The sequence below is a fragment of the Epinephelus fuscoguttatus genome, linkage group LG18, assembly GCF_011397635.1.
Source record: "Epinephelus fuscoguttatus linkage group LG18, E.fuscoguttatus.final_Chr_v1".
In the NCBI taxonomy this organism is placed as follows: domain Eukaryota; kingdom Metazoa; phylum Chordata; class Actinopteri; order Perciformes; family Serranidae; genus Epinephelus; species Epinephelus fuscoguttatus.
In genome coordinates, this window is record NC_064769.1 from 1,291,268 (window position 1) to 1,363,356 (window position 72,089).

Sequence of the window (72,089 nt, forward strand, 5' to 3'; positions counted from 1 at the left end):
GTTAAAGTCGGCATGGGAAACCTCTGTTACTGAAGGTATTGGTATTGAATTTAACGACGAAGTAATCTTTTCCTTAAGTTTTGCGACAGCACTATCTGATAAACATCTAGTATAGTAACTGTTGCTGAGTGGCGTGTAATCGAGTAAAAAGAAATCAAAAGTAATCAGATAATGATCCGATAGCGAGGGATTCTGTGGAAAGACCTTTAGGTTATCAATTTCAATTCCATACGTCAGAACTAGATCAAGGGTATGGTTAAAACAATGAGTAGGTTCATGTACACCCTGACTGAAGCCAATGGAGTCTAATAATGAGATAAACGCGGTAGCCAGGGAGTCATTATCAACGTCGACATGAATGTTAAAATCGCCTACAATAATCAATCAATCAATCAATCAATTTTATTTATAAAGCCCAATATCACAAATCACAATTTGCCTCACAGGGCTTTACAGCATACGACATCCCTCTGTCCTTAAGACCCTCACAGCGGATAAGGAAAAACTCCCCCAAAAAAAACCCCTTTAACGGGGGAAAAAAAACGGTAGAAACCTCAGGAAGAGCAACTGAGGAGGGATCCCTCTTCCAGGACGGACAGACGTGCAATAGATGTCGTACAGAACAGATCAACATGATAAATTAACAGTAATCCATATGACACAGGGAGAGAGAGAGAGAGAGAGAGATATGCAGGTAATGACAGTATCTTACAACAACATTAATGGAAGTAATAATATTATAGTTATAGTTCTGGTTACTGCGGTACAATATGTTGAAAGTATGTATTAATACCTGGCAGTATACATGTGTGACAATAATCATATGTGTATAATAACAGAAGAAGTATGACTAATGACTAATGATGGCAGCAGCAGCAGGAGGCATCTGGCGGGACCACGGCAGCAGCACAACCACACACGTCACGCTGTCCAGGCACCGCTGTGATATGAGTTAATCTGAGAGACAGTGGAGCACAAAGGCTCCGGAGAAGAAGCCGAGTTAGTGACATCCAGAATGGCCGGGTTAGCTAGATGCAGTAATAGGATACGAGAGAGAGAGAAGGAGAGAAGGGGCCCGGTGTATTATAGAGGGGTCCTCCGGCAGACTAGGCCTAAGTCAGCCTAACTAAGGGCTGGTACAGGACAAGCCTGAGCCAGCCCTAACTATAAGCTTTATCAAAGAGGAAAGTCTTAAGTCTAGTCTTAAATGTGGAGACGGTGTCTGCCTCCCGGACCGTAACAGGAAGATGATTCCACAGGAGAGGAGCCTGATAGCTAAAGGCTCTGGCTCCTGATCTACTTTTGGAGACTTTAGGGACCACGAGTAACCCTGCGTTCTCAGAGCGCAGTGTTCTGGTGGGATAATATGGCACTATGAGCTCTCTAAGATATGACGGAGCTTGACCATTTAGAGCTTTATAAGTTAACAGTAGGATTTTAAATTCAATTCTGGATTTTACAATAATAACTTTATCTGATTTAAGAACTAAACTGGATAAAAACTCTGAGAATTCAGATAAAAATTCAGAATACGGGCCAGGAGCACGGTACACTATAACAAATAAAAGTGGCTGCGAGGTTTTCGAGGTCGGATGTAAAAGACTAAGAACAAGGCTTTCAAATGAATTATAATCTAGTTTAGGTTTAGGACTGATTAACAGACTAGAGTTAAAAATGGCTGCAACTCCCCCTCCTCGGCCGCTGCCTCGAGGAATGTGGGTATTATTATGACTGGGAGGAGTGGACTCATTTAGACTAACATATTCATCTGGTCTGGATAGAGACCTGATATTTAACAGTCCGCATTTAATTCTCCTGTTTTGTCTTTCTGTCACAGAAGAGGTTTTAATTTTTATGAGGTTGTTATGCACAACTCCTCTTTGTTTAATTTTAGATTTAGATAATTTAGGCGGTCGGGGGACAGACACCGTTTGTATAAAACTATTAAAACTATGGCTGGGTAACTGAACTAGAAGCTCAGAGAGGCGTTTAGGACTGCGACTCTGAGTCCTGGTCTCAACTCTGGGTTGTCAGGGATTTAAATTACTAATAAAGTTTGCCAGGTTCCTAGAAATGAGAGCAGCTCCATCCAAAGTGGGATGAATGCCGTCTCTCCTAATAAGACCAGGTTTTCCCCAGAAAGTTTGCCAATTATTAACAAAACCCACATCGTTTGCTGGACACCACCTGGACAGCCAGCGGTTAAATGATGACATGCGGCTAAACATGTCATCACTGGTCAGATTTGGGAGGGGTCCAGAGAAAACTACGGAGTCCGACATCGTTTTTGCATATTCACACACCGAAGCAATATTAATTTTAGTGACCTCCGATTGGCGTAACCGGGTGTCATTGACGCCGACGTGAATAACAATCTTACTGAATCTACGTTTAGCTTTAGCCAGCAGCTTTAAATTTGATTCAATGTCGCCCGCTCTGGCCCCAGGAATACATTTGACTATGGCTGCTGGTGTTGCTAACTTCACGTTTCTCAGAATAGAGCTGCCAATAACCAGAGTTTTATCCTCAGCATGTATCCATACTTACAAAGAAACAACGATCTGTGAGATAAGAGCTGAACCAGTTAAAAACAGTACCAGAGAGGCCCACCAGGTTTCTGAGTCTGTTTAATAAAATGTGGTGATCTACTGTATCAAAGGCGGCGCTTAGATCCAGTACTACCAAGACTGTGAGTTTCTGTGAATCAACATTCAACCTGATATCATTTAAAATCCTTAAAAGGGCTGTCTCCGTACTGTGGTTCATCCTAAAACCAGATTGATATTTCTCTAAAATACTGTTTCTTTTTAAAAAATCATTTACTTGGTTAAAAACCAGTTTTTCTAAAATCTTACTTAAAAACGGTAAGTTGGATACAGGTCGGTAATTATTAAAAATGTTGGATCTAAATTACTCTTCTTCAGAAGGGGCTTCACCACCGCCGTTTTGAAGGCAGCGGGGAAGACACCCGTTGAAGAGAGTAGTTCACTATATTTAAAATCTGTTCCTCAAAGAATCCATAAAATGTCTTTAAAAGTGATGTGGGAATCGGATCTAAAAGGCAAGTTGTTGGGTTTACCTGGGAGAAAACTCGACCAAGTGTCCTTGCATCAACCAGGACAAAACTCTCCAATGTTTCCTCAGGTAAAAGCAATGATCCAGGTTTGTTAAAAATTACTTGTTGGGATAAAAGACTGGACCTGATATCATCGATTTTACTTCTGAAGTGGTCTGCAAAGTCCTCGCAGAGGGCATCTGTTGATGTATTGGATGGTTGATTAAAATTGGTGCTGGTTAAAAGATCGAAGGTGGAGAAAAGAAATTTGGGGTTGTTTTTATGATCGGAAATGAGTTTTGAAAAGTGGGATATTCTTGCCTGTTTGACTGTTTTATTGTAGGTTTTGAGTTGTTTGCGTAATATTTCAAAATGAACTGTCAGTTTGGTTTTTCTCCACCTCCTCTCTGCACTCCTGCATTTTCTTTTCAGTCTTTTGATGTTATCATTTCTCCACGGGGGTGTAGGTTTTGTTTTTATGATTTTGGTTAAAAGTGGAGCCACTGAGTCAAGTGTTGACTTTAATTTACTGTTAAAATTGTCCACAATAAAATCACAGGGTGCAGGTAAAATTTCAGCAGGAGTGCTCTGTAAAATCTCGATAAAATTTGCAGCCACTTCAGAAGTTAGGTAGCGTTTCCTCACCGTTCTCAACGGGGCCTCCTGAGGGCTAAAACTGGTGATGTTAAAATACACACAGTAGTGGTCAGACACAGCCAAGTCAACAACAGAGAACACACCAGTGGACAGGCCATAGGTTATGACCAGGTCCAGGGTGTGTCCTCTGTTGTGAGTTGGCTGTGTGACGTGCTGTTTAAAATCCATGCAGGTTAAAAAGTTTAAAAATTCTCTGGACGTTGGATCCGAGGTATTATCAACATGTAAATTAAAATCACCGGTTATTAAAATTCTGTTATAGGTGGTGTGTATGATTGTTAATAGTTCTGAAAAATCAGTGATAAAAGAGGTGGAATGGTGGGGTGGTCTGTAAACTGTGATACAAAGAATAGGAGGGCTGCCAAAAACAAAGGCATGATACTCAAATGATGAGTAGCTGTTAAAAGAAACTTCAATAGAGTGCAGTGAATTTTTAGTGACTGAAGCAGTTCCGCCTCCTTTTACGCCCCAGTAGAAAATAAAAAATTAAAATTTGGTGGGCAGGCCTCGGTGAGAACAACAGGTGCGTCAGTGCTAAGCCATGCCTCTGTTAAAAGAATACTGTCCAACTTGTTATCTAAAATCAGGTCATTTATGATAAAAGTTTTATTTAAAAGAGAGCGCACGTTCAGCACGGCCAGGTTAATGTCTGTGCCGAACGTGCGCTCATCATCACAATGTGGTGAGTGTGGAGCAGGTGTGAGGGGAACTAAGTTTTTGGGGTTGCTATTGGTCCATGGTGAAGTTGTTCTGTTAAATCTGTTTGAAATTCTGACTGGGATGGATGTGGATGTGGGAGTGGGTTGGGGATGAACCAAAGAGGAAAGCAGGGGGGGCATGTGCTTCCAATGTACGTCAGTCACATGGGGCACACTGAATAGCGTGCTGAATGTTAGCCGCTAACATGCGGCTGCCCAGCCTGCTCGGGTGAAGCCCGTCAGCCCTGAAAAAAGAGGACCAGTTCCAAAATAAGTTAAAATTGCCGATAAAAGTGAAACCATAGGTGCTACAGGCAGCCTGGTCCCATGAATTGAGGGAGAGTAGCCAACTGAAGCGTTCTGCCCCGCGGGACAGTGTTGGCAGGGGACCGCTGATAAAGACCGTCTTACCACAGTTTTTTAAAAGGTTAAAAAGAGCAACAAAATCCATTTTTGTCTGCTCTGATTGCCGGCGGGCCGTGTCGTTTGAGCCCAAATGGAAAATCAGCTGATTTATGGAGGAAGGGAGTGAATGAAGCAGTTCTGGAAGTTTGTCAATGACGACCGGAACTGTGGCTCCAGGAAAGCAGTGAGTTGTGGCATTGAAAAAACGAATATTCCTGATGATGCTGTCTCCAAACAACACAGTGGAAGGAGGGAAAAAAGGACGAAGAGGAACACGATGGGGATTGGGTAACTCACATGAGGCAGGTGGACGGTCCATGCTGCGTGACCGGGGGGGCAGGAGTGGCGGCAACTCGGCGGTCCCGGTCCCGGTCCCGGCCCCGGCAGGAGCAGCGCCATCCCGGCTGTGGGAGAGGAGTCCCCCGGAGCGTCTCCGTACAGCCTCCTTTAGGAGCCTCCGACGTGCCGCGGAAGCTGATGTCTGGGATGGGAGTCGATGGTCGGGTCCTGCAGCTGTGGCACTCCGGTGCACAGGTGCCAGTGAGGAAGACGCGGATCCATCCGCCAGGGCGCTGCAGGTGTACCACCGGCCGGCGGAGAGGGAGCCACAGCACCGTTAGACTCCGAGGCCGACTCCTCCAAGTGGGGAGCGGCTGGAACAGCACCGGTCGGCGGGGAAGGAGCCGCAGCGGCAGCGTCTGCAGTGCCAACGTCTGGATCTCCGTCCGTCTTGAGAGGCTGAGGCGCAGAGGTGAGGCAGCACAACCAGGGCCTCTTTTACCCCTGCCGACCACCTCCACCCAAGACCACCGGCGACTCGGTGTTGAGCTGGAGGACGGTGGAGGCCAAGCGCTGGGATCCCAGTGCACCGTGTCCTGGAGGGCCGCCATGAGTGAGGCGATCTGGAGCAACTGTTCATGAGCCACCTCCTGGAGGGCGGTCAGCATGGAGGATTTGATGTTTAGTTCACCAGAGAGCCGGCGAATGTCCTCTTTCAGGTCAGAAATCTTTTTGTCTGCTTTTACAAGCTGGGGGTCCACATCGGCATGCATAGATGTAGCCATATATAGGCTATGCTGGCGGAAGTTTTCCCACCTGTCAAGCAGGCCGTGTCTGGCTGTTAAAACCCCTAATGCTTGGACATCCAGTGATTAAAATAACGTCCAATTAAATGAGATAAATAAAAACAAAAATAAAAACAATTGATGTCCAAGCAGATAGCTTAAAAGTCACTCCAAAGCTAAAATAAATCAGTTTAAAATCGCGGGTTAGGGAGAGCACAGACTGGCAGCTACAGACGCCGACACATGCGCAAAGGAATCCCTCCAGTTTTCCCTCCAAAACAGCATTTCTTTCCCTCCCTCTCTCCTCTCTGCTTGTCTCCTGACAAAATGGTGCTTTATTTTGGAAAATCCATTACAACACTGGACGTGACTGAAGTAACATCGTGTCTGTGTTTTTCCATGTATTATCCCCCTTTACAGGGGTGTAACATCAGCATGTCAGCTCAGCTGTTTGTGCATGTGTGTGTCTTTCAGACCTGTGTGTAATTGACAAGCAAGAGTGAAAACATTGAATTTCCCCTCAGGGGATTAATAAAGTAAATAAACTTAAAACTTATAAACCTTTACTGGTACTATGTCAAGCTGCAAAATACACAGACATAGTAGTACATCATTGCATGTTTCTGTTTACACGGTCTCTCACTTGGCACTACAGCACAATGTATGGGCTTGCCGTGTTTAGTTAATGCAAGATTACCGGTAATCTGGTTGTTATGGGGCGAATAAACAAACGATCGCGCAATCGAACTCGTGCAAGTTAGCATAGAATAGAGTTTATTGCCATTTGCACAGTTACAGTACAGGCACATTGGAATTCTTAAGTTACATACAATCACTCGCCTTTTCCTCCAAGGGCTGCTCAGTTTATTGTAATAACGTGTACAGCTGCAGTCACTGTCTACACTACTCAACAACAGCAGCCTCACTGTCCCTCGCTAGCTTACTGTTAGCCTGCAGTTCAAACACAAGAGCCTCAAATGAACGAGACTGCTCTTTAACACAGTGGCTTTCTGTCCTGGGCCGTAATATACTTGCTGTAAACAACGCAAACGCGACCGCATCATGGCTGCCACGCATGATCTGTGTTCATTTGACCCGTAGAACGCACATCTCAACGCAAGGTACCGCGACGTGTGCGCGAGATGCAATATTTGTATAACCGCTAGATGCGCTGGTGCGAATGGGCACAGTGACCTAACCGGATGATCAGACCAGACCCTTCTTCTTCTTCTCATGAGATTCTTCACGATTTCCGGGTTATATTTCTGTTGTCTGCCCCAAGTGATGACCGGCAGTATTGTGCATTTTTCTGTATGCGTACGTTCGATCAAGCAGCAAGTATATTACGGCCCTAAGCTTGCAGTAAGCTTGTAATACGTTTCATAAGTTCTTTGGTGCCATATCCACCTTATTTTTCACGGAAACATGGAAGCAAAAACAGAACGCAGCCAGCTTCCATTTTTTTGTGCAACACTTCCGGTCCAGTACTCTTGACCACTGTGTAAATGGTGTAAACCCCATAAATTAGACACATATCAGGTTGATTTAAAGTGATAAGATTATGATTTAAAATGATAAGGTTGTGCATGTAGTTACACTTAAATTCCAAAAGGGGGCGCATAACATCCACAAATGAGTCAAAAGTCAGAAAACAAAGAGGAGGAAAAGTAGGAAGTGAAAACGAAACATAAAGCACAATGAATGCAGTGGAAACACGAGTGCAGCTTTTCGTGAGCAGCGTGGAGTAAATGTTGTTATATTCTAATAAGTTTGGTGTTATTGTTGTCCAAGAAGAAGTAAATCCATTCCGGAATATTATTGTGTTGCCAGAGGGTTAAGGAGGACCACGAACTAATGTGTTTTGATGACTGTTCTCTGGTTGTTGTTTTTTTTTATGGTTGATTTCTGAGAGAGGATGACTGCGACTCGAGGTGTTTCCAGCAGCAGGAGGCAGCCCAGCCGCCACTGCTACTTCACGTGGAGGAGTCACAGAGCCACTCCATGGATTTGGTCGTGCCAGTTTTCCACGTGGATTCCAGGTAAGATTTGACAATTAAAAGAACATAAGGGGCCCCTATATAGAAACAACTAAGACTGAACTGAGAAGGAAACAAAATGACTAAAAAAAAACCTTTTGACTTGACTGAACTGAACTTGAACTAACTTTCTACAAGAAGGATCCTACTCTACAGCTGTGGAGAAAGAACTGATAAGACAATTGTTTAAGTACCCGGGTACAGTAATTTAAAGTTGGCTAAGTAAGTTTATTTTATTTTTTTGTGGTTATTATATTTACAGAGCTCTGGGAAAAGAGGTACACTTAATTTCATTTTTGAATATGCCTTACTGTGCTTGGCTTTATTATTTTGTTTAAGTATAACAGAAGGTGAACCAGCACAGTCTGAGAGAAGTGTTTAATTTATTTTTCTATAAATAAATACACCCAGTTATTGCATAAAGTCGTTGTTGTGTTTTGCTTAACATCCTCCGACCAGAACCTAGATCTTAGACATTGGTGTTTTGCTATTACTCTCTTACATTTAGTGTTACAATGGGAATCGCCTTGTTGTTTACCTTTTTTACATTACTTCTTACATTTTTCACGTCACTGTATCACCGTTTAGACTAATCTGATGTTTGTAAAGTCTATAAACACAATGATTGAACAAACATTACTATTTCTGTGTGCACGTTTAGTAATTAACATGGTTATCGTAGATTAGCTGGGCTAACCGTTAGCTGTTAGCCGTTAGCGGTGTCTGTAATAACTCAATGAACGGTCCGTGAAAAAATATTTTTTCCAGCGGATGTCTTAGTTACAACATGATTGAGCTAACTGGAGTAGTTTCATGTCATATCCGACAACGGGAGGCTTTTAACAGATGACGTCCTGATGTGTAAGCTGTCCCTGTCAGCTGCAGCCACTGATGCTTTCTAGATATCGTGATTTCCCAAAACTGAATAAATATCACACATAGCAACACAAAACTGCTTTGCTAGCTCAATCATGTTGTAACGGCTGGATGGTTGATGCATACATGCTGATTCGGGTGCTATCGAGTCGATCCGCGCATCACTATGGCTTAATAATCAACTCAGTCAATAAAAACAACCCGTCCTGTGTAAGGAGTGTATGTCGCTGACAAAAAGAAAGAAAGAAAAGAAAAAAGATAGAAAAGCAGCATACACCTCACATATTTATTTCTCACAGTTGAGCACACGTTTGGCTGGCATGCAGAAGCATGTCTGTGTGTCTGTGTGTCGAGGGTGCGAGCAGCAGCTTCAGCTGCTCAGGTATAGAGGCTGCATAGCCCGGTGTGTTTTTTCGCTGATTTGGTTCTGCAGGTTCTCTGCTGGTACACTGGAGACGGGGATCAAGCAGTTTGTCTCAATCAGGATAGACTGTGCTTTTTTGGTTCATAGTTTTTGACTGACGTGCGATTTTTTCACGTTTAAAGGGAATTATTTTTACCGGCAATTATCGGATAATGGAAATGTGGGCACAGTTATCTATATAAAATACACAGACTAACTAACTAACTAACTGATTGACTAACATAAACATTTGAAAACTGAAAAAAATTAGCTTGCACCGTTAGCTCCGGTAAGGGAAAGCAGCTGACCGGAAGTCATGCACAAAAACACGGAAGTTGATCACTGTTTACTTCCGTGTTTGAAAATAAGGTGGATAGGGCAGAAAAGTTAGGATGATTCCAAGGGCCCCTGAGTGACAGGGGCCCCAAAAATAGGTAAAAATTAATATAAAATTTTTAAACCATCATCAATAAGATTTTTTTTTTTTTTTTTCAAATATAGTAATAAATTTAATGATCTCTTTGTTTTTACTTGTTTTGGGCAGTAGATGTTAAATATCTTCATTGACCAAAAAGTAAACATATTGACTGACCACCCCCCTGTATCTGCATGAAATGGTTTGGTCCTGCCTTAGTGCACTGACTGTGATGGTGAAGGTGCCTAGCAGCTGTCAACAGTTGCGCTAGAACTACAGTCATCATCATGCTACCTTGTACTAAAAGTAAATCCGGTTTTCAAAAAAGGAAAGACATAAAGGAGAGAGAGGAGAGGCAAAAGAAAGGGTGTCAATATGTGAGCCAGTTTTTCTCCAAGAAAGGTGCGTAGCCTATAGTCTGTGAGTGGTAGAGATTAACCTGTTAGCTTAATGTCCATAGTGAAATAAGCTAGCTACAGACTAGTGTTACCCTACATTTCACTCCTTTTTAACCTACATTTAATCAGTGCAGGTAAATGTTTAGCAAGATATTCATATTACAGTTTTTCTTGATTGCTTTGATGCAACAGTCAACTCAAACTCCACATTTTCAAAACAGTTAACACACAGGCTGAAACAGTGGCACTCATGGTCAAAATGACACATTTTGTTTGCAAAAGGCTCTAACCATGCCAAAACATTTAAAATATGCAACAAAAACAAATTTCGCCGTCAAACAACACAACTTGCAAACAAGTGTATGAGCTCTTCCAATCAACCATTACACAGTGGACAACAAAATACAAAATACAGCACTCAGTGCGAATCAGTGCACCATTGCTTGTCATTGTAGCCTATTACTGTACGTAGCTTTCTTGCCAGTGCTATTTGTTGTCAAAAATGGCTGAAAACTGAAATACTGTAAATATTACACAAAATACATGTAAACCAAAATAAAATCTATTAGAGTATAAGAAATTAAGAAAATAAAAATAAAATCTATTACAGTAAAGTATAAAAATCTATTACTGTAGAGTATAAGAAATAGCCACTATTGATATTCAGTCTCTTCTGTCTTAGACCTCTTCCATCCATGTTGGCAAAGAACAACACAGACGCTGCACCTTTTAAGGCCTGCAGACTGATTGCTAATTGAAGATTTGTGTGAAGGAGTGTCAAACAGGTGCTTCAGTGATTTCATACTGATGTAGGTAGTTTCTAATAGTTAGGAACAGATGGTTTCTGTTTGGTTACCATAGCTAAAACAATGGAGTTTGGACTGCTTGAATGACATCCGTGTTAACTGTTCTGCAAAAGGGTGGGGAAAATGTGTCAATCCAATGAGAAAGGGTTAACACATTTGCAAGAGGTGTCTTGTGCTCTGCTGATGATGAAAACTGAGTGGATCCCAGTTTCTTTAAGCAGGTCAAAGCAATGAAGAAAAACTGTAAATCAGTTATCCCTGCCCCTTTTACCAGACTCAACAACAGATGAGTCAGAAGCAGCAGCCCTGTCTCCCCATAACTTTACCCCTCCCGTCACAATGAAGAAGGTGAGCAACATTGTGTTGAATGACATGCCAGTTAGCATCATTGCAGGGAGTCTCTCTCTTGCTCTTTTTTTACCATTACAAAAAGAAAACAAAATATTTGTTAATGACAGAAATTCAAACAAATTATTTTTCCACATAATGATTATTATGAAACAAAAACAGCCTACAACTGTCTGTACTGGATGCTGGATGCTGGACAGTTGGAAACATTAAGTAGCCTAACGCAGCCTGTATTAAAGTTACAGGCAATATTAAAATAATCCAAGTAGATACTTTCATTTACAATTGAATATGACCATTAAATGACCTGTATATACAGACTTTATTATTCCCATGAAGGGCACTTTATTTGAGCAGCTTGCACACACGCACACGTACGTACGCATGCACGCACACACATACACACACACACACACACACACACACACACACACACCAAAAAACAAAAACATGTATCTAATGTATGTAATCTAGTGGTAGTGATACAGAACTGTGGGTAATTTTGGTCAATGTTCTGTAGGATTCAGTGTTGTTCATTTATTGGTATATGGCATAATTTAATATACGGTATAATATACTGTATATATCACATGCATTATGTACATTCTACAGAGCCAGGGCCCTCTCAGGGTTGGTCAGGAAGAAGTGTGGAAGTGGAGGAAGAAGGGAAAGACAGTAACAGTGCAGATGATGATGATGATGATGGTGATGATGATGATAATAGTACCTCCATGAGCCCAGAGGGGGCCCAATGTGATTTTTTTCCCAGGAGCCCAAAATTCCTGGCGGCACCCCTGCATAAGTTATCAGTCTTCTCTGCTCCTATCGCCAAATCAATGTAGCCTCCTCAGTTAGCTCCTTAGCTATGTCGCTAGCAGTGGTAATGACAATGGAAACCATCAAACCACGTACCATCAGCTCATCTCTCGGCTTATTATCATTTGCCTTCCCTCTCTGTAGTTAGTTAACTTTAGGAACATATTGTTCATATATACAGATAGAAAACGTTGGAGTTTTGATGCAGCATACTTACCGTGAGGTTACATCCATGGTCAAGTCGGGCTACAGCCACTTTATTAGGTACACCTGTGCAATCTTACATAACATTACATATGTTGATGGTGGGATGGGATGAGAGTAGGCCTCATAATAATCACTGAAACACGGGAAGAACATGTTACCTCCACACTCATAAATCACCACAACTCCTGAGGGAACAACAACATAAAATGTTCCCTAGCAGTCTACTTATTCCCAACAATGAAAAGTAATGCCAGTCACTTCACTATGCTCTGGGCAAGCACTTATCCATAACATAACCACAACAACATTTGCATTTTTGCCTTATTTACCATGCTTAGGTTGTAGGCTAATGTTACTCAACATGGAGGTAACGTTACAGCAGAGAGATTGCTGAGCAAAATACACAACGATCACTTAGCACGTCTGCTCGTTTTGTGATGCCGACAGATGGTATGGCAGTATCTTTCCAGAAAAGCATTTGAACCATTCTTGAGCTTCTGTGCTCTATCCTTTCACTGTAGTCCTCCAGTAAAAAATGGTTGGAGCAAACAAACATTTTCCGGACCATTTCCACACGCGTGTTGGGGTCGATGTCCAGCACAAATATCCATTGTTTCATCCTGTCCGTATTTTTGGTATGTACAACGTGAAACTTCACTCAGCTCGATGTCTTCGGCTTGTTACCATAACCTTTTACACTACATAAACCATGATTTACAACAACAAATTTTCTCAAACTTTCTGGTGCTGAAGATACTGCAAATGCAAGGCTGCAAGCAATAACAACGGCACTGTCTCAGGTGCACACTGTGTCACTCTGCCCAGTGGTTTACTCAAGAAAGTAGTTCCGAGTATTTTCTTCACGTGTCGTAATATTACTTAATTATACATTATTATTTCATAGTGTGGGGAATGCGCAAGCCATGTGTTGTCCACTAGAGTGTTTTGAAGTCATTTGATGGTGTATTTGATTAGTTGTGAGGGAGACAGGGGGCTGTACCTTTCACCTCCATTTCAGCAGGCAGCTCTGTCCCACCGATCTCAGAACAGCAGGCACTGACAGTTAAAGGTAATGTACCTAGTCATATGACTATAGGAATTACGGCAATAGGTGAATTTGCCAAAATGTCGAACTATCCCTTTAAACCACATCAAATAATGTTGTTACATTATGCAGTGCTTTATTCACTTATTTGAAGAGTACATGACCTCACATGTGTGTGTCATCTACTATTTATTTGTTGTTGTTGCATTACTCTTGCTAGCCTAGAATTTGATAATAATCACATGCGATAATTCAAACCCTTCATTCCAAATTATCTTCAAGCATTATAATGTAATGTAATCAATAAGGCCTAATCAACCTCCTTGACCCCCCCCCCCCCCACCAACACACACACAGAAAAAAAGTCAGAAAGTGACAGAAGACGGAAAGAAAGATGTCAAAAAGAAAACATTTTTCTCCAGAATACATTAGATTCATTTGTTTAAAAAAAAACCTAAGCCATGTGACAATGAGGACAGGATGAGAATGGACAGAAGAGAGAGGAGGATAGAAAGAAGTGTGGAACTGCACAGAGTGGAGAATGGAGAGGACAGAGCAGAGAACTGTGAGGAAAGACAGGACAGCAGAGAGATCAGAGTGTAGAAGGGAGAGGAGAAGAGATGGGGCAGAGCGGAGAACCAAGTGGACAGGGAGGACAGAAAGGAGAACCATTTTTAAAAATCCAGCAAAGAGTGAAGCCACAGACGCATCGAAGCAACAGTGGTCCGTCGAGGAAACAAGCTTGCCTTATGGTCGTCAGCAGATAAACAACAAGCTTAAAAAGTTAAAAAAAAAAGATTACTGGGACCAAAAGAAGGACCTCGGCCGAAGTGGCAATGGGCGGTCAAGAAGAAATCAGCATTTCAATGTTCTGGGCTCGGTCCTTGGCGACAGACTGCAGTGCCAAGTGACCAGAGCTCTAAACACAGCCACTGCAATGCTGGAGGCGATGGTGGACGAAAGCATAACGCTGCCGCAAACAGGACCTGGTAAGTTTCTTTTCAAACATTTTCGCTTTGCGTACAGTTGTTTTGTGTTACCAGTTTCTTAAGATAACAGCTGTGTCCCTCAGAGGATGCGGCCCCTGAAATGGGACACAGCTATTGTTTGTGATGTCTGCTTGGGTTAATGTTAACTGATGGTTAGCAGGTTAGCCTTGGTAACATTAGCTAACGTTAGCAAGTTACTTAGCCATGGGCTCACCTACCAGCCCCACTTTCAGTTGGCTAAACACTGTATAACGTGTAGTGGACAAGTCACTGTTTAAGCGCTGTTTCTCATGTGATCTATAGAGTTATCTGCCATCAAACAAGATGATGCTAACTTGGAGCTAACGTTGCCACTCCACTGCAGCTCGCCAACACCATCCAGCAGCTCAGGTCAAAGCCACCAGACCAGACCAGGCAAGAGTTGTGCTGTTTATCCAGTAGTTTGTCTCACCAGACACGATGCAAACATGGAGATATACCTAAAAGTGTGACTTAATAATATAAATATGTGCTGTGATAAATGAACAATCATTCATACACAATCCCCTACCACCCATGACTGCTGCCATTGAACGAGGGCAGCTACATACTCCAATCAGCAATACTATGCACAGTCATCACTGTTACTTTTATACCCACATCCTCATTTCCATATGGTGTGAGGTCTGTATACTGTGTTGTGAGACTAGTGCTGATTGTTGAGCTGACGTGTTTGTTACATTGTACTGCTGAATCTGTGTTTATCTACTTATGACTTTAAAACTTTTAAACTGATTCTTCTATTTTTGTACACAGGGAAGAGGATGAAAGACAGCAACACAGAGCTGCTGGAATACCTGGAGAGGGCAGACGAGAGGTTCTTGCAGCACAGCAAGGACCTGAATGATGCCCTGCTACAGAAGCTGGAGACTGACACCAGTGCGTTTCTTGGATTGATGGGGCACATGGTGTCTGTGATGGAGGCCCAAGCCCAGAAATGAGCAGTTCTGTTTCATGGGAAGTTTTAGTTTTGCACATTCAATGCACACTTGTCACTTTTATCATTAGCTTGTTTTTTGTATTTAAATAAATTAGTTTTCTAAAGAGACATGTCTGCTTCTGGATGTTTTCACTTACGATTTAACTGTAATAAATTCAAGTAAAGCTAGTAAAAACAAGTCAAGAACTCAAACACAGGGTTCCTACAGGTTTCTTCAAGTCAAATTCAAGTCTTTTTAAGACCTTTTTAAGACCATTTATATCAAAAATTAATACCTATTTCTCAGCCTATTTCACAGCCCTACTGGCAAAGAAAAATGAAATCCTTGAATTTCAGAGTATTTGTTTATTCAACAAAATAGCAGTCCACAGTACTCCTGTACAGGTTAAATAAAAATAAAAAATAAATTTAAAAATCCAGGATTCGTATGTTTTGAAAAAAGTCATGGAATTTGAAAATGTCATTTTCCAGGCCTGGAAAAGTTTTGGAAACATAAGTTCACCCCAAAAGTTTTGGAAAAGTCATGGATTTTTTCTCACTTAATGATAACATTTAGTAATAACAGTCTATAAAGTTGATTTTTAAAATTGATCAATAAATATTTCGTATCGAAAAGTCTCACGCATTGATCTGACCAGCCTCTGTTTTCGTCAGGTCACGCGTGACGTGCACAGCGTAACTTAGCAAGGTGCAGATCGGATCGAGTGACAACATGCTAACAGTTTAGCTCACAAAAATGCCAGGAAGGTGCTCATTCAACAACGTTTGGCTGCACTCAGAGAAGTATAAATCATGGCTGGAGAAGACGGAGGACAAAGGCAAGGTTAAATGTGTCGTATGCAATAAGACGTTTGATATCTCTAATATGGGGGAGGCAGCACTGACTAGCCATGCTAAAGGAGCAAAGCACCACGCTGCTGTGACTGCCCGCGAAGCTAGCGCCATCACGAGCTTTTTCCGACCACAGACTGTGACACCGGCTGTTTGCAGCAGCAGTATTGCCACCTCCTCATTGAAACAAGGGACTCTCTCAAATGTTGTCACCAGAAATGAAGTGCTAACGTCAGAAGTTTTATGGGCGCTTAAGGTAGCTAATGCTCACTTTTCATACAAGTCATGTGAAGACATAAGCCAGCTTTTCCAGGCTATGTTTCCAGATAGCCAAATAGCAACGAAATTTGCTTGTGGTGAATGCAAATGCGCATATCTGTGTACATTTGGACTGGCGCCCTACTTTAAAGGACTCACTTTACGTCGAGTGTCAAAGCAAAGATATGTCATGTTATTTGACGAAAGCCTGAATCACTACTTGCAGTCTAAACAGGTAGACATTGTTGGGAATAGAAGGATTTTATATGTTTTACTATCAGTTGTGTTTCACTATATAAATTTTAGATGTGTGAACAATGAGAATACTGAGATGATTTCAGCTGATCTGAATGTGTTTGCTTTGCAGAAGTGGAGAAGTACAGGAGAGGAAGAGACATGAAGTCTGAGGAGCACATACCGCAATGCTTAGATAATTAGTTTCATATATGGTAAAAAGAATAGAAAGTGATGAACAGATAGTAAGGTACAGCACGTGTAGGGGGTTGTGTTGTTCTCTTGTCTTTCAAAACAGGAACCACGCCCCCACTGTCAGCGGGAAGGAGTCAGATTAACACGAGGCAGGGGCGTGGTGTGGTGAAGGAGGAAGTGGAACTGCCAATGAGAAGAGGACAACGCCTTGCGTGCACAATGACACTCTGTTACGCTCAAATATACTGGGTCAGGGAAAGGACAGGAGGTCAGATTTCGTGAACTGACACACCTTTGTTGTTCGTCAGGGACGTGAAGTTGAGACCCAGAGCTCTGTAATTTTATTCCTTTACTGCTTAATAAACTACATTAACTGAGACCGAATATCTTCTCCTATTGCTTCAATAAAGAACACGCAGGACTGAGCTCACACATAGCATATTGGAGAGTAGGATGAGCCCCAAGTCCATCAATTGGTGACCCCGACGTGATCTGAAGCCGGAGGAGTGACGGGATAAAAGACATTCAACAGCGGAGGACAGCAGTATCGTGACAACACTTGCCGCGGCCTAAAAAGAAGGTAAGCAGACGCCTGTTTTATCGAAGTTCTGCAATTGGAAACACTAAAACTTGTGTTGTCATTGTACTAAAGTCTCCTAGTCTAAATGTAAAGGAATAAAATTAAAACAAAAGTGAAATGCCCCGGGGCAGGGTGAAAGGCCCTGGAGCAAATCATAAATTTGACTCCTAAATACGAAACATAGTCAACACCTCGACAGGACAGGGTGAAAGGCCCGGGAGCAAATCATAAATTTGACTCCTAAATATGAAACATAGTCGGGTGTAAGGCCCTGGAGCAAATCATAAATTTGACTCCTAAATATGAAACATAGTCGGGTGAAAAGCCCTGAGACTAGGTTTTCCATCTAGTCTCTAAAAAAGAAAAAGACGAGTGTCCTGAGGTCGATAAGCTCGGGGGGGAACCCATAAGGTTGCCCCTTGGACAGCTGAGAATATAGTCTGAAGACATGGGTTGTCTGAGGTTGAAAGACCTTTGTGTAGATTATTACAATACAAAAAAGAGGTTACAGAGTTCTGCGGGCAGGGGAGCGTTTTCCATGTGATCCCTAACACTGAATACTATCGCTCATGTTGAGACATCTATTCAATGGTCCGCAGAACCACCCTTATATTGGGAGTGTAAATAAATAAGTCTGTAAGGGGATATTGTTTTGTGGGTGGCTTACCGACAACCAGCTATTTTTCTGGCGGAAGAGTTGTGTAGAGTCTATTAGAGGTGACTCGAATTCCAACTCTTTTCGTGCCTGAGTGGTGGTCGCGTTCTGTGGGGAAGAAAAAGAGGAAGTTGTGTAATTTCGCCTTAAGATAGAAGCCATTTGCCGCCGAGCCATAGGCACCCTGCACCCTCCTAGGAGAGTGGTGTAGAAGCTTGGGTGTGTCGGCCTGCATTTGGTGGAACTTAAGCAGCGAAATCACAACGGTAGAAAGGGGAAAATAAGTCCGTGCGGACTGCGCTGCAGAGCGGTCACGTGGCGCTGAGTATTGTGTGTATTGTTGTAATTGTGTGAAGTTTTGTAACATCGTGACGAGTAGTACCCTCTGAGTGAAATAAGTAAGAACAGAGGAGGGACAGAGAGACATCATGGACGGTGAATTTGACAGGGACTGTCGTGAGCAGGGTGGGTGTCCTCCCATCCTAGTAAAAACACAGTACGGGGAGATTAGGAAACAGTTATTGTCAGGAGTAATAGATAAGCAGAGACAGGCTGTAGGAAAGGAGTTTGATGATTTATGGAAGGCATTACAGGCCCAAAATGAGCTTCCTGGGGATGAGGAGGCAGTAAATGTTACAAAGAAATTGCAGACTGCAGAAGTAAAAGCACGAAATGATTTGGAAGAACACGCCAAAAAGGAGAATGAACCTAAATTTATAAAGAGAACATGGAAAAATCAGAAAGAAATGAAGGAGCGCAAACGAGCTCTGCTCCATCAGATGGCAGTTACAGCCATGGCCTACTGGAAAAACACAGACAAAAGTCACAAAAAACAAAACAAAGATAAGCAACCTCTGTCTGCTCCTGCAAAGGATCCAGCCTCACCCCTACCAGAGCCCACCTCTAATAGATTGTATCCTGAGCTACCCCAAACACCCACAGCTCCAATTCCCCCACCATATTCAGGGAAGAATATGCAAATGCCAGTGTTGATGATTAAAGACGGTGTGCTTAATACAGATGTGATAGGGGAAGAAGAGTATGTGAAGGCCAAAGAGGAAGTGATGAAGGAAATAAGACAGGGAATAGTACAGGTGGAGGCATTGAAACAGGACGTGATGAGTATTGTGGCGGGCGCGCAGAATGTGCATCAGGAGACTCTGAGATTCGTAGACAGGAGTAGGGACATGCAGGATGATGTGCGCAGCATAGAGAGCAGAGACAGCAAGAGAATCATGAAACAGGGCCCTTTTTCCTCCAGCACCTCTAATGTGGAAGCAACGGAGGAGGAGCCGAGGCCACTAGCAGAGGCAGTGTTTCAGTTGAGGGCACAAAGAGAGAGGTCAGATAGAAGCAACAGAGAAAGGAGAAATAAGGAAAGGACAGAAGAACCAGAGGAGTGTTCTGAGATAGAGGAAATGGAGGATGAGGAAAGTCAAGGATGGTCAGGGTCAGACTCTGAGGGCGACCATGATACGAGGGCTGTAAGACTAACAGGAATAATGAAGTCAATCAAAATGCCACACAGTGCTGCGAGCTCACGTTCAGGTCGTCCACGTTCTCCTTATAATCTCCGACAAAATAAGAACAAGCCAAAAACATTCGCCCACTCCTGGAAAAGACCCCAGGAGGAGGAGAGGTATACCAACCCTTCTCTTTTACAGATATGCACTGCATCCTGGATAAGATGCCCCGCCATTAGAGGAGGAGGCCCCTGGATGGAGCGTTTCTGTAAACAGACCATGGGTCACAAATTAGCATTAGGGGACTGGAGAGCGCTATTGGGACAACAGCTCTCCAGCTGGGATTTAACTGCACTTGAGACGTTGGCAAAAACAGTTAATTTAGCGGATAAAGAGCCATTCGCCCAACATGCCACTGCTATTGGTCGGGCCATGCGACAACAGTTTCCCATTCCGTCTGGCGCCATGCACACGCTCACGTTTCACATCAAACCTGACGAAAACGTCGCAACATTCCTTAGCAGATGTAAGAACACATGGGTAGATGTGGCTGGAGTACACCCAGGGTCTTGTGACCTACAAACCACCCTGTTCAGAAAGGCCGTATTAGAGGGACTGCCTACGAAGGTAAAAGAATCATTAGAGAACAATCCTGACCTTCCTGGCTGTTCCACTGAACAGTGGGAGAAACACCTCACACACCACATGAAAAAACACAGAGCTAAACAGGCGGAAGAGAAGGAAAACACAGACTCAGCACAGGTTCAGCTGCTCAAACTTCAATTGGAGGATGCACGTCGTAAAACGAACGATGTGAAAAAAGACAAAAAATCAAACAATCAAATGATTCAGCAGCCTCAGCCATCACCCACAGTTACCCCAGATCTTTTTCCAACCCCTGAAGGAGTAGACCCTCGCCCTCCCCATTGGAGCGGCTCCCGAGGTGGTACAGGAAGATTCAGAGGCAGGGGGGGGAATCGTGGCGGCCCAAGAGGGGGTCAGGGCGATGGGGGGTGCTTCCTTTGTGGAGACCCATCGCATTGGCGGGAACGCTGTCCACACCAGACCCACTCATGTAACGCTGACCCCGAGTGGTTGGAGGACAGGATGCACCGGATGCGAGGCGGGCAGTTCAGACCTCCCAGGGTGTGGGAAATAGACCCCCAGAGGCGGATATCAGGGACCGCACAGGAGGTTATCAAGATTATGTGCATCAAGCACCCAATGCCACTGTCGCTCCGCAGGGTCAATATCCTCTGATGACCTGGGAAGATTCCCAAGGATATTGACGGGCCCAAGAACCCCTACGCGGGAGGGCTGGCAGACCTACCTGCGACTGAAAGTACTGAATCAAGAACTGCCTTTCATGTTAGACACGGGGCACGGTATTCCACATTAAACCTCCTGTGTCTGCTACTCACATGTCATCATCAGCGGTTGAATTAACTGGGTTCTCGGGTCAATCAGAAAATCTGCCGCTCACAAAACCACTCACCACTACCATACTCCAAGCAGATCAGACATTTCCACACACATTTGTTTCCTCAATGGCATGTCCTGTTAACCTTTTGGGCAGAGATGTGTTATTAAAGTGTGGAGCCTCCATCCTGTGCAGCCCGGACGGACTGATAGTGACGTTCCCAAATGGATACACTGTGAACTGCTCATTGTCAACTGTGCATTCATCTTCACAAATGTTGTTATCTGCAGACACATCCCCCACAGCTGAAGGACAGTGGGCAGATATCTACTGGGGCCTCCTCGAGCCAAACACCACAGCAACTCCTGGGATTTGCGCTCTCTATCAGTCGTGGCGCCCTTGGGTTCAGTCACTAAACCCCTACACACCTCCTCCTGATCCCTTCCATGTAACACTTTATTATGATAGAAAAGGGGATGAGATGTATCAGCAGGCATTTTATAACGAAATTGAAGGTCACAGGTGGGATATACAATCGTCTTGTATACTGGTGGGTAATGAGGGAGTGGCTGCAGCTGTTGACCTCGCTTCAGAACAGCAACAGTGGTATGAGGTGGAGGAAGAAGCCTCCCCTCACATATCTCTGGCAATCCATGCAAAACATCAGGCCAAAGACTTGGGCCCTATGTGTAAGAGATTAATGCAACTCACTGATTGGATCCGCACTCAAATTCCTCAGGTGGATTTCTCACCCTCTGAGAAAGCATATCGCATCAGGCAGGGAGCTACAGACAAGGCGATCCTGGAACACCGACAGATAGAGAGGTTTCATGGCAGGGAAAAGAATGACCATCCAGACGCAGAATGCATGTTACACACACTTCCTGACTCTCTCTGGTCTTCTGGGCCCACCGATGTGGGCTACTGTGCACAGGTCACCCCCATTACATTTGAGTTAAATGATTGGACACCGATTTGGCAGAATCAATATCGCCACAAGCCAGCGGCTGAGGCTGGTATTGCAGATACTATAGAGGGTCTGTTACAGGCTGAAGTGTTGGAGGCCTCAAACTCCAGCTGGAACACACCCATTCTTCCTGTAGAGAAACAGAATACAGGCAAATATCGCATGGCGCATGATCTCAGACGCATTAATGCAGTAATCTCCACGCCCACAGTACCAGTGCCAAACCCATACACTGCCATGTCTAGCCTGTCACCAGAACATAAGTGGTTTTCCTGTATAGACCTTGCGAACGCCTTTTTCTGCCTACCTCTCGCACCACCCCTTCGCGACATTTTCTCATTCACTCATCGTGGTAGACAGCTACGTTACACCCGCATTCCACAGGGTCTCATCCTGTCACCTGGCCTTTTCAATCAGGTTCTCAAACAGCAGCTGGCCGAATTGTCACTACCAGAAGGGGTTGTGGTAATCCAGTACGTTGATGATATCCTCTTGGCCGCACCCGATCCCTCCACCTGCCTGGAGGCCACACGCTCTGTCTTACTACGCCTACACCACACAGGGTTCAAAGTCTCTAAAACCAAGCTACAATGCTGTAGGCAGCAGGTCTCGTTCCTGGGTCGCATAGTGTCGGCTAAGGGCACGGCTGTGTCCCCGTCACACAGAGAATCGATTCTGCATCACCCAAAACCACACACCGTGAAAGACATGTTGTCATTTTTGGGTCTCACAGGGTACAGCAAGCACTATGTGGCCTCTTATGGCGAACTAACCCATCCTTTGCGTGCCATGGTTAACGCACAGGGCATGCGCAATCTTACTGCTCCCCTGGTATGGACCACTGACGCTGAAACCTCATTTATCTCCCTCAAACAGGCACTCTCTACTGCTACAGATCTAGCCATCCCCGACTACAAGCTACCGTTTTTTCTTGATGTTTCTGAAAAGACACACACCATCTCTGGTGTGCTTTTTCAGAAAAAAGGGGGAGGCAGACAGGTGCTGATGTATGTAAGCATATCCTTAGATCCAACCGAGGATAGACATCCACCGTGCACTCGACATGCAGCAGGAGTGGCAAAAATTTTGCAGAAAATAGCACACATAGTGATGGGACACACACTGACTGTACTAACAACGCACAGCATAGTGGCATATGTAAACGCAGCGGCATTTACTATGACATCACTCAGACAGACGAGGCTGGAAAAGATCTTAAATGCACCACACATAACATTCACACATGAAGGTGTAAACATGGCAGATAACATGGGAGAGGGTGAGCCACATAGATGTGAGGAAAAGGTGCAGAAAGACACCAGGGTGAGAGAAAATTTGCAGGCGAAGTCCCTGACTAACGCAGAGGAAACACTGTTCACAGACGGATGCTGTTTCAGGCATCCAACTGAGGGACTGAAAGCAGCATATGCAGTGGTGAGACAGACAGAAACAGGGTTTGAGGAAGTCCTCACAGAAAGGGTGACAGGGAAAGAGTCCTCGCAGTTGGCTGAGCTCCAGGCAATGATTGCAGCTCTAGAATGGTCAGAAGGGAAGAGAGTGAACATCTACACAGACTCTGCATATGTTGTAGGAGCAATCCATGTGGAAATGACACAGTGGATCAGATCTGGTTTTTTAACAGCAGCAAAACCCCCATTAAACACGAAAAGATATGAAGAGGCTACAGGAGGCTCTGATGAAGCCAGCACAGGTAGCAGTCATTAAGTGTAAGGGCCATGATAAAGCAGGGACAGCTATCGCTAGGGGAAATGGGGCTGCAGACATGGCAGCCAAGAGAAAGGCAGGATATAGTCCACAGTATATCATGCTACAAACAGATAAACAGTACATGACCTCCTGCCACCTTGTGATGTAAATATGTTAATAGCAGAGCAGCAGAAAGCTTCTCCACAGGAGCTTACAATCTGGAAAGAGAGAGGAGCAGTAAGAACAGAGGGTGTGTGGAGGTCTCCGGACGGAAGACCAGTGTTACCCCCAGGGCTGATGAGATCAGTCCTCCAGGAGGCTCACGGGGTGACTCATTGTGGAAAGGTGCAAATGGTGCAAGGTCTCACGCATTGGTGGTACCCTTTTCTGCCAGCCATGATTGAGAATCACATCAGAGAAAGTAAAATATGTACAGAATATAATGTCAGACCCACAGTGAAACCACACCAAGGGAAACTTCCTCTCCCTAAACTCCCAGGTCAAGAGGTCATTATTGACTACACAGATATGATAGAAAGAGTGGGAGGGCACAGGTACCTTCTGGTGGCGGTGGATGCATACACCGGCTGGCCAGAAGCCATACCTGCCAAATCAGAGGATGCAAAGACAGTAATCAAATTTCTGATAAATCAATATATCCCCAGGCACGGGTTCCCCAAATGAATCAGATCTGATAACGGAACTCACTTTAAAAACAAAGACCTACAGCAGGTAGAGAAGGCATTGGGGCTAAAACATGCATTTGGCACAGTCTATCATCCTCAGTCACAGGGCAAGGTGGAAAGGATGAACCAGTCTATTAAGGGAAAAATAGGCAAAATCTGTGCTCAAACTAAAATGAGCTGGGTAGATGCTCTACCCCTAGCTCTAATGTCAATCAGGAGCTCAGTGAACGCATTGACAGGGTTCACGCCATATGAACTAAAAACAGGACACCAGTTCCCGGGACCGGGAGCTGGGATCCAAACTGCAGAAGAAATAGAAAGCCCTATGCAATACAAACCATATTATGACCAACTAACAGCATTGGTGTCAGCTTTCTCCAAACAGGTGACCACAGCTCGGGAGGGAGCAGAAGGGAAAGACCCCCCAACATCAGAGTGGGTCCTGCTCAAGGTGATCAAACGAAAGTGGTCAGAGCCAAGGTGGACTGGTCCCTACAAAGTCGTGGAACGGACGTCCCACGCCGTCAAACTACAGGGAAAAGGTGACACATGGTATCACTGGAGTCAGTGTGCAGTGGCAGAGACACCTGCCCGAACACTGGAGGACATAAGAGACACTAAAAATTAAAAAAAAACCAAACAAACAAACACACAGCTTACTCACATAGACATTTATTCATTTAGCTTAGCATAAGTGCGGAAGAGATATCCTGTGATCAATGTGAAGGTTTGAAGCTCCTTTGAAGCAACACTTTGCCCAGAGTACGTTTGAGTAATATAAAGCCAGGATACAAGAAAGACTCGCTTGCAGAACATTTACACTCCATATTTACTCTTATATTTTACACGTGTATATTTACATTTTTGCAAAAAAAAAAAAAAAAAAAAATGAAATTGTTATTAGAATTATTAGGATTAGAACCACGCCACCATAAGTGGTGTGTGTTGGGAGTTGTTGTGTTAACCTGTGTTATTGTTTTACCTCTGTTGTATTATGAGTCTTCCCTCAGAGACAAAGCCGTAGAACCACCACGAAACCGAACCAGGAGAAACACACCAGGGAGTGGAACGTCAGACTCCTGCATAGCTAAGTATGGTGGAGTAGAATTGACATACATCATAGGGCAAAGTACAGGGTTCCAGTTTGACTTGTGCTCCGTAATAAACTGTAAAGGAAAGGATCCAAATTGGAGGGGGTATGACGTGTACATATGTGGATTCTCATGGGGAGGGCCCACACACAATCCGTGGTGTGGAAGATGGAGAGATGTGATGACGTATTCTGGGCTTTGGGACCCACCACCATATAGGGTAGGAGGACAGGACATTGGGAAAAAGATAAAGATACAGAGGCAGCAGCTTCAGCCTCTCCCAGGCTCCCATAAGCAGAATCCGGTATTGCTAAGCGTGTATAATCTCACAACAAACCCATGGTCAAACTCAATCAGGCACCGCACCAAATGCGGAGATCCCACCAACAACACAATGTATTTGGTGTTGGGAGTAGACCACAGTGGCACCGATACCATGGGACTAATTAAACTAACCTTATTGAATCCTACCCCTACTAAAACCACCGTATCTCCGAGTAATGTAACCAAGGCACCTGAACCCCAACAGAACACAGGCGTGATAAACATTGACTACTCTAAATTGACCCGCAGTGACGTAGTCAGATTGGCCACAGGCTATGGAGACAGAAACTTATGGTTAGACTGGGTGGCAGTGACAGCAGAATCCATGAACATGTCAAATTGCATTGTATGCTCATCCGCTAGACCTACACTGTTCACCACTCCAGCCCCTTTGTATCCCGACACAGACCCTATTGGTTTTAACTGTATGATAAATATGACCATGTATCCTGATCCTGCTAATTGTACCACTCTGAGTTCTCTGTTTCCACCCATAAAGAATCACACCATCCCACCAACGTTTAGTCCCAGAATCGCCAACTACACTTGTTTCCATAGGAACCTCTCCACCGGGGTGGTAACTGATATGGGACAGATGCAAGCTGACTGGTGCCAGAGAACACTGAATGTGAGTATGTGGCAGAACGCCAGCAGCATGGTTCAGGCTAGAGGGGACCTGTTCTGGTACTGTGGAGATAAGACCCTCCACTTGTCCCTGCCATCGTCCTGGGTTGGTACATGTGCACTGGTCCGACTGGCTGTACCCCTGGTCCTGTTAGGGATGAGGGATGCCCAGACCAACTCAGGTAGACAGAAAAGAAATGCATTTGATATGAGCCAGGGAACAACCATGTATATGGACGCCATAGGTGTTCCTCGCGGGGTCCCAGACCAGTACAAATTGGCTGACCAAGTGGCTGCTGGTTTTGAAAACATACCCATATTAGCTGCACTGTTTCCCATCACCCCTAACAAAAATGTGGACAGAATTAATTATGTGCATTACAGTGTTCTTAGACTGGCCAACAGCACTAGGGACGCAGTTGGAGGACTCTCTGAACAACTGGCAGCCACCTCCCTGATGACAGTACAGAACCGAATTGCGTTAGACATGCTTTTGGCGGAGAAAGGGGGTGTCTGCTCTATGTTCCAGGGCCTCTGCTGCACCTTCATCCCAAACAACACAGCTCCAGACGGGTCAGTAACTAAGGCGCTAGAAGGGCTGCACACGCTCTCTGAGGAAATGCATGAACACTCAGGCATTGATAAACCCCTGGGTGGTATCTTCGAGAAGTGGTTCGGTAAGTGGAAAGATTTAGTGGTATCGGTATTCTTGTCTCTGGTGGGAATGCTCGCGGTGTTAGCATTATGTGGTTGTTGTTGTATCCCATGTATCCGGTCACTCTGTGAAAGAATCATAGTGACAGCTGTGGAGAGAAAACATCCACAGCCCCCACCATATCAGATGACTCAAATGGAGACGGCCACCCTGTTAGGAGGGCCGCCTACTGATTCAGATTCGGACTCAGACTCAGGAGCAGACAAGATGTGAGTGGTCTCATGTGTATGAGACCAAAAGGGGGAGTTATAACTTTTTGTTTCAAAAGAAACAAAAAGTGCAGTAATCACAAGACATAAAAAGGGGGACCTGGAAACATTGGGACTAAAAAAAGTGGCCTCAGTCCTATGAGGCCAAAAGGGGGACTGTTGGGAATAGAAGGATTTTATATGTTTTACTATCAGTTGTGTTTCACTATATAAATTTTAGATGTGTGAACAATGAGAATACTGAGATGATTTCAGCTGATCTGAATGTGTTTGCTTTGCAGAAGTGGAGAAGTACAGGAGAGGAAGAGACATGAAGTCTGAGGAGCACATACCGCAATGCTTAGATAATTAGTTTCATATATGGTAAAAAGAATAGAAAGTGATGAACAGATAGTAAGGTACAGCACGTGTAGGGAGTTGTGTTGTTCTCTTGTCTTTCAAAACAGGAACCACGCCCCCACTGTCAGCGGGAAGGAGTCAGATTAACACGAGGCAGGGGCGTGGTGTGGTGAAGGAGGAAGTGGAACTGCCAATGAGAAGAGGACAACGCCTTGCGTGCACAATGACACTCTGTTACGCTCAAATATACTGGGTCAGGGAAAGGACAGGAGGTCAGATTTCGTGAACTGACACACCTTTGTTGTTCGTCAGGGACGTGAAGTTGAGACCCAGAGCTCTGTAATTTTATTCCTTTACTGCTTAATAAACTACATTAACTGAGACCGAATATCTTCTCCTATTGCTTCAATAAAGAACACGCAGGACTGAGCTCACACATAGCATATTGGAGAGTAGGATGAGCCCCAAGTCCATCAACATGCATGTGAGAGTGTGGGACGGGCCCGAGGTGAAAACGACGTACATCGGCTCGGAGTTTCTGGGTCATGCAACAGCTGCAGACATTGTTGAGACACTGAACAACTTGCTTTCGGAGATCGGAACTCAGAATCTGGTCCAAATCTCTATCGACGGGCCAAACGTCAACTGGAAAGTGTTCGAAATACTCCAGAAGCAAGTGGAGACTGATGCGGGAAAGACGCTTATCAACATCAGCTCGTGCGGTTTGCACATACTGCACAACGCATTCAGGGATGGATGCAAATCCACCGGATGGGAAGTTGAACACGGACTCTCAAGTCTATACTGGCTGTTTCATTATAGCCCAGCCCGACACGAAGATTTTGTGAAAGCAACTGGATGTAACACAACCATGCTTAAATTTTGCAAGCACCGGTGGGTGGAGAATGTCAGCGTTTCAGAGAGAGGATTGCGGCTCTGCCTGCATGTCAAAAACTACGTTGGGATGGTAGGAAGAGGCGAGCTTCCCAATCCAAAGGTGAAGTCATTCGAGGAGGTGAAGAACCGATGTGCTGACCCTCTTTTCACTGAAACCTATGCTGCCCTTCCTCTGCGAGGATATGAATAAACTGATCAAAGGTAAGATTAAACATATTTATTATGTATTTGCTGTGCTTTTGATTTGTTACATCCAGTCTATTTATGGTTAGAAACACACAACACTTTGAAATTGAACCAATGTGTGGTAGCCCAGTGCAGAATTATGACTTGAAACATAACATGTTTAAACTTACAACCTGTTGCATGATTGTGCATTACCAAAATGTGTGCGTCTTAATACAGTTAATGTTCCTTCACCAACACCTGAAATTGCCCTTATGATGCTCGTTACATTGTAAGATGTAAGCTACCTTTCTCAAGGCATCATCTAAGACAGCAGCCTTATTATCGCCAGGTTACTGTCTGTTTCATAACGCAGCAGGGCAGGACTGGGACAAAAAAGCGGACCTGGCATTGTGGGCCCAGACCAGCCCACAACACACACATGCCACCACCAGGACTGCGCGCACTTGGCGTAGCCTACCTGCCTCTCCTGTCCTGTACTCTGACTGTGTGTGTGTGTGTGTGTGTGTGTGTGTGCGCGCGTGCGTGTGTGTGTCGCGCTGTGGCGTGCGCTCACACACACGCTCACAAACACACATCACCCAGCACTGTCAGGACAGGCGAGGCACAACGTCAAGTGCGCACATGGAGCTACACTGTGCATGTGAAATGCACCATGCGCGCTCATTTCACCGCGTGCGTAATACGCGTTTGGAAAGCTCCACTTGTCAGTTGTACAAGCTACACCAGGCCTGGGGGTGTTACCGCAGTTATGCGGCATAGAAATAACAGTCTGTAGCAAATTCAATTGATTTTGAATAAATAACTTTATTAGGGGGCCAAGCCCGCGGGGCCTGGGAACCACGAATGCAAGCATACGCGGTTCCCAGGACAAGCGGTGCTGGGAACCCTATTGTTTTTGTTCGGGTTTTTTTATTATTATTATAGTTTTTCTCTGTTTTTATTTTTCCATTGGTAAAAGTGATGCTGCAGGCTAAACCGTGCAAGGGAGGGTGGTGCCATTTGGAGGGTTGGTCCAGACCCCTGCATGTACCTCAGACGCAAAAAATGACATAGGTCCGTCAGCAGGGGGCACTATAACCAAGGTCAACGCGTTTTGGGCTATAACTCCCACACTGTATGTCACACATTCAACAGCCTCATATCCCCAGATTCCCTGAATAGTGCTGAATCACCTGGGCTGGGCCACGCCCATTTCCGCCTATAATTTTTTTTCACAAAATCATGAAAACTGGAAAACCTGCTTTTTTAAACTCCTCCTTGGGATTTTGTCCGATCAGCGTGAAACTTGGCACAGACAGTCGTCAGCTGGACCTGATCTAAAGTTATCAAAAGAATTTTGTTCGGTACAAATATGCACAAATTATTAACAAATACATTTTGCTAGCTACCTATAAAAACGCGAACTGTTGCATATCTCAGTCAAAATACATGCTAACAACACTAAATCAGAGATCCTTGCTTGGCATGTGACTCTGAGGGTATGAGCCAAATTTGACTAATGTTGGCCACTAGGGGGCGCTGCAAATATGGGAAATTTATATCTCTCAAATGGCAGCACCGATTTGTACGACATTTGGTGAGTATGATGCTGGGTCACTCCTGAGGCCATAACTTGAAGTTTATCACGACTGGTTAAAGTGGCCGTGGCTTATTACAAGATAAACAAACATTTATTTCAGATCAAGTATTATGCTGAGGGCTGTGAAATTCACAGGGTATATATAGAATAGCAGACAGACAGGACATACAAAAAATTGTGTGTCTACTCCACTAGGTGGCGCTATAACGGATGCAAACGCATTTTGGCCTATAACTTCCACATTTTAAATCACATCTTCATAAAATTTATATCCATGTGTTCCCTAAATAGAATCGCATTTTCTGACATAGGCCACGCCCACTCCCCCTGCATATTTCTCTTTGTAAGTCACTACACATCAAAAACCTACTTTTCTAACTCCTCCTAGTGTTGATGCTCCATCTGCATGAAATTTTGCACATGAAATCTCCAGACTTGCCTGATGAAAAGTTAACAAAAGAATTTTACTACTCAAAAATATGCAGTAGTTATAAATAAACATTTTTTTTCTGCTACCTAAAAAACACATACCGGTGCATATTTTTGTCAAAGTAAAAGCTATCAACGTCAAACTCAAGTCACTTGTTTCAGACGTCAACCAGAGGCTCTGGGCCAAATTTACCACAAATTAACCGGTAGGGGGCGCTATAAACAGAGAAACATCAAGTGACATGAGAGTTGATCAGATTCTCATGAAATTTGGTGAGCGTGATGCAGAGTTGCTCCTGAGGCCAGCCATAAAGCTTAGTGATGTTTGGTCGGGCCGACTTCCAAGTGCCGACCAATAAACAATACAATAAACAATACAAGTAGCACACATCATATGTTTAACACAAATGAAAGTGATGCATGTATTGCTGTGTTATGATTTAGGCCTATAATTTGCTACTTAAGAGTCAAGAGTTATGGAGAAGGGGTGGAACTATATGAGTTTAGCTTCAGCCCACTCCTTTTCAGACATGTGAACAAAAGTTTGCAAAGTGCAGCTACTTGCTTACATTGTTTTCTTTAATTGTTTACTTACTCTATTTTACATGATCAAAATAAATATTTTAATCATTCATTCAAACCAAACATTCTGTTTATTTGAATCGTTTGCAGGGCTCATGGGCCGATTTATGGTGGACAAGCACCTGCAAGAGGCAACATCCACACTCAAACTTCTGGAGGTGCCTTTCCAGGACAACAGTCTACATAAGGATGCTTCACAAATTGACGTTGGATTTGCAGCAGACACCATCCTGAAGCAACTCAGATCCCCAAAACAGGTGTCAGAGAGGCAGGCGATCGAGGTGAGATTGGACTGCAAGAGGCTTTTGATCACCCTCCTGGAGAAGCTGCTGAAAAAGGCTCCATTGCAGCACACATTAGTGAGAAGCATGCAGTGCCTCGACCCAAGACGCATGGCTAAATCCAAGGAACAGTGTGTGAAACAAATGACAAGAATGTTACACATATTTCCTTATCCTTATTAACAGGCTATGTACCACAGTCTTTTAAGATAGCTGTAATTAAACCTCTACTAAAAAAGCCCACCCTGGATCCAGAGGTGTTAGCCAATTATAGACCAATATCTAATCTTCCCTTTATGTCAAAGATCCTTGAGAAAGTAGTCGCAGACCAGCTGTGTGATTTTCTCCAGGATAATAATTTATTTGAGGAATTTCAGTCAGGATTTAGAGTGCATCATAGCACTGAGACAGCACTAGTTAAAATTACAAATGACCTTCTGATTGCTTCAGACAAAGGACTCGTCTCTGTACTTGTTTTATTAGATCTTAGTGCGGCGTTTGACACAATTGACCATCAAATTCTACTGCAGAGACTGGATCACTTAATTGGCTTAAAAGGTTCAGCACTAAGCTGGTTTAAATCTTATTTATCTGATCGTTTTCAATTTGTTGACGTTCGCAATGAACCATCCTTACGTACTAAAGTTTGTTTTGGAGTTCCGCAAGGTTCTGTGCTCGGACCAATCCTGTTTACTCTATATATGCTTCCTTTAGGTAACATCATTAGAAATCACTCTATAAATTTCCATTGTTATGCGGATGATACTCAGTTGTATTTATCAATGAAGCCAGAAGAAAGCAATCAATTAACTAAACTCCATAATTGCCTTAAAGACATAAAAACTTGGATGAGCACCAATTTCCTGATGTTAAATTCAGACAAAACTGAAGTTATTGTTCTTGGCCCCAAACAACTCAGAGACTCTTTATCTGATGACATAGTTTCTCTAGATGGCATTGCTCTGGGCCCTGCCACTACCGTAAGAAACCTCGGAGTAATATTTGATCAAGATTTGTCTTTTAATTCTCATTTAAAGCAAACCTCACAGACTGCATTTTTCATCTGCGTAATATTGCGAAAATTAGGCCTATCCTGACCCGCACAGATGCAGAAAAATTGGTCCACGCTTTTGTTACCTCAAGGCTGGATTACTGTAACTCTCTATTATCAGGTAGCTCTAGTAAGTCCTTAAAAACTCTCCAGCTAATTCAGAATGCAGCAGCACGTGTACTAACAGGAACTAAGAAACGCGATCATATCTCTCCTGTTTTAGCTTCTCTGCACTGGCTCCTGTAAAATCCAGAATTGAATTTAAAATCCTACTGTTAACTTATAAAGCTCTAAATGGTCAAGCTCCGTCATATCTTAGAGAGCTCATAGTGCCATATTATCCCACCAGAACACTGCGCTCTGAGAACGCAGGGTTACTCGTGGTCCCTAAAGTCTCCAAAAGTAGATCAGGAGCCAGAGCCTTTAGCTATCAGGCTCCTCTCCTGTGGAATCATCTTCCTGTTACGGTCCGGGAGGCAGACACCGTCTCCACATTTAAGACTAGACTTAAGACTTTCCTCTTTGATAAAGCTTATAGTTAGGGCTGGCTCAGGCTTGCCCTGTACCAGCCCCTAGTTAGGCTGACTTAGGCCTAGTCTGCCGGAGGACCCCCCTATAATACACCGGGCCCCTTCTCTCCTTCTCTCTCTCTCTCTCTCTCTCTCTCTCTCTCTCTCTCTCTCTGTCTCTGTATCTCTCACTCTCTCTCTCGTATTCTATTACTGCATCTTGCTAACTCGGCCATTCTGGATGTCACTAACTCGGCTTCTTCTCCGGAGCCTTTGTGCTCCACTGTCTCTCAGATTAACTCATATCACAGCGGTGCCTGGACAGCGTGTGTGTGGTTGTGCTGCTGCCGTGGTCCTGCCAGATGCCTCCTGCTGCTGCTGCCATCATTAGTCATTAGTCATACTTCTTCTGTTATTATACACATATGATTATTGTCACACATGTATACTGCCAGGTATTAATACATACTTTCAACATATTGTACCGCAGTAACCAGAACTATAACTATAATATTATTACTTTCATTAATGTTGTTGTAAGCTACTGTCATTACCTGCATCTCTCTCTCTCTCTCTCTCTCTCTGTGTGTCATATGGATTACTGTTAATTTATTATGCTGATCTGTTCTGTACGACATCTATTGCACGTCTGTCCGTCCTGGAAGAGGGATCCCTCCTCAGTTGCTCTTCCTGAGGTTTCTACCGTTTTTTTTTCCCCGTCAAAGGGGTTTTTTTGGGGAGTTTTTCCTTATCCGCTGTGAGGGTCTTAAGGACAGAGGGATGTCGTATGCTGTAAAGCCCTGTGAGGCAAATTGTGATTTGTGATATTGGGCTTTATAAATAAAATTGAATTGAATTGAATTGAATATTTGTTGAATGTAAACACATAGATGATGCAGTGTGTGATGATACCCTCAGAGAGTTTAGGGAGGTTTGTGATATGGCTCGTTGTCACTCTGCTTTCAGGGAGTTTGATCCCATCACAGATAGAGGTTGACAGCCTTCTCTACGAGACAGTGGGGACAAAGCCATCTTTTTGCAGAGTGTGGGATCTGATGAAGCTTGTACTGGTCCTGTCTCATGGACAGGCCAGTGTGGAAAGAGGATTTTCAGTCAACAAAGAATTGATTGTGGAGAATCAGAAAGAACTGTCTTTGGTGGCGCAGAGACTCATTGTCGACCATGTCTGATCTGTTGGGGGTGTAACAAACGTTAACATCACAAAAGAGCTGCTCATGTCAGCAGCAGGTGCTTGACAAAAGTATCATGCCTACTTGGATGAGCAGAAAAGAGTCACAGAAAAGCAAACTGTTGATCTGAAGCGGAAGGCCCTCAATGATGAACTCCATGATTAGAAAAAGGGGAGGGCTACAATTGAGGCTGATATTTGTGCTCTAGAAAAGTCAGCTGATGAATATGCTGAGAAAGCAGAGACCACAAGCAAACTGACATTCATCGCCAAATCCAACAGTTTCCGGCGTACTGCAAAAGAAAAGAAAGCTTCTCTGCTGAAGATTGAAAAGCAAATTGATGAGAAGCTGGCAGAAATGAAAAAATGAATGATGTATGGATTGTTTCTGTGGGAGGAGGCTATAGCTTGCACGTTGATGTGAAAATTTCACTTTAATGTAAAGCTTGTTAAAAAAAAAGTCAGAGCTCAAAAAAACATTTTTTTTTTACAGTGGCCTAACACTCTTCCATAAATCCTGCTCTCGTTGCAACACGCCTCTGAAATCCAGAGCTCAGAAACGTTCTCCTTTTAGACTTTAACCGGATCGTAGGAAATTATCTCTTTTTTTATCTTTTTCTTAAGCAGAGTGCAAAGTATTTCTTCCATCACAGAGCTGACATATTACTGATCATATAGAGCAGGAAACTGTGTAAAGGTTGTTTTGTTTTCGCCTCCATGATGAGCTGCTTTAAAACGTTTCCTCCTTATGTTTTATTATTAAAGTATTCTTGGGTACCTTCATTTGCTTATTCATTTTTCAGACCTTGTTACCTCCGAAACATGTATGCCTCATGAAATTATTCCAGAACACAATAACATATACCTTACCTTATGTAAACTGGTCTATCAGTGTTTGTTTAAACAAATATTTATTTTGTATAAAACCATAATTGTCATTAGATCCATTTTTTTGACATTTCCACTGTGATAATTTGTTTACATAGTTTTATTCCTATATTTCATGCATACATAGATGTTTTAGAGGTCATGTATTGTCATGGAAACTTGCTACCAAGTCATGAGAAAGTCATGGAAATTTGTTGGTTAAAATGTGTATGAACCCTGAAAATCTGTGGTTGTGTAAAGATGAGGGGGTGTCATCTCATTGCAGAATAGAACAGGGGAGACTCTTCCCCAACCAGCTATTAACAAAATAAACAATGAACATCAGAAACAAAGTCAACTCCTAAGCTCTGCACTCTTGGCAGCAATCTCTTTGTCAAGGACAGCCAGTTCCGCCAACTTCTCCTTATGGCCTCTCCTCAGGAGGTTGGACCTTGTGATTAGGTCAGCCATCTTGCTCCCTGCCTTCCCCTCAGCCTGTCCGCATCCCTGGCCAGACCCTCAGATACCTCTTGTAGGTGTCTCCTTTTCCCCCTTAGGTCCTGAAGTTGGTCCTCTGCTCCCTTCCTCTTAAGAGCCTGGGCTTCTGCCTCCCTCTTCTTTCTCTCTGTGTCGAGATGGACCCGATATCTGGCCCTGGCTGCTGCTACATTTGCCAGTAGCTCTTTAATGAGTGGAACCTGGATATAGGGTTGGGAAAAGAGAACCAGAATCAGTGACAGAATCAACATAGTTGGCCTCTTGAGTTTATCAACTCCTATGTCAACAGCATATTTCTAGTCCAGCCAGGGGTCATTCTTACCTGGGTAACACCTCCATGTTGCATAATGTAATCACACATCAGCCTCCGTGTGACCACAGTGTCCTCTTGTATGTTGTCGAACTCCACCTCTTTGTTGATAGAGAATCCTCTCTCAACTGTAGCTTGGCCGTGGGAGAGGATGAGTAGCTTCTTGCAGAAGGCCCACAGTTCGGGATAGGGCTCCCTGAGGACACTGCTCAGGAAGAGGTCCAGCCTCTTCTGCATGGGAGGAAAGGAGAGGAAGTCCTCACTTCGGCTCTCCAAGGACAGGAGACTGTCAAACTGTTGGAGAATGACATCCTCTGTAACAAAACAGATCAAAGACAAAATAGAGAAAAACACTGATAAATCATTGGGCTATTGGGCATGCATTGGGCATTGCCAGCCAATCAAATTGATGATAAATTAATGTGTAGCCTACAATTTGCCTTTCTTATTCCTACCCGCAGACGTATCGGTTAGCTGTTTGTCCTGGAGAAACCTCTGAACCAGCCCTTTCATGTGCTTCCTGCATCTTTCTGGGTCTCTGTACATTACTGACGGATCCAGGCACACCATCTGCCTAACAGTCAAATAATTGAGGGGGCTCTTGTCCTGCACTTTCCTGATGATGCTACACAGTCTCTGCATGTACTCTCACCTGAACTCTAGCACCCTGAGCTCTGCACCTTTGATGCTCTGGAGAGAGGGGGAAATTAGCCATGAATAGAATATGTCTACAATGACCTGGTTGCAGCCTAACCATATTTGTAAAATGATCTTTTTAAAACATCACACTACCTTAAGGACTGACTCGGCACCTAGACCAATGCTGATGTCTTGTGGGCTGAGCCAGATGGTCTTGTCTGTGACATCCAGTTTGGTCAGCTGCAGGGCAGTGATGTTGTGGAGGACTTCTCTCTTGATGAAGCGTCTGAGTAGACTCTGTCAACAGACAAACACAAAAATGCCCGGTGCAGCACATTAATCACTGACATCAAATTGTCTAATTATGATGCACAATGTATCCATTGTTTTTTACACATACTTACCACAAACCCCATATTGTCAAAAACATATCAATTGAGCCTAATCAGTGGTGATTATAATGTGCAGTGCTGCCCATATAATATACAGTAAATTATTACCATCATCAACTCGGTCAGGTCCTTGGAGAGGAATGGCAGCACAGGCTCATCCGTTTGATATTTTTTCAGGAAGGGAGTGAAGGTCCTGGCTAGTGCCGTGTAGAACTGCAGTTTCACCAATATGAGAGGATCCTTCATGGCTGCTTCAATGGTGTTAGCGGATGCTGAGAGAGAGAGAGAGAGTGAGAGACAGAGACAGAGAGCAAGAGAAAGACAGAGTGAGAGACAGAGAGAGACAGAGTGAGAGACAGACAGAGAGAAAGACAGAGACAGAGAGCGAGAGAAAGACAGAGAGAGAGACAGAGACAGACAGAGAGAGGCAGGACATTTCAACTTAGCTGTACATTACAAAAACTATGACAAGGCCACACCACCATCAGGGTTAGGACACAGTCACAGACCTATTCACAGCAGAAGGGCCTACCGGTTCCAGGGTTTGGGAGTGTCTTCGTTTTCACAGCCTCCATGTACAGGAGCAGTGATGGCCAGACTACAAGGGCTCTCTCGACAACAGGTAGGTTTTCCACCCAGCGATGGGCACAGAAGGACAGGGGGAACACACTGGACTTTGTTACTGTGATGTAATCCTCTCTCCTGGCGGGCACATTGTGGAACAATGTGTGCATTGCTCTAAGCAACTTGTCCAGCTGCCATGCAGTGAACCCACACTTGAACGCGTTGTGTAGCGTGTGCAGGCCACAGCTCCCCACACAAACAAGCTGAACATCTGAGGGTTTCATTGCAAAACTTGATATTAGAAACCAAATTAATACAACAGTGGATCACATAAACACACTCACTCACACACATTTAGTAATAGCATTATAAACTCCTCACCTCTGTATTGTTTAGCTTGTTCTTTCTGGAAAAGATCGAACAGTTTCCAGTTCACAGTGGGCCCATCCACTGAGAGGGACACCAAGCCCCTGAGGTCCAGTTTGTCCATGCATTCCTGAGGAAAAAAAAGGGTTGTGTTTTGATTACTCAAGATAAGAGGACTGGATGAGCATATATTGCTAAGGGAAGTACCTAACTGGTCATGTAACATTGCTAAATAAGTCTTATGGACAAAATTTGAGTCTATCAATATATAAACTGATAAACATTTATAGTAAAAATTGATTAGACTTACTTTGAGGTGGGACAGCAAGTCCTGTGCAGTGGAGTGTCCCATAAACTGGGAGCCCAGATATTTGAATGAACCTGCCCCTCATCCCAGAAGCGGACGTGCACATCCAGCTGCTTGGTTTTCATAATCTCATTGAGGCTCTCATCAAACATCAGAACAAATGACGATTTGTTGACTTTGGACACCAGTTCATCGTTGATGTGAATGGCTAACCCAAACTTGGCTATGTAAGCCGTTTTGTCGGCACCACAAGTAAAGGTGCTGGCGATGTCGGAGTCGGGGAACATGCACTTGAAAAGCTCTGAAATACCTTTGTTTCCATTGTAGGACTGGTGTTTGGCGATGGTGTGAAGAGTCCACAACACCTCTGCTTTCAGCGTTGGCGTGGACCCGAAAGATGTGCGTAGATCGACTCTAACGTTAACGTTAGCTGTGGTCGTAGCAGGAGGGGCTGCAGGAACACTAGCAGCTAGGTGGCTAGCTGGTGGGAACCCGGCGGTGATGGAAGGAGTTTGTTCCTTTCCTCGGATATGCTTCATGTGCTTGGTCGATTTGGCATGAGAGTCTAACGCCTTCACTCCCATTGTTTCGAGTTGAACCCTCTTCTTGCACACAGTGCAGTAAGCCTCAAAAACGTTGTCTACCACAGGTTTTAACCAATGACGGAAAGAAATTTTATCCATCCACGCTCCACGAGGTTTTCTTCTTCTTCTTTATTTTTAACGGCGGTTGGCATCCAGCTTATTGGTGCATTCCCGCCACCTTCTGTTCTGGAGTGTGAATCAGCATTTTCCCCGGGGCTGTGTTGCGTTCTCAATTATTGGCTCTTTATTTACGTTATTTGATCAAAATAATTGTGGTTGACAAATGAAACTTTTGACGAGAAATGCGATTCAGATAAGTTACATACAGCACAATTTTTAAGACCCAGATATCAAAATTCAAGACTTTTTCAAGTCTTTTTAAGGTATTATTTCCAAATTCATAAATTCAATGCTTTTAAGACTTTTTAAGACCCCGCGGGAACCCTGCAAACAGGTTACCCATTTATGAAGATGCTGAACATAGATGTCTTCAGTCACTGTGTTTATAAAGAAATGAGAACATGACAGCCATAATCATTTCTATGAATTTATTGAACTGAAGGATGAAACAATATTGGTGACATGAAGTAGTCCAGCAAACACAGGTAAAAGTAGTCAGGTAAGCAGCAACAAAACAGCAAAAACAATGGAGAGTAGCAGCCAAAACATGTGCAGCACACACAACCAGAACTAAATAAAACAAACATTTGAATAGCAGGTTGAATCGTTCTAATGTCAGCCCTTTCTTGGTTGCCATGCTCTGGAAATGCCTGAAGAGGAGGCTGAATTTTGGCCTGTCTCTCCTGGTGCTCCTCAGTGAGATTGTCATCATGTTCCTCCCAAACGTTATGAAGGACACAGCAGGTCAGCGCCATTTTCTTGCTCAGGTCAAGCTTGCAGTCATTTCTTTTTAGGAGGCACCTCCACCGTCCTTTCAATCTCCCAAAAGCCATTTCCACAACCGACCATGCACTGCTTAATCTGTAGTTGTAGGTATGTTGTTCAGGGGTCAATCTGCCAGTGTCCGCAAAGGGCTTAATGAGCCAGCTCTGCATGGGGTAGGACAAATTGTATAGGTAAATAAGCATGTTGAGTGGAGAGTGATCAATACTAAAATGAATATCCATCATGCTATTTAACCCTTATGCCTCATTTAATAAAGTTTTGCTTGTATTGAAAAATAAATGTGTATGTGCATGAGTGTCTGTACATAAATGTGTGTATGTGCAGATACAAACAGGGTCATGCAGATCTGCATTCATAGCATGTGAATGTGCTGTACATTTAATGTATGAGGAAATGTACTGCACATTTTAAGTGTAATATTCTATTGAGTTTATTACGTTCTGATGCCATATATATATATATGTAAACACAGCCAAAATTATCAAGAAAATTAAGTGACAAACCAAGAATGTTCTTAGTGAGGCATATGAGTTAAGAAAATGAGGTTAAACATAAATCACTGACTCGCATTTTGATACAGTTTGTTTACATGCATTTCAAATAGTAGATTTCATTTCACAGAGCTAAGCATCCTCTTTTGTCCAGCTGAAACTACAATAAACTAGCCCTCAGTTGTCTAAATAAGTACACATACACGTTTGTGTTATGAATTAGCTATGCTCTGCCAGCTAATGATAGCTTACAACAAAGGCTAACATAACAATCTCATATTCAGTGTTAGTAGAGACAAACAGTGTTAGGTTATTACCTGTCTTCTGGAACGTAATCGCCGTCCATACATATCTTGTCAAGCAGCACAAATATGATGTATCTGCCGCCTTTGGATGCCGATGAAGCCTCGTAGAGCCAGGAGTAACAGCTGCACAAATACGTGGTCTGCCATTGTTGTTGTTGTTGTTGTTGTTGTTCCTTCGAGCTTGGCGCCAGTGAGAAAGCAACGATGTTACTGACGTATACAGTGATGCAATGACGTGGCACCCTAACCACCTCGAGCCGTGGAAAAGCAAATTGATTCTCAGCTGGTTCGCAAGTTGAACCAACTGAGAACCAGCACCAGCACCAGCTCAGCACCAGCACTGGAACTGTTTAGGTGAAAAAGGGGTGAGAGAGAAGAAAGAATCCAGAGAGTATCAGCACACATATGAGGAGAGAGAGCACAGACAGCAGAACAGAGAGGAGGAAACAGAGGAGAGAGAGGAGAAGAAAGCATCCAGAGTGGATCAGCACAGACAGGAAGCGAGACAGCACAGACAGCAGAACAGAGAGGAGGAGAGAGAGCACAGACAGCAGAACAGTGAGGAGGAGAGAGAGAGGAGAAGAAAGCATCCAGAGTGGACCAGCACAGAGAGGAAGAGAGAGAGCACAGACAACAGAACAGACACACACACACACACACACACACACACACACACACACACACACACACAAAAAGGGTCACGGCCTGAGACAAAACAGAGAAAAGGCAGGAGACAAAACAGCAGCAGCTCCAATCAGCTGGTGGTGACATCACATCCGCACCACCAGTGGACTTGGCCAGCTGACGAGAGTTGCCACAAAGCTAACACTCCAAGATACTCGCAGGAGACGTGAGGGAGGAACCGAGGACCTACGCGATGGGAGTTTTACCGTGTTTATCAACGTCTTCGCATTAGCCTACAGTTTCGCATTAACTAATGCTAACGCAGCTAGCAATGTTAGCTTGTGCTGCAGATGATATCGGCGCCCGCCGTGTAAAGTGTGTGCTTCCCTCTAACTGTTATACCGGACTAACTTGGCGTTGCGACCTACTCGTAACTGTAAAGTGCTACAGTTGTTTTGCCTCAAGGTTGTTGCCGTTTGTATTTGTGTTAGTAGTGTAGTGCATACATTTGCACCATTACAGTTGGTTATGGATGTCATTAACGATGAATAGTCAAGCGTAACAGTGTGTGTACTGGTGTAGCCTACAGTTTCGAAATATGTGTGTTAATAGGTGGGACCAAGTCATTGTTTTGCAAGTCACAAGTAAGTCTCAAGTCTTTGCCCTCAAGTCCCAAGTCAAGTCCTGAGTCAAGACAGGCAAGTCCCGAGTCAAGTCCAAAGTCAAGACTGACAAGTCTCAAGTCAAGTCCCAAGTCCTGCAGTTTGAGTTTCGAGTCCTTTTGAGTCCTTTTAACCACAGGGTAATAATATATTTACACAGATCATGTATGCTTTTAAAATCTGTATTTATTTATTAAAACAAGTGCAATTGAAATTGCAGAAAAAAATAGTGCTGACATTGCACTTCCTAATTGCACTATTAACCAGTCATTTTTAACATTGAACCCATATTTTGCAAGAATATTCTTCATTTTAAACCACTCCTTTATAGAATAAACACATTTGAAAAACAAAACAGGTGCAACTGTAATTATTTGTACAAAAGTGCTAACATTGTATTTCCATGGCATATTGCATTTAAACTAGTTCCACAGCAGTTTCTGTCCTGTCCTGTACTTATCTCATCTCATATTGTCTGTGTGTATGTGTGCGTGTGTGTGTACATGTGAGAAACATAACAAATACATGAACATAACAATGAACAGGTATGAAGAGCACCTGAGCGACTTTTTGTCTCCTGACAATCTTGACCCAGTGCAGCACTCACTATTTTCCTTTTTTGCTTGACTATTAGACTTTGGGATAAGTCTGGTGAGTTGCTCCATTCCTTTTGAACGTTATCTGGGCGTTTCACATCTTTTGGACTGAAAATGACACAAAATCCTTCCAACACGTTTTTCTTCACCACTGAACAAGGCAACGACATCATCGTCAAAGATTCCTTATTCTCCATGGCCTCGTTACAGACGGAGGAATCCTACTCCTACCAGGACCTAAAGAAACTCTTGGAGAAAGACAAGAAGTTAGAGCTACATGCCATCATGCTCTCCGACTATTGGAGGGAGGAAATGATCCCGAGAGAACTACGGATTGCCAAATTCCCCTCATTTGGAAAGGATAACCTGGAATTTAAAAATAAATGGGAGGCGATCTTAAACAAGTGTTCCTTGGATCTAATGCTCCTCCTCATTGAGGAGGCCAAAGGTCAGAGGGCGGTATTACGTCACCACATTGAGGAAGTGCAGCAGATGCTGTTTGACCAGGCTCCGCACAACAAAGAAAAAGCTGAGGCTATGGAGAAAAAACTCCGCGAGGTCATTGACAAACTGTCTAAAACACTAACACAGACAAAAATGGAGAAGTTCAAGGGTGATAAACAAGACTCCAAGGAAGGTACTGTATACACCTGGTCACGTTCACCTCACCGTACGTCTCAGAGAAATAAAAGAACACGCTCCGTGTCTTTTAGTCTGCCTAGCAGTGCCTCTGCCAGTGAGGACGAGGTGCTGGCCTCCACCTCAACTTCGCCTTTTTTACAAGGCACAGCCTCCAAAGCCCACCGAAAAAGAAGACCAGATGAGGCAGAAAGAGGAGGAAGAGAGAAAAGAGAGCTGCAACCACGTCGGCCTCAAACGAGGGGACTGTAATCAACATCTCAGGTACACCTCTCTCCCCTGACTGCATGAAAGTTTTATCTCATGGCCTCTCATTTGCCCCCACTCACAGTGAAAACCAATTTCAGACTAAAGTCGACCTGTTTAAATTTTACCGCAATTTACATCTAAAGGCCTGGTATTATAACAGAAATGCTAACTCTACAACTGCTGCTGTGCAAACTGCTAACAATGTTAACGAACCACACAGCCCTTTCAGGCCCAAATCAACTTTCTTTCCACTAAACAATAATGCATGTCTGAATGCGTTCATGAAAAAAGTGGACTATGACGTTGAAAAACTTTTTCACACCCACAGAAGAGCGTCATACTCCAACCTGACCCAGGGTGAAAGACAAGCTATCCAGTGGCTGAATGATAATGAGGACATTGTAATACGAGCAGCAGACAAGGGAGGAGCTACAGTGATTTGGGGTAAGCAAGATTACATCAATGAAGCTTTCAGACAACTCAACAACACACAATATTATGCCCCAGTCTCCTCAAATCCCACTGCATCCATCAAACAAGATCTCAAAATTATTTTGGGCAATGCATGCAATCAATGGATCAACAACAAGGAGCGTGACTTCCTATTCTCCCCCAACCCCAGACTTGCTACTTTCTACCTGCTTCCTAAAATTCATACAAATCTCAACTCCCCACCTGGTCGACCCATTATTAGTGACATCGACAGTGTGACGGAACCTGTCTCCAAATACATTGACTTTTTTATTAAATCCCTCACCTGTACCCTTTACCACTTTACCTCGGACTGTGGGAGGAGAGGTTTATTTACAGCCACACAAATACCTTTAAAGACTGCATTACATGGTATGGGAGGTACATTGATGATCTCTTTTTTATTTTTACTGGAACTGAACAGCAACTCATTGAGTTTCATCAATATTTAAATTCTACTAATCCCAACATCAAGCTCAGCCTGGACTACAGTAAGAAGGAGATCAATTTTCTTGATTTGAAAATCTCTATCTACAGCCATGGATGTCTACACACCTCAATCTGTAGAAAAAGTACTGACAGAAACACCATTCTTAAAGCAGGCAGTTTCCACCCCAAACATCTTATCTCTAATATTCCGTTCAGTCAATTTCAAAGATTGAGGAGATTGTGTGACAGTGATGATGATTTCCAGCGTCAGGCTGCTGATATGCACCTCCGTTTTGAACAGAGAGGCTACAAAAAAAACACTCTTAACAACGCTCTGACCAGAGCTAAAACATTGAACAGAAATGCTCTTTTAAACAAAAGACCTGAAGAAAAAAAAACAACAGCCTCCTAAGATCTTTTGCTCTCTTCAATACAGCACCATGGCACACCAAATCAAAAACATTGTTAACAAAAATTGGGACATTCTGCTGAGTGATGATACCCTCCTCTCCGCCTTCAGTGAATCTCCGGGCTTCTGCTTCAGAGGGGCCCCTACTCTGAAGGACTCCTTGGTTAGGAGTCACCTTTCTGTCTCCAAACCCAATTCCTAGTTCCCCCAACCTGTGGGGCATGCAGACACTGCCACAATATAAAAAGAGACAATGCCTTCTTTGATGTTTCCAGTCAAAAGACATTTCATTGCCGCAGTTTTGCTAATTGTAACACAACACATGTTGTCTACCAACTGGAGTGTGAATGTGGCTGCTTCTATGTTGGCTGCACAAAAAGAAAGCTCAAAGAAAGACTGGCTGAATACAAACATGCCATACGAACTCAAAACCCAAACTACCCCATGGCCCAACATTACAAAACTGCTGGTCACACCAGTCCTGACACTTTAAAATGCATGGCCATTGAGGTAGTCCCCAGTAGCCTGAGAGGAGGGGACAGACTGAAGTGCCTCCTACAGCGTGAGACCTTTTGGATTTATACATTGAAGGCCACTGCTCACCCTGGTCTCAATGAAGAGATAGACTATTCTCCCTTCTTGTAATATTGCTTGTATTAATTGTTTTCTGTTACAGGTGTTTATTTGTTCAGCTTTATGGACTACTTAATACATTTAAAGTAACAGGAACTATTTGTTTATTTACAGGGTCACATGGATCATTCAGTCACTGTAGTCTTTATTATAAAATATTCAGTTTAAATATTTTCATTATTTTGAGTTTGCAGTACCACTGTCATTTAGTCTCCCTAAATTTAGACTCTTTGCCCTTCAGCTTATTGTAGACAGCCTTATCGGCACTGAGTATTTTGTGTATATTTTTTTGACATACCAATGGCCTTCTACACATGTAGTGTGCTGACTGTCTCGTGATAGTTGTCTATATACACTCTGCTTGACAACCCTTTTATGAGGTTTTAAACTTTGTTGCTGTGCTATTCCTGCCTGTCTCTACTTTTGGTCGTACTCTGAACGGCTGGACACAGGTTCCTTAGATACTGTTATTGACACATTTCTGCATAGTATATCTATTGTTATAGTATAAATGTCTTGCTATCCACTGCTGTTGAAATCTGACAGTCACACATGTATAAATTGTGTATTTGTATTTTTCACTATTCTGACGACTTCTATGATTCACACGTAGTCATGCAACTGTTGCCACTTGTATGTTTATTTACTTATCTTCTTTCTGTTCTCAGCATAGGCTGATTGATTTGTCACATGATCCAGTCACATGATCATTTCACACATTCCTGATGTGATTTAAACACCTGTTTGTAATTTGACTGGTTCATATCCTGATGAAGACTCGTGTAGTCGAAACGCGTAGATATCCCTGTGCTTAAAGAAAGGATTTTTAATATTACCACGGACTGCCTCGGACTTTTCAGTTTGGACTGCATTTTTGAACATTTTTTGAAACTTTCAATTTACTATCAGGACAGTCCTCCTGTTTTTATTTCATAAAATTCATTCCCTGTCTTTGAAGAGCACCTGAGCGACTTTTTGTCTCCTGACAATCTTGACCCAGTGCAGCATTCACTATTTTCCATTTTTTGCATAACAATGAACAGGGTTGTGCTTTTTATATGTCAGGGTCCTATGCTGCATTGCATTTGCAAAAGACCAAATTGGCCAAAAGTCTGTCAGTCATTTGTGCACGATGGGGACGTAGTATGATGCCACCATGGCTGAAAACTTGCTCCACTGGAGCACTGGAGGCAGGTACTGCCAAGACTCTAATGGCCACTCGGAACAGTGAAGGAAGAGTTTTCATTTTCAATGCCCAAAACAAAAGGCCGTTCTGTCCTTCGGCTACGTCAAGATAGTGACTTAGCTGTAGTGTTGGAGTAGTCCCAACATCCTTCTTCTGCCTCTTATGGTATGCAGCAAACAGCCCTTCTCCTTCTCTAAGGTCCTCTTGCTCCTCTTCATCAGCAAGAGGCACAGGTTGCTCAATCTCTGCAGCATCTTGCATGATCAATTCTGGCAAAACATGTAAAAACAATAGCAGAAACAAAAGAGTCCTTATTACCATTTGTGTTGGTGATACAGTGGCCTCGTGAGGTGGATTGCACACCGTGTGCGCTAGCGCAGCTACTTCTCTTTCCCACCTCCGTCCCTCCTACCTGCGCAAGTCGGAAAGAGGGAGGAGAGAAGGCGTGGAGTGGGTTTTACACAGCTGATTCACAGCAATCAAATGAGCCACTCTCCTTGCCCTTAAATGCACCGCGCGAAGGCGTAATGAGAGTTTACTCAATTTGCCATGGCAGAAGAGAGCAGCAGCATCTGACGGCCAAACTTCTCCCAGGAGGAAACTGATGTTTTGGTCTAGGAGGTCCAAGCTCGCAGTGTCCGAATATACGGAACTGCAAGCAGACCTCCACGGGCTCTCTCTCGTGCGCGCGCGCGCTCTCTCTTTCTCTCTCGCAGTCTCACTCTGTTTCTTTTCTTTTGACTTTTCGAAGATGAAAGATGCTGAATATATACTCCCTATCTGATGCTATGGCTGTTTGTGGTTGGCTGAGAGGGATGTGAACTCATTAGTTTGCAGCTGTGTTAATCAAATCAGGTTGGGTTTCCATTACGCGTGCCAGACGGTGCCAATCCCCTTTGATCTGACATCATATGTGACGGGACAGTCGATATAGAGATACATTTATGTGCTGATTGCAGACTGAATAGTGTTTTTGTGGGTATTTATTGCATTTTTAATGTGCCTGGCATTCTGGAAACCTGCCTGTGAGGTTTTGGTGACGTGTGCGCACTGTCCGCCGGTCAGCCAAATTTCCACTTACAACAGCTTCGCTCCGCCTGCGCTGACAGTAGACTTGGTTTCAACTGGCAAGCTTTTAGCGCACCTTCGGCAAAGCCTTTTGGCATGAAACTGCGCCAAGCTGGATCTGTCGACACCTCCCCCTGCTGCACCGCTACACCCATCTCAGCGCACCTCGGTCTGCCAAACAACCAAACTGAGCGCGTCTTGGGTTGCGCTGCTTGAAACTTGCTCTGCGTGGGGTTTGCCACCCTGCGCCGCGCCAGGAAACTAGAGGCCACTGTGTTAGACTGAAACACTTAATTATTGTTGCAGTCAATTAGATCAGATTATGAAAGAAAAAGTTACATTAGACTCAGTAACATTTACCTTTAACTTGTTGTGCCCCCTCTGCCTTGACGTCACGATTGACCAGCACATGGGGCTCCACCCACAACAGAGAAAAGTCTGGATCCAAGGCAGCTGCTTTGAGGTAGACTGGATCTGAAAAGGGGGTAGTAATCCCATCTTGTGTCCTGGCCATTTTCATGTCGATGAAGATTCCAAGAAATCTTTTGTTTAGGGATGCCTGGAGACTTCTGACGAGGCCGCTCAGGAAACAGACTTGAGGCTTCAGCTTCTCAAGGTGGTGGTTGAGGGACAAGACGGATGGAACAACAGCACTGATTGTGATGACCTCCCCCTGTGTCAGATCAGCTGCTTCTTCAAATGGCTTCAAGATGTCCACCAACTCCTTCAACAGATTCCACTCCCGTGCTGTGAATGACAACTCCCTGTGCTCAGCCTTTTCTACAACAGCACAGAGCTTTAGATGATTGCACTGGAGAACTGCCTTCACTTGCCTCAGTGTTGAGTTCCATCTTGTGTTGACTGCAGCAGGGATGCCTTTCTGTTCCCCAAATTCAGCATCAAACACATCTTTGAATGCTGTGCTTGTGTGCAGCAGTGAGCTGAGTTTTGATAACTTTGAAAGAGGAGATACCGCTTTCGTTTCTTTCAAACCGTCTCCCACCACGAGCTGAAGAGTGTGCACAAAACACTGCAAGCGCTGTTTCTTTGCCATAGCAACATCTACAGTTTGCTGATCTTCCAGGATTAAGTCACACCAGAGCTCAGGGTCATCAAGATGATCGCTGTCATCGTCATCCTCTTGTTCACTGGGGAAGCACACAGTGAATGCTTTTCGCATGTTGGCAGCATTGTCACTAATAATGTAGTTCAGTTTATCTTTAATGTTGTATTCATCACATATTGCCTCAAATTGGTCACAGATTCTTTCAGCTGTGTGTGAGCCTTTGAAGCGCTCACAGGCCAAGAGATTGGACTTTAGCTGTATCCTCTCTGCCCCTTTCGCTATCCAGTGCACAGTGACACAGAGGAATCCCCTCATCTTTCGGACAGGCCAAATGTCCACAGTGACTGAAACATAGTCAGTGTTGCTCAATTGAGTTTTGAATTTTGAACATCTCTCTTCAGCGAGGTTCTCTGTTTTTGATATCAGTGTTCTGCGACACACTGGGCTGTATTTGCTGTCAAGTACTGTCAGAAAGTGCCAAAAACTCTTGTTTTCCACAATAGACAGGGGCAAGTTGCAATCAATAATCAAGTCAGACAGTATTGCATTGGTGATAGCTTTCTACTGTGGATGAAACGTGCTGTAATCGACGCGATTGTCCAGGAATTGCGAGATTGAAGGCTGTTGTGGTTCATTTGTCAATCAATCAATCAATCAATCAATCAATCAATCAATCAATCAATCAATCAATCATTTTTATTTATGAAGCCCAATATCACAAATCACAATTTGCCTCACAGGGCTTTACAGCATACAACATCCCTCTGAGCTTTATAAGTTAACAGTAGGATTTTAAATTCAATTCTGGATTTTACAGGGTGCCAGTGCAGAGAAGCTAAAACAGGAGAAATATGATCTCGTTTCTTAGTTACTGTTAGTTCACGTGCTGCTGCATTCTGAATTAGCTGGAGAGTTTTTAAGGACTTACTAGAGCTACCTGATAATAGGGAGTTACAGTAATCCAGCCTTGAGGTAACAAAAGCGTGGACCAATTTTTCTGCATCTTTTCGGGTCAGGATAGGCCTAATTTTCGCAATATTATGCAGATGAAAAAATGCAGTCCGTGAGGTTTGTTTTAAATGAGAATTAAAAGACAAATCTTGATCAAATGTTACTCCGAGGTTTCTTACGGTAGTGCTAGAGGCCAGAGCAATGCCATCAAGAGAAACTATGTCATCAGATAAAGAGTCTCTGAGTTGTTTGGGGCCAAGAACAATAACTTCAGTTTTGTCTGAATTTAACATCAGGAAATTGGTGTTCATCCAAGTTTTTATGTCTTTAAGGCAGTTACGGAGTTTAGTTAATTGATTACTTTCTTCTGGCTTCATAGATAAATACAACTGTGTATCATCTGCATAACAATGGAAATTTATAGAGTGATTTCTAATGATGTTACCTAAAGGAAGCATATATAGAGTAAATAGGATTGGTCCGAGCACAGAACCTTGCGGTACTCCAAAACAAACTTTAGTACGTAAGGATGATTCATTATGAACGTCAACAAACTGAAAACGATCAGATAAATAAGATTTAAACCAGCTTACTGCAGAACCCTTTAGGCCAATTAAGTGATCCAGTCTCTGCAGTAGAATTTGATGGTCAATAGTGTCAAACGCCGCACTAAGATCTAATAAAACAAGCACAGAGACGAGTCTTTTGTCTGAAGCAATCAGAAGGTCATTTGTAATTTTAACTAGTGCTGTCTCAGTGCTATGATGCACTCTAAATCCTGACTGAAATTCCTCAAATAAATTATTATCATGGAGAAAATCACACAGCTGGTCTGCGACTACTTTCTCAAGGATCTTTGACAGAAAGGGAAGATTAGATATTGGTCTATAGTTGGCTAACACCTCTGGATCCAGGGTGGGCTTTTTTAGTATAAGTTTAATTACAGCTACCTTAAAAGACTGTGGTACATAGCCTGTTAATAAGGATATATTGATCATATCTAATATATGAGTGTTAACTAAAGGCAAGACCTCCTTAAGTAGCCTAGTTGGGATGGGGTCTAAGAGACACGTTGATGATTTAGATGAAGAAATCACTGCGGTCAATTCTTGAAGAGAAATTGGGGAGAAGCAATCTAAATATATATTAGGTCTTACAGCTGTGTTTGAGGTTAGATAGGTAGGCCTACTATCTGAGGACAGGAGGTCATGAATTTTGCCTCTAATAGTTAGAATTTTGTCATTAAAAAAGCTCATAAAATCATTACTGCTAAGGGCTAAAGGAACACAAGGCTCAATAGAGCTTTGACTCTCAGTCAGCCTGGCTACAGTGCTGAAAAGAAACCTGGGGTTGTTCTTATTGTCTTCTATTAATACTGAGTAATAGTTTGCTCTGGCATTGCGGAGGCCCCTCTTATAAGTTTTGAGACTGTCTGCCCAGATTAAATGGGAACTGCCCATTGGTTCGACAGCCCATTGTTCCGACCATATTAAACTCAAGTGCGTTCCGAAATCATCATGATGCCCTGTGGTTAAGGTCTGGTTAGGTTTAGGCACAAAAAACACTTGGTTAGGGTCAGGAAAAGAACATTGTGTGGGTTAAAATGAAAAAGAAAGTGACAAACACATAAGCCGTGAGCCTGCTCCGCCTCAAGCCAGTCGCAGCACACCATACGCCCGCCGCGAGCCGTTCAGCATCACGGACAGTCGGACTAATGGGATGTCGAACCAATGGGCTGTCGAACCAATGACATGGACCCGATTAAATGAGATTCTTCCAGTTCGGTTAATTGCCAATTCCTTTCAAATTTTCGCGATATTTGTTTTAACTTACGGGTTTGAGAGTTATACCAAGGAGCGAACTTTCTTTGCTTTGTTAACTTCTTTTTAAGAGGAGCTACAGAGTCGAGTGTTGTTTGCAGCGAGCCTGCGGCGCTATCGACAAAATGATCAATTCGGGAGAGGTTAAAGTCGGCACGGGAATCCTCTGTTACTGAAGGACTTGGTATTGAATTTAACGACGGAGTAATCTTTTCCTTAAATTTTGCGACAGCACTATCTGATAAACATCTAGTATGGTAACTGTTGCTGAGTGGCGTGTAATTGAGTAAAAAGAAATCAAAAGTAATCAGATAATGATCCGATAGCGAGGGATAGCGAGGGATTCTGTGGAAAGACTGAGGTTATCAATTTCAATTCCATACGTCACAACTAGATCGGGGGTATGGTTAAAACAATGAGTGGGTTCATGTACACCCTGACTGAAGCCAATGGAGTCTAATAATGAGATAAACGCGGTAGCCAGGGAGTCATTATCATCGTCTACATGAACGTTAAAATCGCCTACGATAATAAGTTTATCTGATTTAAGAACTAAACTGGATAAAAACTCTGAGAATTCAGATACAAATTCAGAATACGGGCCAGGATCACGGTACACTATAACAAATAAAAGTGGCTGCAAGGTTTTCCAGGTCGGATGTAAAAGACTAAGAACGAGGCTTTCAAATTAATTATAATCTAGTTTAGGTTTAGGGCTGATTAACAGACTAGAGTTAAAAATAGCTGCAACTCCCCCTCCTCGGCCGTTGCCTCAAGGAATGTGGGTATTATTATGACTGGGAGGAGTGGACTCATTTAGACTAACATATTCATCTTGACACAGCCAGGTTTCAGTGAGACTGAGTAAATCAATATGATTATCTGATATTAATTCGTTTACTAACACAACGAATTATATTGTGATGCTTTTGTTCATCTGGTATTCTTCAAATCTGTAAGAGGCAAGTATATTAAACAGATGTCAGAAAATCTCTTATAGCCACAAATGAATTGTATTGAAACTACTCTTTATTACTCAAATTATTAATATCAATCTTAACATTGTGTTATGAATTGTATTGGGTGTGTCTGGTAAACATTACGTTACATTTGCTGGTGTAGCAGATTGCAGCACTGGTCATGTATTGTAAAACTTATTTCGGGTTGAAGGGATAGTTCGGGATTTGTGAAGTGGTGTTGTATGAGGGACTACGCACTCCCAGTACAGAGAAGCAGACAGGCTACCAGCACACGACTTAGGCTTTACATTGCTGTGGACGGGGTCAGCAGCTAAACGTATTTAAGCCACCTAAAAGAGGCAAACCTAATAAAATCAATGTCAATTTAAGTGTAAGCCATATAAAGAATATTTTTCATTGCTTTACCTTGCCATCAAGACAGCCCATTCTGTCAAGAAACTGATGTTATATCACTTGTTAATTCACTGTCTCCAGCACACCAGCAATTTTACCTTGCAGCACGTAGACCAGTAACTCATGTGTGCTGCGAGCGAGGTAAACTTGCTGTTTTTGTCAGTGGACTCTGGTTTGCTGGAGAACAACAAGCAGTATAACTTCGTTTTCCTGTCGGAAAAGTCCGTCTGACAGCAAGCTAAAACGGTACACATATCCTTAATGGGGTCATCCCTATGTTCCCCGGGTTCTATGTTCCCCATTTAACCCTGCAAAAAAGGTTCTATGTTCCCTGCTGACACAAAAAAGGTTCTATGTTTCCCGGGTTCTATGTTTCCCTCTTACTAAAAAAAGGTTCTATGTTCCCCGCTTATCCAAAAAAGGCAGGAAACATAGCAGTTGCATTAATATGTTGTTATAACATCTCTAAACACACACACACACCGTAACATAATGGGGAGAAATTACAATAAGCTGTTAAGTGCAGCGTTTTTTCAGGAGCTCTGTTCAATAAATCCACCATGATTATTTATTAGTTTTGCGATAAAAATAAATGTGTCTATGTTGTTGATCACGGATGTTGATATCAACTGTTCAGTTTGGTCCTTTGACCAATCAGATACTCAGATTTCTTCCTCTCTTGTTTTTATGACGGTAGCGTCAGGAGTAGCCAACGACCACCAAGACAAGATAGACAAGATAGTTATCTACCAGTGCTCATAAACAAAAGAATATTGATCATGGCCGAAATAAAGATGAATAATTATGTACAGTTAATGTGTTTCCCCGTTTGCTTATGGGTGCAAACATAACACGTATGAAACATGTATGAAACATGAAACTGAACAGTTGATATCAACATCCGTGATCAACAACATGGACGCATTTAGTTTTATCACAAAACGAATAAATAGCCTCATCATGGTGGATTTACTGAACAGAGTTCTCGAAAAAACGCTGCACTTAACAGCTTATTTATCTTTATTTCGGCCATGATAATTATTCTTTTCTTACCAGTTGGTCTTTGGCTGCTCGAAGAAATCTGCACTGACTGAAACACTGCATTTAACGGCTGGATTAAAAAACCTTCTGTAAAGGATATCATTGCTCAGATTGCCCACCATAGATCGCCCAAAGGGTGAGTTTCTGATTGTAATTTTTCCCCATTATGTTCCGTTGTGTGTGTTTAGAGATGTTAAAACAACATATTAATGCAACTGCTGTTTCCTGCCTTTTCTGGATAAGCGGAGAACATAGAACCTTTTTTTTGTAAGAGGGAAACATAGAACCCGGGAAACATAGAACCTTTTTTGTGTAAGCGGGGAACATGGAACCTTTTTTGCAGGGTTAAATGGGGAACATAGAACCCGGGGAACATAGAACCTGGGGAACATACAGTAGATACGCTCCCATTCTTAATATAGTGTACATTTAAACTGACCTTGATTTTATTAGGTTTGTCTTTTTGTAGGTGGCTAAAATACGCGTTGCTGCTGACCGCCATCTACTGTGTGTGATACATTGACTAACGTTATGTATAAGTACCTCATACAACCCTGCTTACCGTGTTTGCAATGTAATGTTAACAGTGAGTTTACAGCCTCATTGATTTAGCTAACTACACAGCAAAGAAAAGTTACTTAGCCAGTAAACGTTAGCTTTCATTCAGAACTTAGCGTGCAACTTCAAATGTCGAATGAAGTTGGAAGTTGTTGAGTCTCCGTCTGTAATCTTTGACCCGCGTGTTTTGCATACTGCAATTCGGTTTTTGTTGACCACCTTGTAGTTTTTATACCCGGACAAAACTATCTTTGGTATCATTTTTTCTAACTGCCGCGTTGTTTGAGACAGTACCTCTTCATTGGTTGTCCTGCAATTTGATTGGATGGATGCTGTCGGATCAAAACAACGTGGATCTAATTTGATTGGATGTTGTGCCGACAGCACATACATGCACAGACGCACACATATACACAATGAAAGATACAGAGCGTTCCTTAATAACATACTTTTTAATCTTTGGGTTTTGGGGAAAGTAGCAAGTCTTGTCAAGTCAAAAGGCTCAAGTCCAAGTGAAGTCACGAGTCATTGATGTTAAAGTCCAAGTCGAGTTGCAAGTCTCTACATTTTGTCAAGTCGAGTCTAAAGTCATCAAATTCATGACTCGAGTCTGACTCGAGTCCAAGTCGTGACTCGATTCCACACCTCTGGTTAATAGCATACATTATTTTGTTATTCATAGTTAAGTTGAAAATTGTTAAACAAATGGTTAAAAACATTAACTTTGTAATTCAAAAGGAAATGCATATTATTTGTAATTGATTAATATGCTCAATAATCACAAGTTATGGATTAAAAGGCTAATAATTCATGATGTGAAATGTAAAGGCAGGATAAAGTATTCCATGCTGAGAAAAACTGTACAGTTAAAAGTTATTCATCTGCTCACTTTGTGTTACTGTGATGTACTTATGTGATATTGACTATGGCCATAAAACAATTGAAGTTGATGATGCAAAATAGTAATAGCTCTGTTTCTACACAGGTGAGGTTTTTGAGATCCTATGGAAAATTACATATGGATTTGAGATTCTACCTGACGAGAGAGATGACGAGATCTCTGCCTTGACCCAAGGAGTTGGATCAAAATCACCTTTTATCCGCAGGAGCCCATCCATTCTTCGATCTCCATCACTTGAGCGTCACACTCCAGTATGGTAGTAGTATCATGACAACCTTTTCCACTTGACTTCTGACTTAAAAAGTGCATTTGTCACAATAAAGGATTAAAACTAAACTAAACAGTTTATAACAGAAGGAACAAAACTGAACTTGAACTTGAATAAGACAACAAGTGGAACTCTGTTATTTTTTGTCAGGGACACTTTGAGTCATCTTTGTATTATTTTCTGGTAATATTGTTACCTTGTGAAGCATTGAACTAACTGTGTTTAAAGGGTTAACATCTGAGTGCCAAGCTGCAGACTAAGGGGGGGAGAAGAGTGCAAACTTCATAATCCAGCCCGGTCCCCATTGTTAGTCTATACTTAGGTGGATGGTACTGTCTACTTTCCCTGTTAGTTTTGGGGAAATTACCTAGTACTTTCAGACTAAGGACAGGCAAACAGTGCAAACTTCATAATCCAGCCCGGTCTCCATTGTTAGTATATACTTAGGTGGAAAGTACTGCCTAGTTTCCCTGTAAGTTTTGGTGAAAGTACGCTGTAGATGTGAGAACAGCACCTACCATGTGGTTTCTGTGTAATTAAATAATAAAAACATTTTATAACTTTTCATGACTCATTATTGTGTATTTTAAGATATACGTAGGCTATATTATTACATTACTGTATTGTTTGTGTTTAATCCTCGGATGGCACTGCAAGACGGGGGCGGCAGTAGCTCAGTCCATAGTGACTTGAGCTACTGCTGCCCCCGTCTTGTAGTGCCATCCGAGGACTACAAGTAGTATAGTGCCATCCGAGGACTACAAGACGGGAGCGTGGACTGGTGGCTGGAGAGGTGCCAGTTCACCTCCTGGACACTGCCGAGGTGCCCTTGAGCAAGGCACCAAACCCCCCAACCGCTCGGGGCACCTGATCAAGGCAGCCCCCTCACTCTGACATCTCTCGACTTTGTGCATGTATAGGTCCTGTTTGTGCATGTGTGTGTCTTTCGGACCTGTGTGTTAATGACAAAAAGAATGAAAACATTGAATTTCACCCTCAGGGGGATTAATAAAGTATATAAAATTAAAAAAAAAAAAAAGAAAAAAAAAAAGACTTCCATAGATGTGCACTTGAGAGAGGTAAGTTTGCTTTGTACTCCAGCCTGCCCATTAATTAGGCAATTCGCAGAATATAGACCCATTTCTTGACATATTCATATTCAAACTCTTTCAATGAAATGTAAACAAAACATAAATATTAAAATCCTGGAGTGTGGGTGAAATTGTCTGATGACACATAGGCTACATAAAAGTGACTGAATGAACTGCCATGAGCAAAGGGCAAAAGCATTTGTTTTTATTGCACTTCATACATATACAGATTCATATGAGGAAATTAAACCATAAGTTTCGGGAAATTACATAAGTGACGAGTTATACCCTAACTCCCGGGAAAGTATATGGTAAGTGACCGGGGGGAGTTATACCCTAACTCCTGGGGAAGAATATGCTAAGTGACCGCGAGATATACTCTAACTCCCAGGGAAGTATGTGGTAAGTGACTGGGAGGAGTTATACCCTAACTCCCAGGGAAGTATATGCTAAGTGACCGCGAATTATACTCTAACTCCCTGGGAAGTATATGCCAAGTGACCGCATCGTTATACTCTAACTCCTGGGGAAGTATATGCCAAGTGACGGCGTCGTTATACTCTAACTCCCGGGAAAGTGGCGAGAGGTACACTCTAAAACGCAGGCTGTCTGAAGTGTTACCAAAACATTTTACCTCTTTGGTTGAACTCACTCCACATGAACTGCTCTGGTTGGAATGTCGAAGTTGTGCTGTCCAAAGTCAAGTTAAGAAATAGCAATAGCAATCACATCTTGTCACTCAAAAATGAGTACTCTGAGGAGTTTGAATAATAAAGAAGTGTTATCATCAAAACACAAACATAAGCCCACAATCATCAGTAAGATGCTGATGGATAGTGACTTGACTTGTGAAAGGATGATATCCCCTCTTTTCATTGCTTGACAGAAACTACTGTTTTACTCCATTAAATTAATATCCATTATATTATTATTATTATCCAATTATTATAAAATATTCTGCTCTCTGCATGTCAGGGCTGACCTCTTACTCACAGCACACACACACACACACACACACACACACACACACACACACACACACACACACACACTCAGACACACACACACACACATACACACAGAGTAAAGTCAGACAACAGAGAGGCAGTGGTGCAGATGAAGGGAATATAACTTCAAGATTACTCTAGTTGATGACAACTACGCTTGTTACTGTAAGTAAGTGCGATAAAACCTCTGCCAGCCAAGCCAATACTTTATAAATACATGTGATCAGCATGTAGAAAGCCATATTTCAATCCGTTCTGTCCGCAGTCTCTCATTCACCACTATTTTGATTTAGGATCGTGGTCGACACAAGCACATCGCGTTGGCAGTGCTAACAGCAAACTGTTAAAGACAAACTAAAATTAAAACTGCAAGCAGCGTTGGGCGGGACCTTGGACTCTCGCCGTTTCGGCCTCCAGCTCACGTAGACAGTGCAAATTATTTGTAAGAGTTGAAATGTCGAGAAAACAAACAATGTCAAGGGCATGCAAGGTCATTTTTGGCAATAGAGGGACTTAATATAACAGTATGTTACAATATGTATTTAACAGTCATAATAAGATATTTTTTGGGGCATTTCTTAGCCTTTATTTGATAGGACAGACAAGTGTGAAAGGGGGAGAGAGAGAGTGGGAGTGACATGCAGCAAAGGGCCACAGGCCGGAGTCGAACCTGGGCTGCTGCGGCAACAGCCTTGTACATGGGGCGCCTGCTCTACCACTAAGCCACCAACGCCCCAAATAGCAACAGTATTATCAGTAATAAAGGCTGTAATAGTATGTGAGAGATGGAAAACACTGATATATATAATGTATAGATGCTGTTTAAAATGAAGATTCTGTAGCTGCAATCTCTCCTTTAAAGATTGTGAGATACACACACACACACACACACACACACACACACACACAGAGGCATGTGTCTGTGAGAGTGAAGGCGTTGTCATGAAGATTAATGAGTTGCATGCAGCAGAGGGAGAGACAAGGTGTGAGACCAGGCAGATTAACATGGCTTTATAATGTCTCGAACTCCTCCCTTTAATTCCCAAACCGTGGTCCAATTGTCAATCTGAGCATACCAGCAGAGAGATACACTTGTCCCGAACGCAGACATACAGTTTTTATGATTGTGGAGTCAAAAATGTGATCTTGGTTGCAAGTTTAAGATGTGTTGCCCCTCACCTTTTTCCAGAAATTTCACCTCTCAGTTTACATGTGAGTGAAAGAGAAAAAAATCGCCACTCCCTTCACTTGGGAGCTCACTGACCCAAATGTGTACGTGTGAGTGATCCATGGTGACACCAGTGCGACCAGGACAGGTTTTCCTACATTTTTTGGTATAAATTGTGTATGTACAGTGAAAATTGTGGCCTTGACAGCCAGTTAAAGACAAAAGTTTTAGACAATTTTAGACCCCTCTCCACTCTAGCTCACAGCTGACAATTTCGCCACATTTGCTCATGGTACTTTCAGAGGCACAGATTAAAAACGGTAAAAGATATGAAAAAGATCAAAACATGAGTGAATAGATGAATCCTGTGGCAACATTTCAACGTCTGTAACACCAAATATGGAGAAGCTGTCTAGGCTCAAAAAAGGCCAATGTTTGGTCCCTTTCTCCATTCATTTCCTATGGGACAGCTTTCGAAGACCGTCAGGCGGTTTTGTGGCACGTCACCTTTAAGAGCCCATAAAATCCAAACTGTTCGAGTAATGAGAAAGTTGTACAGAAGTTTTGGGTAGCACTTTATAATACAGCCCGTGTTTTACGACGTAACTCCCCGTGTCTTACGGCGTAACTTCCCGTGTCTTACGGCGTAACTCCTCTAAGACCTGCCGGGGTCTTACAGTGGAACTGCTACTGTCTTATGCTGTCACTCCCAGTGTCTTATAATGGAACTTCATGCGTCTTACCTTGCACTTACTGGGACTTCCCGGGTGACTCTCTGACATCTACCATGACATTTTGGGGGAGCCTATATGGTTTAGTTTCACTTATGACTTACAGTGTAACTCGCTATGTCTTACAGTAAAACGTCTTACAGTCCAACTCCTTTTGTCTTACCATGTAGGCCTACTTATTAAAACTTATAACTATAAAATCAGATATGATTTACAGTTTTAAAATACACGAAAATCATACTGCAATATGTAACCTGTTTAATCACACAATGACAACTTCAGAGTTATAAAATATCTTTATTCTTTACCACGCAGACACCTGGTACTTACATGCTAAGTGCCCAAGACTTCCCCTGTAAGTACCAGGGACCGGGTTGTATTGTAAAGTGCACACTGTTCACCCTTCCTTACCATGCAGGTACCTGGTACTTACACTCTAAGCACCCGAGACTTCTGCTGTACCTACCAGGGACTTTCCCTGTAATTACCAGAGACCTACACTGTACTTATCAGGGAGCGGGCTGTATTATAAATTGCACACTGTTCACCCTTCCTTACCATGCAGGTACCTGGTACTTACACTCTAAGCACCCGAGACTTCTGCTGTACCTACCAGGGACTTTCCCTGTAATTACCAGAGACCTACACTGTACTTATCAGGGAGCGGGCTGTATTATAAATTGCACACTGTTCACCCTTCCTTACCATGCAGGTACCTGGTACTTACACTCTAAGCACCCGAGACTTCTGCTGTACCTACCAGGACTTTCCTGTAATTACCAGAGACCTACACTGTACTAATCAGGGAGCGGGCTGTATTATAAATTGCACACTGTTCACCCTTCCTTACCATGCAGGTACCTGGTACCAGGCAAAGTGCATACTGGTAAATAAACAGAAACAGAATGCTGTGTACATGCTGCTCTCCCATTCTCTTCACATTCCCAAGTAATTTGTAAGTAAAAACATTATTAGGTGTAATTACTGTCAAACATTACTGGGCATATGACAATTTTATTTTAACTTCAGGTTCAACATTACAAAAAAGATCAGAACAACATATATAACTACATATATAATGAACAATGATTTCCCTTTAAAACAGATTTTCTATTTCCTTTTCTTTTTCTTTTTGTCTTTCTCGTGGTGGTGCTTCTTCTTCTTCTTCTTCTTCTTCTTCTCTTTCTTTTTCTTCTTAGCCTGGCCCTCTGTGGAAACACATGGCGATGAAGTCACAGATGGGCTTGCTGCTGTCAGTAATGAAGAAAAAAAAAACATTTTAATACAAATCTGTAAGCCTTGTAAGTCTTTATTGTGTTACTTTGATGAATGATTGCATCACATGCAGGCAAATCATTCTGTGGGTGTAGTATTCCTTTAAAGGAGAACTCCGCCCAAAATGCATGTCAGCCTCCACTGCTTAGGGTCCCTAAAAGTAAATACTGGAAAAAATCAGAGGAGAATCTGCTCGGCTATCTCGCTGCTAACCACAGTTCACTGCCACTTTGCAGGGGAAGCGATGGGAGCATATTTTTCTAACCGCGAGTGCGGCCTCTACTATATTCAAAATATCACAACACATGCAGATTCTCCTCGGATTTTTTCCAGTATTTACTTTTAGGGACCCTAAGCAGTGGAGGTTGACATGCATTTTGGGCAGAGTTCTCCTTCAAGGCTTACAAGTATGTGTGCTACTCCATTGAGAATGAGTGCTGTAGTGAACTTTTAGTTTGTTTAGTCACAATTTAACAATTTTACTGGTTAAATTATAAATTCAAATTTGATAACATTGATAGGGTGGACTATGACCACCAGTCATAATCCATGTCCACCACGGTACAGTCATTTCATTTCTAGTTTGTATAGTATATGTTGCACACATACATCAGGGTTTCTGCAGGTATCAGGAAATCAAATTTAATGCTTTTTAATGCCATTTTTAATGCCACTTTAAACAAATTTAATGTCAACGTCCAACAGCAGATACAGTCATATATATATATATATATATATATATATACATATATACATATATATACACACAGACAAAATTGTAAGCATTTGACAATGCTAATCTTGAATATTTGAGAAAATCTAAATTTACATTAACAGTCACTCTAAAGTAGGGCTGAACGATTTGGGGAAAATATCTAATTGCGATTTTTCTGACTGACATCGCAATTGTGATTGATGTGCAATTTAATTTTGTTAAGTCAAGCTTCAGTTCAAGGTTGTCAGTTTTTTTCATTAACTAGAGTGTAAGTACCAGGTACCTGCATGGTAAGGAAGGGTGAACAGTGTGCACTTTACAATACAGCCCGGTCCCTGATAAGTACAGTGTAGGTCTCCGGTAATTACAGGGAAAGTCCCTGGTAGGTACAGCAGAAGTCTCGGGTGCTTAGAGTGTAAGTACCAGGTACCTGCATGGTAAGGAAGGGCGAACAGTGTGCACTTTACAATACAGCCCGCTCCCTGATAAGTACAGTGTAGGTCTCTGGTAATTACAGGGAAAGTCCCTGGTAGGTACAGCAGAAGTCTCGGGTGCTTAGAGTGTAAGTACTAGGTACCTGCATGGTAAGGAAGGGCGAACAGTGTGCACTTTACAATACAGCCCGCTCCCTGATAAGTACAGTGTAGGTCTCTGGTAATTACAGGGAAAGTCCCTGGTAGGTACAGCAGAAGTCTCGGGTGCTTAGAGTGTAAGTACCAGGTACCTGCATGGTAAGGAAGGGTGAACAGTGTGCAATTTATAATACAGCCCGCTCCCTGATAAGTACAGTGTAGGTCTCTGGTAATTACAGGGAAAGTCCCTGGTAGGTACAGCAGAAGTTTCGGGTGCTTAGAGTGTAAGTACCAGGTACCTGCATGGTAAGGAAGGGTGAACAGTGTGCACTTTACAATACAGCCCGCTCCCTGATAAGTACAGTGTAGGTCTCTGGTAATTACAGGGAAAGTCCCTGGTAGGTACAGCAGAAGTCTCGGGTGCTTAGAGTGTAAGTACTAGGTACCTGCATGGTAAGGAAGGGTGAACAGTGTGCACTTTACAATACAGCCCGGTCCCTGGTACTTACAGGGGAAGTCTTGGGCACTTAGCATGTAAGTACCAGGTGTCTGCGTGGTAAAGAATAAAGATATTTTATAACTCTGAAGTTGTCATTGTGTGATTAAACAGGTTACATATTGCAGTATGATTTTCGTGTATTTTAAAACTGTAAATCATATCTGATTTTATAGTTATAAGTTTTAATAAGTAGGCCTACATGGTAAGACAAAAGGAGTTGGACTGTAAGACGTTTTACTGTAAGACATAGCGAGTTACACTGTAAGTCATAAGTGAAACTAAACCATATAGGCTCCCCCAAAATGTCATGGTAGATGTCAGAGAGTCACCCGGGAAGTCCCAGTAAGTGCAAGGTAAGACGCATGAAGTTCCATTATAAGACACTGGGAGTGACAGCATAAGACAGTAGCAGTTCCACTGTAAGACCCCGGCAGGTCTACTGTAAGACAAGCGAAACTACACAACAGGTTCCTCTAAAATGCCATGTAGATGTCAGAGAGTTACCATGAAAGTCCCAATAAGTATATGGTAAGACACGGGAAGTTATGCCGTAAGACACGGGAAGTTATGCCGTAAGACACGGGAAGTTATGCCATAAGACACGGGGAGTTACGTTGTAAGACACGGGGAGTTACGTCGTAAGACACGGGGAGTTACGTTGTAAGACACGGGGAGTTACGTCGTAAGACACGGGGAGTTACGCCGTCAGACACGGGAAGTTACGCCGTAAGACACGGGGAGTTACGTCGTAAAACACGGGCTGTATTATAAAGTGCTACCAAGTTTTGTTCAACAGGGTTTGAGTTGTCATGTGTTCGAGTTTAAAGCCGATAGGATAGTCTGAGTGGGCGGAAGTTCGCTGCATAGATCAGCCTCTCATTGGGTGGAACAAGCCACCCGCTGAAGTCCCGCCCTACCACCTCCGGTTGCAGTTTTCAACATGTCCTTTACTAACTTTTGCGGTGTTTGATCTTGCTGGGATGTAGCCATTTTTCTGCCATGGTTTGCATCCTGTAGGCGATATTTTTGTGGGCGTGTTACACCAAAACCTGTTCCCAGTATTTTTGCAAGCGCACCATTGCTGTGGCACCGCCCAGAATGATTGTGATTGGTTGAAAGAAATACAAGCAGCCGGGGCGTTTTTTCCTCCAATCTTAAAGTGAGAGTCGGCCCAGCCAGACCTTTCTTTTCTTGAGAAAGGTCTGGTGAGTGAGACTACCGATAGGATAAACGGAGGAGAGGAGATCGTTTTTGAAAAAGAGCATTTTTGAGGCAAAATCTTACATTGAAAGGGAAAATAGCTAATTTCCTGTAGGATTTAGGTCAGGGGTGTCAATGCCTGATTTGTAGGTCTTGATGAGACAAACAAGCCACTTTAGGTTTGATCTTTCTACGACATTCCTATGGGCCGCAGTGGCGCTTTTTTCATTTTATTAAATTTTTTGCCAGTCCTGACATGCGTGGCAATTTTGGTGAGTTTTTGAGCATGTTTAGGGGGTCAAATTTGGGTTCAAAGAGACGGCAGGAGAAAGACTCAAGAAGAAAGAAAGAAAGAAAAAAAGAAAAAAAAGAATAAGCGCACCAAAAACAATAGGGTCCTCACCCTTTGGCCGAAGTCCCTAATAAAAGCTGTCTGTATGTAGGCTAACGGCCGGGCTCCACCGGCTGCAAACGTAAGCGTCACATAAGCGTCACATAAGCGTCACGTCAGCGTAGCGTCGCGGCGTATTCATTTGGGCTCCACTGATGGCATACGGAAGCGACACATAGAGAAGCCAGCGGGGTTGTTTACCATTTGCTGAGCCGAGAGGCTGTATGTAGGCTGCATGAAATGGGTAAGTTAAAACATTTTATCTACAAGTTTACTGTACTGTTTGTCATCTACTCGCTTTCAAATGTCAACCACGGACATTTACACAATGTCACGGATAAACATGGGTAAATGCATGAAAAAAAATCATCACATATCACCTCTGATAATGGTTTATTCATTTAAAAACACACTGTGCTCGTTTAGCACACTATGTCATGTAGTTTTTATCTGCTGGAGGGTCGCGTAGGGGAGCGTAGTGCGACAAAAATAGAAGAGCCGCGTAAACTAGAGAGTTGTCGGGGTTTGTTGCACCACTCCCATTGCCGGTGGAGCCACTGTAATTGATTAACAGGGGGGCGAGCTGCTACGGGGCTGGCGCTGCAGACGTGTTGCGCCGCTGACGTGCCCGGTGGAGCCCGCCCGTAACACTTTATCTGAAGATGTACCTGAGGCAGCCAACCTGCAGACAGTGAGTCTCCTCAGTAGAGGAGTGACAAAGAGCAGGATAAATGGAGAGGGAGATGCTGGTGGAGAGACAGTGTGTGTTATTAGATATTGCTGATGTCACTTATTATGCTTCTGTGCATTGATAGCTCTTCTTTATTCTGTTTCTGCATTATGTTGAGGAGGGCCCTGCATGAATATCTATCTATCTATCTATCTATCTATCTGTCTGTCTGTCTGTCTGTCTAGCGATGTCTGTCAATACGATTCGATATGATTCTATGGTAAACATTTGTTGATGTAGACATTAACCATACATTATAAAATAAAGAAGCCAATTCTATAAAAGTGACATTCTTACAGTATCTTCAAATTTGTAAAAGACCACATCCCCAAGCATTGTTGCTGTATGGCACTGGCAAAAATAAAATAAAAAGACAAACAATAACAAAATCACTTCAAATGTATATATTTTTAGACATGGACCAAAAAAAGACTTTCTGAATGAACATCATTTTGTTGGATGGGATCAATATAAAAATGAGAAGAAGTTTTAAACTTTAAGTGAAGTGAACTTTAAGTGAGGACTTGAGTCTGAAATAAAGTTTATTATAACGCTGTACAATATAAACATAAAGCAGAATAAAATAATAATGTAATAATACATAATAATGTAGGGGCAGAATCTGACATCTCCTGTTATTAGTTGATATCATGGACTGTGATGACTAGCAGCTTATCACTGACAGCATGTCAGACTATTTCTGTGGTTGCTACACTCTGTCATTTATAAAAAGATAAATCACTTTTCTATAATACATCAATGATATTTCAACGGAATAAATTACTTATTGACTTATTCATACTTCAAAAACAGCATCAATAAGTGATTAACATAAGGGGGGGGGGATCAAAATAAAATAAATAAATAAAATAAAAATCAACCAGCCACCCTCCTCCTCTGACAAGTAAAGAACAGTCCCTAAAGTGCGCTGAGGTTTGTGGAAATGTGAACTGCTCGTTTCTCCACTGACACGTCACATACCTGAGTGCTGCCAGGGCTTGGCTGGTATTTCTGGGCAGTCATGACACCGACGAAGACTTCTTGGACCTGGAGCCAGGCTTCTCGGTCGCTGGCCGGTAAGCCGTTATCATGCGCCGCCGTATTTGACAGGAATACATATTTCTGTCTGTGTCTGTGACCCCGCGTTCAACCCACAACCGGCAGGATTCGCCTTTAGTTTCTGCTGCAGCTTGGCTGCTCCCTGGTTTATCCAACCAGCATTAGCTTCTGTTCCTCATCTCCACCGGTCAAGCTGGCACTGATGTTCACATGCATCATCGTTGTTAATAATGCCTGCTACGGAGCATGCCACCGCCGGCTCTCGCGTTGTTTTCGAGATGCAAACTGTTAAAGCCAGTCAACCGATTGCTAGTCTCGCGATACCCGAATCCATGACTCTACAGTCGATTCAATTGAGGAGGCTGCTACCGACGTAGCCGTATCTCTCGCTTGTCAAACCGGATATCCGGTCGTATCAGTTAATCGTTCCCAACCCTAGTATGTTGACATATATCAATCTCAAAAAATGAATGTCAAATACGTGGTCCCCCAAGGTTCAATTTTGGGACCATTGCTCTTCATCCTTTATATTAATGATTTTGTTACAGTTTTTCTCAGTCACTTTGGTACATTTCTCGAATCATCCTCAACATTTGCAAAACAGTAAGTGCATTTCTCAGAACAATTCGTACAAATAGCAAAACACCATGGATTACCTGCAAAAGCCAGTCTCTTGCTCAAAATCCTTAGTTCATCTCTCAAAAGTAAATATCTGTGTCAATGAACATGTCAGTGCCATCAGAATGACAAGTCCTTGTGTGATTGTGTACGGATAAGACAGTCAAATTTCTTAGTCATGTTGTCAATATAACAGTGTACTCTGGAGGCATGTTCTGATGTAAACTATAACTAAAGATTCACATTTACGCTTTTACTGTTTGTACTGTAATTTGTTGACAGACCATGTCATTGTGATACAGAAAGGAAAAGACAGCACTGCAAATAGCCTCCTCCTGTTCAGGTGTGAAAAGGGGCCCTCTGCCACCCCTGTGAAGTTGTCTTGCAGTCCTATGTGGAAAAAATATAGTAATGCAAAACACAAAATTGAGTAAGATTATGGGCTCTAGTTTCGCAGACCGGGCGCGGCGGAGGCACAGCACACCTGCGCTTTGCCAACTGGGTGTGGCCAGGCGGATTTTGTAAGTTTGGCACACCAAGCGCCCTGGCGCAGCTACTCCTCTATCCCACCTCCGTCCCTCCTACCGGCGCAAGTCGGAAAGAGGGAGGAGAGAAAGCGTGGAGTGGGTTTTACACAGCCCATTCACATCACACCAATCAAATGAGCCCCTCTCCTCGCCCTTAAATGCGCCATGCGAAGGCGTAATGAGAGTTTACTCAATTCACCATGGCAGAAGAGAGCAGCAGCATCAGACGGCCAAACTCCTCCCAGGAGGAAACTTATGTTTTGGTCCGGGAGGTCTGCTCGCAGTGTCCGAATATACGGAACTGCGAGCAGACCTCCACGGGCTGATGCAAAGGTAGCCTGGGAGGTCACCACAATTGTAAATCAATGTTGCGTTTCTCTCATGTGCGCGCGCTCTCTTTCTCTCTCGCAGTCTCACTCTGTTTCTTTTCTTTTGACTTTTCTAAGATGACAGATGCTGAATATATACCCCCTATCTGATGCTGTGGCTGTTTGTGGTTGGCTGAGAGGGATGTGAACTCATTAGTTTAAAGGCTGTGTTAATCAAATCAGGTTCAGTTTCCATTATGCGTGCCAAACGGTGCCAGTCCCCTTTGATCTGACATCTGGCGTAACGGGACAGTCGGTATAGAGATACATTTATGTGCTGATTGCAGATAGTTGCATTGAATAGTGGTTTTGTGGCTATTTATTGCATTGTTAATGTGCCTGATATTCTGGAAACCTGCCTGTGAGGTGTCGTGTGCACACTGTCTGCCAGTCAGCCAACCTTCGGCTTACACCGGCTGCGCTCCCCCTGCGCTGACAGTAGACCTGGTTTCAGATGGTGAGCTTTTAGTGCACCTTCGACGAAGCCTTTTGCCAAGAAACTGTCACTGCGCCAAGCTGGATCTGTTGACACCTCCCCCTGCTGCGCCGCCACACCCATCTCAGCGCACCTTGGGTTGTGCTGCTCAAAACTACCTCTGCGGGGGGTTCGCCACCCTGCGCCACCTGTGCTGCGCCGGGAAACTAGAGCCCAAAATGTCACTGTATAAAGTATACTTACTGTATATTGTAAAATGCAAGTGGAATACTGTAACATTGTATGAAGCATTACAGAAAGTATACAGTATTACAGTACAGTGCCTATTGTTAGATTACATACCTGTTCTGTCGATGAAAAGTCTGAATGATTGAGGACACTGTTGTTCTCCCAACATTTGGCTGCACCCTTCGACCATTGGCGGTCTACAAGTGTGGCTCTTATCTCATCAGGAACGCGCATATGTCCTCGGCCTCTTTTGCCTCTTCCTCCGTTTTGCCTCCCAACTCCTCCGCCACGCAGCCTCACTCCTCTTCCTCTTCTTCTTCTCTCTGGCTGTTGACCCCGTCCATTTCCTTGTCCTTCCATTGTCAGACACTGTAACATTGTGTTGTGGTCCGGCTATATATATATACTTGCCAGTTGATGGTTCATGAGATGCACCTTTGAGCTATTTCAGAAAACTGGTTGATCATTGGTTGATCTAATGCTTCACACATTTCACTTCATTAGAGAAAGTCAAGATTCACCTGGGAGCAATTTATCAATTCAGGACAGATTTAGAAAAAAAGTCTAATGGAAATGTATAGAAAAAGGCTTGACATATTATGACAAGTTGTTCAACCATTTTGCATGTAAAGACTTCTGCGATGAACTAATGCCTAAATGTTGTGGTAGGTGAGACTATTCAACAGAGACCCATTATAATACATTTTGATCAACATGACATAAGCAATTGATAATGTGGAAACAGCAGAGAATTGTACATAATCATTTGCATGGATGTACCAAAGCATTTGCAACTTGTTCAAAGACATGAGAAACTGCTTTTTTGATGTGCACAAATGACACAATGATGTGAAGAATGAAGAAGTAGTTTTGAGAATTTCAATTCTGATCTGAGAAACGTACCAACGCAACTGAGAACAACTGTAATTCTTCTAAATTACTGCATAAAGTTATATTTGCTGATGATACAAATCTATTCCTGTCCCATAACAACTCATATGAGCTTCGAGATCTACTTAATGCTGAACTACAAAAAGTAGATACCTGGTTTAAATGTAACAAATTATCGCTTAACATCAGCAAGACTAACTTTATTGTATTCCACTCTAACAAAAGAACAGTGGATCATATCTGTAGTGTAAGATTTAATCATTAATCAGTAAAGTTGATTAAGGTTGAAGTTCATATAATGATGTTTTATGTATCCATGTATGGCAAAACATCTTTACACAAGTTTTGTATTTATATAGTGAGGACACACACACACCATACCATGTACTGCCTGGAAGTGTCATAATAGACACACACACATTCTAAGGTTTTATATTGCATGAAAGCACAAGGAACTTATAGAAATAGTCCCAAGTTCCACATGTTTTTTAAAAAATAGGGTGAACCTGAGTTCAAACCTAATGGTGGGAGAGTTTGGGGATTTCCAGGCCGGGGGAAAAAGATTACACCATTAAGACATGCCCAGGCATGTCTGAGCAAAAGCAAAAAGGCCTGCCACCAATAGGTTTGGGCCTGGGTAGGAAGGGCTAAAAGAAAAAGGGTGGAGATTCTCTCGAATCTTCACCAGCATAAAAGGGGAGAGCTCAGAAAGTGAAACTTCAGTCTTGCTCCAGAGCCTGACTCATGAGTTGTATGTGTTGAAGCTTGTGAACACATTAAACTCGATTGTGGTGGATTCAATTGGTCTCCAGTGTTTCTCTGAGTATCAGTCAACTGAACCTAAGATACTAAATTAACACAGAGGACAATTTTCAAAGAGAAGGTGAGGACAAGGTTGGGAGCCATCTGGCCAAATTCCAGGCACCGATTTTCGCCTCTTCATATCCATCTCAAGATCGTTGGAAAGGAGTTGGCAAGAGTAAAGTCAACAAAATTCTTGGGGGTCCTCATAAATGAGTCACTCAATTTCAAATGTCACATTGAGCATCTGCTAACTAAATTGTCTAAATATGTTGGTCTATTTTTCAGACTTCGATATTTTCTTCCTTTACCTGCTCTCCTTAACTTATACAAAACCTTGTTTGAGCCTCATATTAATTATTGTAATAGTATTTGGTGCAAAACCTTCCCTAGTCACCTGAAGAAATTAGAAAGTTTACAAAAGAAAATTATACGAGCCATAACTTGGTCTGGTTATAACACTCCCACACGTTCCCTCTTACACGATTTTAATCTCCTGAGGCTTGCTGAGTTCAATGTTCATCAAAATGCTTCTACAATGTACTAAGTTGTCCATGACTTGAATCTTAGAGCTCATCCCAGTCAGCCGCCCCACGCATATTTATAATACCAGAAATACACATCTTATACATGGTAAAAAAGACGACTGAAATGCACTAGTCTAAGCATAACAACCAGGGGCTGCAGATCTGGAATGGGCTCGATGAGAGTCTGAAAACATCTAAATCCATCTTTGTTTTTAAGAAGAAACTGAAACAAAAAATGCTTAACTCATATGTATAGCATCCTTCACTGATCTGGGAATGTATGTTGATTTGTCCTGTGTTTTATGTTTTGTGTCTGTAATATGTTTTGTGTTTGTAACATGTCTTGCCACTGCTATACTTCTTGACTCATCTTCCTGATCAGGCTCCTGCCATAAGCTTTAAGTACCATCATGGGAGACCTGGAACTCCACACAATTGTGTTTTGTACTTGTATAAGTGTTGACACATGTTGATTTTGTGTGGTGTGCGAATAAAAATCTGAATCTGAATCTGAAAATCCGGCCCAGTTGAAATTGTAATTGAATAGCCCTGATCTAAAGATTGTGTTATTGTTGTTATTTTTGTGATGTTCTGACTTTTTTTTTTTTTTTTTTTGTGATGGGATCCTTCAGGACCCATCACACCCCCTGTTTGCAGTGTTTGAGTGGCTTCCCTCTGGACGTCGTCTTCACTGCCCAGGCTGTAGGACTTTTGTTCCCAGAGCTGTCCTCCTGCTCAACTCACAGTCATCACTGAACTACTCAGTGTGCTGCTCTGAAATTGCCCCTCAGGGATGAATAAAGTTATTTGAATTGAATTGAATTGAATTGAATTGCATTGCAGTGTGCAGCGTGCAGCATGCAGCGTGCAGCGGAGATGAGCTGTGATGATATCTGGGAAATGAAGCTCAGCGTAAGTTCAATCAGGAAGACCTTTTTGTGCTCATTCATTCACAATTCTCCCACTCTCACTCCCACTGCTTCCTCCAATCAGCTGCCTCCGGGCGTGCTTTCTTCTAGCTGTCCTATCATAATTAGCCACGACCTTCATCAGCCAATCAGGTTGTCACTACGAGATTTTAAATCTGTTCTCTCCTCTGCTGCTTTCAGCTGTCATTCTAGGCAGAATCGCTGCCCCTCCTCCACCCCTTCACCTCCAGCCGTTACATCCAAGGTCAAAGACAAACCTGAAGACTCATACCTCCACTCATCCAGATCATCAGCACCCATCCATCTAACCCTCATCTCCTCTCACTTCCTCTATGACCGCCAGTGTCTAGACCCCGGGGGGGTTTCCCTAATTGGCTACGGATCCATCACCCTCCTTATAGCTCTCCATGTCAAAGGGGTCTAATCGCCAAAGAGTTTTCACATTTTCACATTTCATTCTCATGTGCATTTGTAATTAAATATTTTCTTTCCTAACCAAAAAACGTGTCTCTCCTGATTGAAAGAATATTGCCGTCTTTGCGGATTTCCTCCTCACTGTGGACTCTGAGTTGCATGGCTGTGATTCCCAGCTTGGTCGCTTCCCTGACCTGCTCCTCCATGAGAGCAACTAGCGGAGAAACAACAATAGCCACTGGGTTTTCACTGAGTCCCATCTTTTTCCCGATCAACGGAGCCAGTTGGTAAATTAAACTTTTACCAAATCCCGTAGGAAGGACAGCAAACACATCCTTTTTTTTTTAAATAAAAGCTTTCAGTGCAGCCGTTTGCTTTGCTTTTAAAGAAAATATACATTCCAGTTCGTTCAACACATTTAACATAGCAGTTTCAAAAGCAGTAGCCATGTTGGTTGTTTACGAAATGCATTCACTCTGCTCCTTGTCCCTCCTGTTCTGATGACGTGATTTCAAATAACCCGTCCCGAAGTAATAAA

General features: G+C 43.0%; 3 protein-coding genes across 5 annotated transcripts; 2 read left to right on the forward strand and 1 right to left on the reverse strand.

Annotated features, from left to right (window-relative positions):
• The first annotated feature begins 13,625 nt into the window (after positions 1-13,625).
• LOC125906353 (uncharacterized) lies at positions 13,626-15,198 on the forward strand. Its single transcript, XM_049604968.1, has 3 exons — positions 13,626-14,218; positions 14,522-14,632; positions 15,014-15,198. Exons 1-3 carry the CDS (start codon positions 13,771-13,773, stop codon positions 15,196-15,198), a joined length of 744 nt encoding a protein of 247 aa, XP_049460925.1. The 5' UTR covers positions 13,626-13,770.
• A 1,080-nt stretch (positions 15,199-16,278) lies between these two features.
• LOC125905803 (syncytin-B-like) lies at positions 16,279-27,950 on the forward strand. 2 transcript variants are annotated; one of them, XM_049604023.1, is made up of 2 exons: positions 16,279-17,295; positions 24,565-27,950. In XM_049604023.1, exon 2 carries the CDS (start codon positions 25,082-25,084, stop codon positions 27,158-27,160), a length of 2,079 nt encoding a protein of 692 aa, XP_049459980.1. In that variant the 5' UTR covers positions 16,279-17,295; positions 24,565-25,081; the 3' UTR covers positions 27,161-27,950. The 2 variants fall into 2 exon arrangements, with proteins under 2 accessions (XP_049459980.1, XP_049459981.1); XM_049604024.1 differs by lacking the exon at positions 16,279-17,295 and having other exon boundaries at positions 23,652-25,284; positions 26,167-27,949.
• Positions 27,951-33,348: 5,398 nt separating this feature from the next.
• Positions 33,349-38,281, reverse strand: LOC125905853 (uncharacterized). Of its 2 annotated transcripts, XR_007451704.1 has the most exons (7): positions 38,148-38,281; positions 37,853-37,967; positions 37,440-37,742; positions 37,016-37,179; positions 36,669-36,812; positions 35,889-36,190; positions 33,349-35,766 (listed from the first exon to the last, which is right to left on the reverse strand). XR_007451704.1 is itself a non-coding variant. In XM_049604133.1 (6 exons), the coding sequence occupies exons 1-6, from the start codon at positions 38,187-38,189 to the stop codon at positions 36,525-36,527; spliced, it is 810 nt and encodes a 269-aa protein (XP_049460090.1). In that variant the 5' UTR covers positions 38,190-38,281; the 3' UTR covers positions 36,414-36,524. The 2 variants fall into 2 exon arrangements, 1 of the variants encoding a protein (XP_049460090.1); XM_049604133.1 differs by lacking the exons at positions 33,349-35,766; positions 35,889-36,190 and adding an exon at positions 36,414-36,566.
• Positions 38,282-72,089: the final 33,808 nt, after the last annotated feature.

Coding starts and splice junctions, on each gene's coding strand:
- LOC125906353 (XM_049604968.1), top strand. CDS start 13,771: ATGGAGAGGACAGAGCAGAGAACTGTGAGGAAAGACAGGACAGCAGAG. Junction 14,219..14,521: donor GCTGCCGCAAACAGGACCTG/GTAAGTTTCTTT, acceptor TGTGATCTATAG/AGTTATCTGCCATCAAACAA. Junction 14,633..15,013: donor AAGCCACCAGACCAGACCAG/GCAAGAGTTGTG, acceptor TTTTGTACACAG/GGAAGAGGATGAAAGACAGC.
- LOC125905803 (XM_049604023.1), top strand. CDS start 25,082: ATGAAATTGTTATTAGAATTATTAGGATTAGAACCACGCCACCATAAG.
- LOC125905853 (XM_049604133.1), bottom strand. CDS start 38,189: ATGGGACACTCCACTGCACAGGACTTGCTGTCCCACCTCAAA. Junction 37,180..37,439: donor ACTCCCAAACCCTGGAACCG/GTAGGCCCTTCT, acceptor TCTCTCTCTCAG/CATCCGCTAACACCATTGAA. Junction 36,567..36,668: donor GTGCCGAGTCAGTCCTTAAG/GTAGTGTGATGT, acceptor CCCTCTCTCCAG/AGCATCAAAGGTGCAGAGCT.